General features: G+C 39.1%; 5 protein-coding genes, 1 long non-coding RNA gene and 1 other non-coding gene across 7 annotated transcripts; 3 read left to right on the top strand and 4 right to left on the bottom strand.

Annotated features, from left to right (window-relative positions):
* Positions 1–5,496: 5,496 nt before the first annotated feature.
* LOC146457329 (N-fatty-acyl-amino acid synthase/hydrolase PM20D1-like) lies at positions 5,497–23,617 on the top strand. The gene is made up of 12 exons (XM_085092040.1): positions 5,497–5,820; positions 5,975–6,207; positions 9,097–9,183; positions 10,522–10,655; positions 11,357–11,476; positions 13,831–13,909; positions 14,910–14,971; positions 15,054–15,132; positions 16,879–16,950; positions 18,650–18,763; positions 19,132–19,183; positions 20,710–23,617. Exons 1-12 carry the CDS (start codon positions 5,565–5,567, stop codon positions 20,934–20,936), a joined length of 1,515 nt encoding a protein of 504 aa, XP_084948166.1. The 5' UTR covers positions 5,497–5,564; the 3' UTR covers positions 20,937–23,617.
* Positions 23,618–26,895: 3,278 nt separating this feature from the next.
* Positions 26,896–27,672, bottom strand: LOC146457328 (uncharacterized). Its single transcript, XM_085092113.1, has one exon. The coding sequence runs from the start codon at positions 27,655–27,657 to the stop codon at positions 26,947–26,949; it is 711 nt and encodes a 236-aa protein (XP_084948239.1). The 5' UTR covers positions 27,658–27,672; the 3' UTR covers positions 26,896–26,946.
* A 1,588-nt stretch (positions 27,673–29,260) lies between these two features.
* Positions 29,261–31,363, top strand: LOC146457327 (uncharacterized). Its single transcript, XM_085092131.1, has 2 exons — positions 29,261–29,747; positions 30,664–31,363. The coding sequence occupies exons 1-2, from the start codon at positions 29,261–29,263 to the stop codon at positions 31,221–31,223; spliced, it is 1,047 nt and encodes a 348-aa protein (XP_084948257.1). The 3' UTR covers positions 31,224–31,363.
* A 1,849-nt stretch (positions 31,364–33,212) lies between these two features.
* On the bottom strand, positions 33,213–38,671 carry LOC146457325 (translocon-associated protein subunit delta-like). The gene is made up of 6 exons (XM_085092063.1): positions 38,540–38,671; positions 38,053–38,171; positions 37,090–37,164; positions 36,116–36,205; positions 35,180–35,242; positions 33,213–33,401 (listed from the first exon to the last, which is right to left on the bottom strand). Exons 1-6 carry the CDS (start codon positions 38,598–38,600, stop codon positions 33,291–33,293), a joined length of 519 nt encoding a protein of 172 aa, XP_084948189.1. The 5' UTR covers positions 38,601–38,671; the 3' UTR covers positions 33,213–33,290.
* On the bottom strand, positions 34,010–34,083 carry LOC146457326 (small nucleolar RNA SNORD61). The gene has a single exon (XR_014858550.1). It is a non-coding gene; the product is annotated as a small nucleolar RNA SNORD61 (small nucleolar RNA).
* Positions 38,672–38,951: 280 nt separating the features above from the next.
* LOC146457324 (rRNA-processing protein UTP23 homolog) lies at positions 38,952–47,416 on the top strand. Its single transcript, XM_085092114.1, has 7 exons — positions 38,952–39,045; positions 39,204–39,293; positions 40,995–41,141; positions 42,077–42,151; positions 42,989–43,068; positions 43,971–44,153; positions 45,758–47,416. The coding sequence occupies exons 1-7, from the start codon at positions 38,958–38,960 to the stop codon at positions 45,839–45,841; spliced, it is 747 nt and encodes a 248-aa protein (XP_084948240.1). The 5' UTR covers positions 38,952–38,957; the 3' UTR covers positions 45,842–47,416.
* A 10,189-nt stretch (positions 47,417–57,605) lies between these two features.
* Positions 57,606–59,527, bottom strand: LOC146457323 (uncharacterized). The gene is made up of 2 exons (XR_014858514.1): positions 59,155–59,527; positions 57,606–58,969 (listed from the first exon to the last, which is right to left on the bottom strand). It is a non-coding gene; the product is annotated as an uncharacterized LOC146457323 (long non-coding RNA).
* Between the last annotated feature and the right edge of the window lie 625 nt (positions 59,528–60,152).

Genomic DNA, 60,152 nt, shown 5'->3' with positions numbered 1-60,152 from the left:
GTATTTTTGTTTGCGACCGCAGCGGCAAATTTGAAAATTTGCAGCTAAAACTGCGAAAAGAAAACCTGAAAATACTTTCATTCTTCATAAAGAAACTACCCAAAAGTCTGATTCCAACATGGATGAAGAAAAATATCATTTACAAAGCAAATTTTACTATCCCGAAGATCTAGAAACCTCTAAAGCAGGCATCAGCGAAAGCCAGGAAGCCATTGACGATTTTATAAACAAACAGAAAAGTGAAAACACAAAAGGGAGACGTCTACTGATATGAACACTCTACTCCGTTTTATTGGAGCTAATCAAATGGCTTGAACAGTCAAACAATTGAAAGCCTACCTGCGTCCGAGCTTGACCACCTTTTGTCAATTTTTTTTTATGAACTTACGCAGGAAAAATAGTGAATACGAGCCAGCAACATTTTCCAGTTTTCAGCGCAATATACAGCGATACTTATCTGAGAAGAAATATCCATTCAACATACTCAAGGATAATGAGTTCTAGCTGCTAGTTCTAGCACAACAGAACAAACAAGCTGCAAGCCGCGCAGGCGATTGACGAAAACGAAAAAGAGACAAAGAATTCGGCGACTCCAATTCAGTTGCACTTCAAAGAACTGTGTGGTGGTTTTTATTCCTACACTTGGGTTTGCGAGCCAGAGATGAGAGCAATGAGGACGATTGACTTAATGCTGCTTCTTTAAAGTGGAATATGATTTTCACAGCAACCTTTTCTTGATCCGTACTTTGTGATGCGCTAGTAAATTTTCTGGGATCGACGAAACCCTTTTGTGAGTTTCAAAAACAAACCGCTGCGTTCGGTTCGTACTGCCACGACCTCGGGCCAATATTCCCCAGTACGGCCCTCGCGCTCGGTTAGTAAGAGGTTAATAAATTGCGGTAAGTGTTCTGAGTCAATATTTTTGGGTTTTCTTTACAATTACCGTGAGTGTATTCAATTTGACATGGGTATTTAATTGTGAAATGCATATCACTTTATTTCCAGAGCATAAAATAGGAATTCAGTAAAAATACGTCTTCTTCGGGGAAAGAAAGTGAAGTGAAAAATTAACTGCAAAAATGACGAAGTTCAAGGAAATTATTAACAGCGAACGTATATGTAGCTGGGGTGTTTAAAAAATCCATTACGATCGGATTCCAGCCGGGGACATATTCTTGCAAACCCAGGGCTTTCGTCACAAGATCGTATCACTGTGACATCCTTGCTTATCGCCCAGGCAGGGTCTCTAAGTTAAAGGCAACGAGGAAATGTACAGCAAGGATGAAGATTTTTTTCTGATTTGAACTGTCATGAAGGAGATAGTAAGCGGCTGTCACTATCGGCTATTCGTTGGAAACCCTGGAGGTTAGTTGGGGGTAGCGTACTTCCTAACGTATTTAACGTTATAACAGACTGAAAGTAAAATCAAATAGAAGAAAGATCCTCGAATCACGGAACTCTCTTCTATTTGATCTTTCATCCACAGTTCAAAATATATGTTTCATATGTTTACATTCAGGACAAAGTACAGTGGAACCTCGATTTAACGAAGTCGCTGGGGACCGGCCAAATTTGTTCGTTAAATCGAGGGTTCGTTATATCGAAAACCTCGATATAACGAACTTGAGGGGAAACGACCAAAATGTTCGTTATATCGAGGTCATAGTTAATGATTGATTTGTAACACAGGTGACATCTGTCACGGAATTCAATGCTGATGTCGAAATACTATAGTGCCAAGAGGGTCGTACAGGGGTTTTTTTGTGATGCGTGATTAGTTGATTTTATTTCCCGTGAAACGTGAATGTAATAAATTATTCTTCGTAATCCGTGACCTGAAGGTTTTGCGTGACCCGTGAAGAGCTTGAAAACGAAATTTTCATTTCTGTGATCCGTGATTTGCTATTTTTTCTGTTCGTGAACCGTGCAAGAGACCCCCCCTGTACGACCCTCTGCCAATGTCTATGAGATATAATAAGCCGTTGACTGAAAAGTTGCTGTCTCTTCATCATAAGGATAAAAAGGATTTGTTGACTGTTGATCTGTTCAGCGTTAATCTTCTGTCGCCTGTTGACATTGTAATTCGTTATATCGAGGCACATTTTACGTTTGGGCTTCCGGATTTTGTTCGTTATATCGAGATTCTGTTCCATATATTTTACTGTAACTTTGGCCGAGACATAGAATATTGTTCGTTATATCGAGGACTTCGTTAAATAGAGGTTCCACTGTTAAGTGCCCACTCCCATTGGTCAATTATGCATTTAGGTGACTGATGCTAGAGTAAGCGAGCACGCGCTCCGGTTCTTACTCGTTTTTTTCTATTTTTTTTTTATTTTTATTTTTTATTTTTATTGTTGTTGTTGTTTTTTGTTTTTGTTTGTTTTTTGCGTGAATATAATTCTTGCAAAATAAAATATGACGTATTAATTAACCAAAAAAATGTTTTTCATCGACACATCTATGTAACACAGGATTTGTCTAAAATACACGTCAGTAACTCGACCTCGACTTAAAAACAAATTTTATTTCTCTGTTTATATCATTGTAAACGGCTTAACGTGCAGCATTAAGTTATGACGATGATGATGGTCTGGACGAACGGGCAACAAGGGTCACAAGACGTGTCCATTTTAAGTTGTTCTGCTAGCAAATAGGACTAGACGTCACCTTATACAGGCGCCGAAGGTTGCCTCTGCCAGTCAGGAGCCCACCCCTTTCATTGTGACAGGAAAGAGTGAATAAATAAATGTATTTTATTATTACAAGTTAGCATTTGTTGTCAGGCTTGATCAGTTACGTTTTGGTTTCTTTCTTTTTGGGGCGTTTTCTCTGGTTGAAAAGTCTCACGAAGTTTTAAAGCTGGAGTTTAATAGAGTGAGAAAATTGATCAGCAAGATTATTCGGACCTTATTGGTTAAGAATCAGCCCCCAGTTTCTTTAAATCTCAAGAATAACATGGCAAAGTCCACTTTGATATTTCGTTATCACATTCTCCTCACTCTCAAATAACAATGCGTGAAGACTGCTGAGGAGCATGTCTTAATTGATATCATATCTTATTAGGGAATGCGGCTGCCATGACTATTTTGGAAGTGTTTGGCCAAGCAAAAGTGAGTAAAAATCAATGAAGGGATTATTTTCCACTTTGAAAATGAAATAACGAAACAGCAGATTTATCGGTGAAAAGTTTGGTTGTAGTTTAACTGATTAACGTCGCTAAGTGGCCTGAGAACAGTTTATGCCTCGAGCATTTGGTGAATCGTGAATTCACACACGGCTTCTCGTCAAAATTTCATACGGCTTGAGCCCCTTGTACCAAACTTAATTTCTCGGCCCAATTTTCCTCTATCTTTTTGAACCGATGTGGGATTTAAAGTTAACCCAGATTTCACAATAGTTTCGTGTATCTATATTCGTTTTCACCGCTAGATTTAATTAGTTCTAAGGCTACCAAGAGTTTGAGATTGAGATGATTCACAGCAAAATAAATAAATAAATAAATAAGTAAATAAATAAATAATTAAATCAATAAATCAATAAATAAAATGAAAGGCAAGAAAACGTTTACAGGAATAATACCAGTCCTTCTTTTAATTAATTAATTAATAATTAATTAATTAATTAATTAATCAGTTTAATTAATTAATTAATTAATTAATTTAAATTAAAACACTGAATTTTAAAGGTTTTTAAATTAAATAAACACCAAATTAAAACTAAAAATGAAAAGTAAAATTATGAAAGCAACAATTTAACGACCCTGCAAGCAGAGCCTCCTTTTGTTTAGCAAAAGAAAGGCTCTGCTAGCAGGGTGTAATTTAACACACTAAATTTAAAATTGAGAAAGTGTCTCAGAGGTTGGAAACGTGGGTCAACCGATTTCGATGAAACTTGCTACAGAAGTTGGCCTTACTGGGATATTCGGTACATGTTAGTAAAAATCAATCGAGAAAAATTGGCCCATCTAACTTTTGGGTGCTTTCAATTAAGACCGGCATTTCCAAGCACGCTAACACAAAATTTGCCTATTGTAAAACGGCAGCAATTTCACATCTATTTTATTTTAAATGGATCACTTTGCTTTAGAAGGTCTGAATATCTTCAAGAAACCTGTGATGAGCAATAATTGTGGCAGTACTCGCACGGTCTTAGCATCTAAACTTCCTCTGAGGTCAATAAAATCAGAACTTAGTATCTGCATACCATACAACAGGCTATGAATCGAAGATCAACGTGGATATTGCGCTCCCTTTACATATGCACTTCTTCTAAAATTAGGCATACCTACTTAAACATACCTAATTAACGGCACATGTTCAGTGAAGTTCATTTTTTATTTTCTAAGTTTATGTCTGCTGTTAAAACTACTTAGGTTGCCCAGCTGATCAGGGCTCCCATCATATGAAGGTCATTCTTTAGCATAACGCGGTCAGTTACACCACCAATTGCACGCTGAATCTTCAAGTTGTTGGCTTATTGGAGATATTGAGTCTCGCCCACAGATTCACCTGTAGTGCGGTGCAACACCTCTTGCTAGGTATAAGATAAAATAATTTCCATTACATCATGAAGATCTGTTTTCTGATTCTATTGGCAGCTTTACCCATTAATCCTGGCAAGTGAAGTTCTGATTTATACTCAAGAGACGCCGTTTTTCGAACTGAGTTGAGTCTTGGATGGGAACCCATTACCCATAACCTTGATGACAAAATACCCTTGGTCATCTCAGGGATGAGTGGAACTGGGAGTCTTAAAGCTTCGTGTCCCCCACCTCGTTACCTCCCCTCCCCCCTTTCGATCGACTAGCTCGTCACCAGTCTGTCTGAAGCCACTTGTTTATCAGCTGGTCTCAATAACACCATGGAGAACCGTGTGGGGCATTGCATCGTACTGTGTTTTATAGATCTAAGCTCATGACGTCTAACAAGGCCCAAATCCATGATCATAGCTGCCACCGACCCAGGTGATATGGCTTACTTACTGGTCTTGGAGCCGTGGAGCATGCGTAGCAGGTGTGATCGGGGATCCGCCCCATTTTTTCTCTCAGTTTTTCTCCCTTCCCTCCCCCCTCCCCCGATTACCCCTGGTGCACAGGCTGGGAGCTGCGTGGTGTGGTGAGATACTGGGAGATTCTGGGTTTCACGGTGTTCAAAAACAGCGACAGGGCTATAGGAGTCCTGTTTGTTTTCAAGCATTTTCGTGATTTTAAGAAAGTTTATAAAATCACAAGACATATGAAACGATTATTTTGCAATTGGTAACAAAATAGATTTATTGTGTGAGTTGAACTCTTGCCATTTCTCAACAAAGACCTTCTAAGTTCGAACACCACGATCGACAACTAAGGACGTTCGTGGGGAAATCTTTTATCATTGATAACTTTTTAAAATTGATACATGTATAACGGTTTGATTATGTTAGTTGGGGGAAAATGGGGGATTCCCCAATTCGTTTCGGAGAAAAATCCGTTACAGCGATGTGACTGACCGCGTGACCGACGCGTGACCATCTTCGGAACAGTGTGGCGATTGCGGGGAGACTGGTGTAGAACGAAGAAAAACATGGCGGGACGTTTCACATATTTGTTTCTTGCAGCGCTTTCTGCGATCGTTTTAATCATCATCGTACGGACGGTGAAGTTTTCTCATCACCCAACTGCTTCTGTTCCATGCCTTCCCAGTGATTTAGATTATATCAATGCAGATGAAACTGTCAAAAAGAGATTCCAAAAAGCGATCACTTTCGAAACCGTTTCCTACGATGTCGGAAATTACAATCGAGGAGAGCTTTACAAATTTCTGCAATTTATCCTAGAAGGTAAGTAAATTAAAGTTTGACCTGTGTAGCGCGAACATAGCCCATCAAGCATAAGATTAATATTTGCGACTATGCCTCATAGCCGGGAAGAAACCTCATCGAAATCTTTCTGTAGTTATCCATAAAATTGCATTTCTAACTTTTCTTTCTACAGAATTTTCAGATGTGATCAATCATCCTCTTGTAGAGCATAAAGTTATTGGGGATTACAGCTTGTTGTTGTTCATAAAAGGAAGTGACCCCACCCTAAAGCCTTACCTTATTGCAAGTCACCTGGATGTAGTACCAGCTTCCAATGAATCATGGGAAGTACCCCCTTTTGAAGGGCGTGTCCAGGATGGGTACTTCTGGGGAAGGGGAACATTGGATGTCAAGAATGGAGTTATGGTAAGTCCAAAATGAGATATGCCTTAATGGTAGAAGAAATTACTTTCTCATCTTTTTTCGCTTTGATTAGGAACAATTCAACAGGGAGGTGGCATGACCAAGTGGTAAGGGCACCCGACTTGTAATCTGGAGGCCCCGCGTTCAAGTCCCGCTCTGACCACTTGGATTTGTTTCACAGTAGCCCTGTTTTCAAATCCAAAACTTTGCTTTGTAAATAGCCAACTAGTTTGTCTCCCACCAGTTTGGATTCTTAGCAAATGTAATAATCAGTTTGTATAATTATTTTACTGATTTTTAGTGTCCCCAGTTAATGCTACATTGTTACAGTGCAACGAACTCAACCGGGTTGAGTTTGTTGCACTGTAAATCCTTTGACACCTAAATGCAGTTATTTGTTTGTTGTAAAAGTATAAAGTGTTTAATACAGAGATGCCAACCTCTGAAGATCTGAAATCTGGAGATTTTTTCTTCTGAACACCTTCTCCTCCCTTATTACCCTACCCTTCCCCTAAAGAAAATTTATGCACTTAACCCCGCCCCCTCCATTGGCACAAAATTCGCACGAAACTAGAGCTTTTTTCTCCTGCTCTCTTAAAATTGGTTGAACGTTTATATCCAATCAGACAGTTGCTTATATTGCAATGATGACAAAAGCGTATTTTCTTTGGTTTCTGTCAAAGTTTGTGGCAGATTGGGCAAAACAGGAATGCAAACGATATTTTTTAAATTTATGGAACATTTGAGTTGAAATACTAGCCTATAATTTATACAAATAAGATGTCAAGGTGCTTTTATCCGGGCTCAGGTTTAGTCACCCGTATGGGAGACCGGGAGATTCTTTCTGTATCCGGAAGACTCCCGGATAATCCGGGAGAGTTGGCATAAATGTTAATATACTGTGTTACCAGCATTTGGTCTTATAAGCATAAGTCTTGATGACTAGCATTTTTTTAGAGGTCTGGAAGCAAATGTCTGATTAAATCTTGGTTCCCTTGAGCTAACATTCAAAGTACCATAAGTGCTACATGGTTAAAATTGCCTTCAAGTTGATATCTCAATGGTTCTGGCACTCATGATGGGATTGGTGTATTATTGGTTCAATTCCCACTCAGTGGATCTTTCTGCATTTCTGTGTTTTGTTCTGTTTCCCTTATATGGGGCATATCTAGGTTATATGAGGCATAATTTTAACAATTATTCCACGAGCGCGCGTTGGATATGAGATGATAGATAGCCAACGAGGCGCGTAGCGCCGAGTTGGCTATAATCATCTCATATCCAACAAGCGTGAGTGGAATAATTGTTTTATTAAAAACAATCAAGAAATATTGCTCGATTTTGCTGATTTTCGCTTTGTAAGAATAATTAGAAGACAATTTAATGGTCTCTGTTTCTCGGCCATGGTATAATGCCTCATATACCATGGCCTCTTAGCCAATCAAATCGCTCAAATGGCATTATACAACGATCCAGTTTTTAAAAAATAGGTTTATCTCACTCCATGAAAATGAGCAGTTCATTTGAAATATACATGTACTACATGTTATTCCATTTCGCTTCAAATTTGGTAAATTATGGAGTGCATGGGATGATGGTAAGAGTTGGCTACCATCAAATTGTCACCATCTCAGGGCTCGAAATAATGGCCGGTCAACGGACAATGTCCGGACTGATTTGGGAGTTGACCGGTCAACCTTTTGTCTTGCTGGTCATGTAGTAAATGCCCTCGAATACACATAAGCTTATTTTCATTTTGCTGCTGTAATTTACTTTTGTTGTTGACAATGTGTGCTTTAAAGTGCTCTAACGTTTTTGGAAATATATAACGCCAGTTTTGGTTTATGGGCCCCTGTTTTAGGAGTTATTTATTTTATATATATTTGACCGGCCAGAAACGGTACGTGACCGAGTGAAAATGAATTGGGCCGGTCATCGTGTCCAGAGACTCTCCAGAAATTATTTCAAGCCCTGCATCTTAAGGACGGTACCTACTAATAAAGAAGTATTTTTGTGTGATGTATGACTATGCGGAGAAAGCAGATCCTAGCAAGGGCTATTGAATCCAAAAAGAAAATTGGGGGTAACCATGCATTTTTTAGAGATGATTAAGCAACAGTTATTCTAAAACACAGTAAAATACAAAGCAATACATGGCATTTTTTTCCAAATTGAAGCTTTATTATCTCTGAAAAATGCATGGTTACCTCCAATTTTCTTTTGGGATACCAAGAGCACTTCCTAAGTTCTGCTTTCTCTGCATAGTTTTAAACCGTGCAAAAATATCCCTGTATTACTAGTCTCCACCCATAGGAAACCCGGGTATCTCCAGATCGATGAGCAGAATGTATGCACAGTAACAATCACTGGCTGAAATTTCAACTGAACACAATATCCTTGAGGATAATTTTAAAGATGCAATGGTAATGGTAATGATAATGGTATTTATATACCGCATTTTCTATTTACATAATTATTCAAATGCGGTTTACATGTACTTCTGTGCAAGGGTGAGATCGGACATCAGCATATGTCCTTTAGCGACCTCATCCAGCCCACCCAACCCATGAATCATGAAATAGCTCAAAGACCAGACCAGCACACCGGAGCTCCATGCCCTATACTCTTTGCGATTATATGTGTATGGGTTCTTTAACATCCCACAGGGTTATGAACATTGAAGTGCTGTGACACGGGACCTACGGTTTATCGTCCTTATCCAAGAAGACTAGAAAGTCTAACCATTTGCAGATGTACAATCCAAAAGAGCCAACTCGGTTTATTAATGATCATGCTAAGGTTTTTCTTCACTACATCTGTGATCCCTGGACAGACACAGGTGAGCCGATTTGGTAAGTAACTTTCAGTTCTCTTTCTTTTGCTTTTTAATAGGGTTCATTAGAAGCTCTAAAGTTTCTTCTTAAGCAAGGTCAGAAACCACAACGCAGCTTTTTCCTTGCATTCGGACATGATGAGGAGGTAAGCTTGGATATTTGGACAGGAAACTGGTTCAGCACTTATTATATCAAGTAAAAGCCTGTGCATGGATGATCGAGAGTGGGGGATATTACTCTATATTATAATTATAGCCTGTTTTTGCTATGTGCGATGCCAAAGGCTATGGTTTTTTAACTTTTTTGTCTGAAATAGGGGATAGATTTTGACCATTTTTGTCTGAAATAGGGTCTGGTCAAGAATTGGGTAAAGTTAATTTTCATGAGTACCACAAGTGAAGGATTGGAAGGCCTACACAACTCCTACTCACTTGTTTGCCACTTTTATCTCAGTCTTTCTGTATTTGTAGTGGGTAAATAACATGATGGTGTTTTGGAGGATAAGCATGCTCTGAAATCTGCAGTTGGGTAAGGAAATTGCATATTTTGGTCTGAAATAGGGGATAGAGAGTCTAATAATATTAGAAGAGTTTTTCAACTCATTTACTAGACAAGGTGCTCCAAAACAATATTTATTTAATTATTGTGATTTACAGTACATGCACCTGCATCAGTTTTCTCATTCCTGTAGTAATATGTAATTTCCCAGAACCCTTTTTCAGACCTTGGTTTCTAGACTCCATACCATTACCTGTTACTGTAAAATCCATACCCATTTTCAGCCTTTCAGACCCAAATGTTTAAAATCTAGACCCCATTTTAGACCAAAATGGTCAAAATCTATACCCTATTTCAAACGTACTAAAACTCCCCAAAGACCAATATGTTAGGGAGCTTTAGCAATGACGACGGCAACACCAATGAGAACGTTACTGAAAATTGAAGTTCGTTTTACGTGTATTACTTCGCGATTATTCCAATTTGTTCAACTTGTAAAATGTGGGCGAAGTATCCGGGAACCAAATTGATAGGAATGACGTTCAAGTAACAAAGGATAATGAAAAACTCACTGTCTTGTGCTGACGTTCTCTGAAAAACCTTGAATTTGGTCATTTCACATTGTGGTTTTGCTGATGACGGCAAAGAAATGTACCAAATAATAACACAAGTGCTAGAGCTCCCTATTGCCCTTGGCCACTACTGTACTGTGCATACACATAGCTTACATAGGGGAGTATCCCCACCCCTCCCCCCACCTCCTGATCTGATGAGAGAAATTCTAGAGACTGAGGTTATGTTGTCCAAGATTGTCACTAGCCGGGGGCCGTTTCCCTCTCAAAGGGTTTTTGTCGGATGCTTTTAGACAACAACCATCAAAACAACAACCAAATTAAGCATCAGTTAACAACTCTTTCCATCAAAACTCATCATTGCTTTTTTGAGGATTTTAAATTCAAAAATTTCAATTATTTTTTAATATTAGGTCTCTGGAATTGATGGAGCCATGCAAATTGCAGCATATTTGAAGTCACAGGAAATTACATTGGAATTTATTGTGGATGAGGGAACAGTCATTGTCAAGGATGCCATCCCAGGGATGAAAATACCATTTGCTTTGTGAGTACTATACATTAAGTAACTTCATTATTACAGGTACAGTTTGGCATAAATTAAACTGACAAGGTTTCATCCCACGTTGAACTAGTCTTGTGATCTATCCAGGGGGAGGGGGTCCTCTCAGCCTTGCCGGTAGGGGTATTTAGTTGGTGGGTACTGCCATCTATGTATGAAGCTGTATGGATCACTGTGCCACCTAAAGAGCGTGGTTTTTGAGCTGTTCATTGGAATCAGGGCTGGATAGCATTTGTAAAGCACATCTTAAGACAACTGGGTGCTTTCTGTACATAATAATTTCTTTCTGAAAATGAGTATGGTAAACCATTTTATCTTCTAGTTTAAATTGGGTATGTGGAAGCATCGTTTTAAATATATTGACCTCTTTTGCCTTCTAATTGAAGGGGTGTGTGGAATAAGGCCCTAAGTGACTTTTGATGTAACTGAGGTCAAATCCTCCTTTTATTTCACAAGTGAAAACAAGACACTGAATTTGGAAGGAGATTCTAGCAGTTTATCAGAAGTCACTTAGGGCTTTTTTCCAGGCACCTTTTCAATTAAAAAAAAGAAAAATGGAAGAGCTGAGGTCCTATTGTCAAATCGTAAGCCACTTTTTCTTGGAATTCCCTCCCTTCACTTTTGTCTTAGGTTGACAAGCTGATTGTCCCTGAAACATTGCCCATATCTTTGCATGTTCCTTTCAGAATTGGAGTGGCAGAGAAAGGTTACATCATGGCACAACTAAGTGTTCACACATCTGCTGGACACTCTTCTATGCCTCCACAGGAAACAAGTATTGGAATCATGTCAAAAGCTGTAGCTAAGTAATTGCCCTATTTAGCCCTTTAACCCCTAATATCAGAGAACAAATTCTCCTATCTTGTCCCCATACTTTTCTTGTAAAAGTACTGGAGAGAAGTAATTAAAATAATTATCAAGAAAATTCCCCTTAGGTGACGATAATTGTTCTTAATTCTCTTGGCCTCAGAGGCATTAATTGATATTACAAGGAGAAATTAATTTGATGCTGATCACTGTTAGGGCTTGAAGGGTTAACAGTTTACTTCCTTGATCTCAACACCCTTGCTCTACCAGCCAGCCAGGTAGTCACTAAAGGCTATCTATCTATCCAGCAATTTCCAGCATCCGTCTGTCCGTCTAGACTAGTAATATGCTAACATCTGATCTCACCTCTCTGGTTCCTCTGCAATTTAGCTACTACCTGTAAGTGAGGGAACGTTGTACTAGATCTCTCTCTACCTATGTATCAGTTGAGGTTTAACTTTCTTTTTTGGTTTAAAACTTTTCAAACCAGTTTAGTTTTTATACTTACCTTTGTGTTGTATTCATTACCATATTAATCTGAGACAAAGGGAAATAAAAACTAAATCAGGTTTCAATACTTAAATTATTACTAAACAGTCACATATAAATTGGAAACTTTTCCAACCACTGCAACTAACACTCTTTGTAGAACTTATTTCCCACATACATACTTTGCAACCACTGCAACGAAGACCCTCTCTATATATCCCCAAATCTTGGCATACTTACCTTCCAATCACAGCAACCAACATCTCAGCTGACATCTGTTGACTGGTTATTTAAATAGTCATATATTTGGTTGGAAGCTTTTGTAAGCACTGCAACCAACACCTTTTGTAGAACTATTTCCCACATACATAATTTTGCAACTATAACTGCGAGCAAGACTTTCTATAACCAAATGTAAGCATAAAGCACTGACCTTGCGACCCTTGCAACCACTGCAATGACGATCTGCTTACTACTAAATAGTCACATATTTAATTGGCAACCTTTGCAGCCACTGCAAACAACACCCTTTGTACAGCCAACATACATACTTTGCAACCCGGCACTGCAACTGAGACCCGTTCAATCACCACTAATGTCCAACATACACACTTTGCAACCCCTGCAAGCAAGGCCCTTTCTATCATCAAATGTAACCATACTTACTTTACAATCCTTGCAACCACCCCAACAAACAGCCTTTTTAGCAATAATTTCCCACATACATACTTTGCAACCTCTGGAACCGAGACCCTTTCTTCCACCATATTTAAGTATATTTTCTTAGCAACAATAACAAGAACCGCAACAAACACGCTTTCTAGACCCAATTTCCCAAATACATACTTGGTAACCACTGCAACCAGGACCCTTTCTAGCACCAAATGTAAGCATACTTTCCTTGCATCCCTTCAAACCACCGCCACAAACACCCTTTGTTCAACTAATTTCCTAAATAAATACTTTGCATCCACTTCAACCAGGACCCTTTCTATTTAACAATTAGATTTTGAGCTCGAGATTTCTATCGCTATCACGCACAGAAATCGAGAGCGAATAATCTAATTGTTTTAGTATAAATCTACTAGTCATTCAAAACTAAACAGGTAAATTATCTATATCCTCATCGCAGACACTTCGAAAACGCAGCGAAGCGGCCGCCATTTTGTTGAAAACTGCTACTCACTATATATCACAGAATAGCCAATAGCCAATCAGAGAACGGCATTTGTGATAGAACACTAGTAGATTTATACTAATACCAAATGGAAACATACTTACCTTGCTACCCTTTCAAGCACCACATGAAACACCCCTTCTACAAGCATTTTCCCACATACATCCTTTGCAACCACTGCAATCAAGACGCTTTTTATCACTAATTGTAAGCATATTTTACTTCCAACCCTTGCAACTATCGCAACAAACACCCTTCTCCACAATGAATTTCCCACATACATACTTTGAAAGCAAGACCCTTTATATCACCAAATGTAACCATTACCTTGCAACCCTTGCAACCACCGCAACAAACACCCTTTGTACAACTGACCTTCCATATCTATACTTTGCAGCCACTGCAGGAATACTTACCTTGCAACCGCTGGAACCACCCCAACAAACACCCTCTCTACAACCAATGCCCCACATACATAATTTTCAACCACTGCACCCAAGACTCTTTCTATCACCAAATGTAAGAATACTTACCTTAGTTTGTACCACCGTTTGTTGTTCTGTAGCCACAATTTGTAGTGCAAAAAGAACCAGAAAATCTGTGACGTTTTTACAGGTTAATGCCACATAAGGACCTTCTGCCTGAGTTCACTCCATTCATCCAATCATTGTTTATTTAACAACTCAGATTAGAAGCCTGTCCAATGCCTGTTGTGTTTGATTCATCTGGTCCAGTAAGAGAAATGTTTGAAAGCTTTGCTCCTCAGGTAATGGTAGACAAAAAACTCAATGTTATCAATTGAAAGTAACTGCAATATCTCAGTTATATAATTATACCCGAATGATAGTTTGCCATCTAGATGATCACAGAGGCACTTAACGAGGACATTTCAGTAAAATTCTTAAATATTTTCTCCAGCTGTGTTCTAAGATCGTTTTGTGACTTTTTAAAGACACATTTTTGTCAGCTAATTATTAAATATAGTTTGATATGTTGGGATGCTTTCGCTGAAAATTTACATTGCAGGAGTTGTTGCTTGCTAATCCTTTTTTCGCTTTTTAAAGTAATGCTTAAAAAACGAGCAGGAGTGTTTTATAGGGTTTAAACGCCGAGTGGTTTTAGACCCGATAAAACACGTGCTGCAAGTTTTTTGAACGGCATCAAAAACATTCCCGGAAAAGCGTGTGTCAATAGAGTTCATAACAGTTATGCTTTTGTGAACGTTGGAAATTAGTATTCGAGAAAAACACCGCATACTAATGAGGAGTGTTTTATCAGCTGATTAAACACCGTATACTAATAAGGAGAAGGTTTATCGATATAAAGTCACCGCACGTGATGTATTATCGACCATTTGATAGGTCAATGAGCTTATGAATTAATGAGTTTTTGAAAGTACCAGCTAAACCACTCACGAAGCCCTTATAGAGTGAAAGGAACATTTACAGTGCAGTGCCAAATGCCAGTTGAAAAAAAAAATTGTTACTTTTTTCTTGTTTTTGAGAGCTTTACATTATAGATTGCATTTCAGCTAAACATTAAAAATGCAAGGACTGTGAGATTACGATTTGCAGCTTTTATGTTTGAATTTTCCAGTTTTCAACTCTGCTCCCAAAGTTGGAAAGTCAGCAAGTTGCTGAGAATCTTTAAAAAAAAAAACCTTGTCAAGTGGAAACGGTGTGGCATGCAGGCTTGTAATATTTTGGCATCGTGGAAGTGTTGTTTTTATTATCAATCAATAAAATGTGTTTCCTTTTATTTTTCAGGTTCCAGTTTATCTGAGGATCATTGTGGCCAATTTGTGGCTTTTTAGCCCCATTTTCATAAAGTAAGTTGTCCCTTGTCATTTGTTTTCACAGTTTGAACCCTAATTTGTACGCATCACATGTCTACTTTTCTTTACACTTTAGAGTCCTGGAGAGGAAGCCTTCAACAAATGCTTTTCTTCGGACAACCACTGCTGTCACTCAGTTCAATGCAGGCGTTAAGGTATTTGCATGACGTGGATGTATTCTTTTTTCAAGATTTCTCCTTTACCAATTGAAGAGCTGCAGGTACAACCATCCTGTAGGTGGTTTGCAACCAATCCCTGGAGATCCAAAAAGACCATGGCATGGCGGCCATGTTGGATGACAAAACAAAAGGTTCTGTCATCCAGCGTGGCTGCCGCACCATCGTGTTTTGGATCTCTAGAGATTGGTTGCAAACCACCTATAGTGCATTTCAGATCGATTTTTTGTCGTTTTAGCTCAGATTCACCGGAGATTTTGCATGTGGCCTCTTGAATTCCTTCAAGAAACGTTTAAAATGTTTTATCCTCTGCTTTGAGCTTCGTTTGCAATAAAAAGCTATGATTATGGGAAAGATGTTCGTTTTCTTCACAAAACGAAATGTCAAGCAGCGGACAAAACATTGGAGCAAGGTTTCCTGAAGGAATTTAAGGCCAATGCAAAGACTTCCGTAAATCTAAGCTAAAACAAAAACAAGCGATCTGAACTCAACTGGGCACTTACGTTTCTTCACGGAGTACTAGAAGGGATTTTCGCAAGGGCCTTTTTTGTGTTGGACTTCTGTCTTCAGAAGCCGTCCCCACCCCGAACCCCACCTCTCCCCTCATTGTTTATCCCACGTTATATGAGTGTAGAGGCCGGGATTCTTTTAAATTCTAAAAGATCTACACAAGGGGCCACAACCTTATACAAAGTTCTAAATCAGCCACCCATTTAACAAATAGTTTCCATGTTGCCGTGCGTCTGTTCAGTAACAGATCACAGATGATGTCAAAATGTGGTAAGAACAAACAAGTGGTGTCACTGATGTTCTATGATCTATTTCTGAAAAGACGCACTGCAACATGGAATCTATTTGTTTTATATAAGAAAGAGGCAAAAGTTGTTAATGGTGACGTCATCTATGCGTCTGTCCTCCAATAGATCATAAGTAAGAACCAATCAAAATGCGTGTAAAATTCAGCTTATTATACAAAGGCTTATACAGGTGTCAGCCATCAAATGGCCAAAATTGGGAACATTGACCAACTAATATATAAAGTTTTTAACCGTTGACTTCACTGTAATACAGAGAGTTGGCTTCACATACGAAAACGATCTAAGAAAAAGGGTAATTTTTGTGCCTACCTACCAAGCATCGATAGAATCTCCAGGCCCCAGTTGTTCAAAGGGCGGATAATTTGATCCACTGGATAGTTCGCTATCTGGCAGATAAAATTTGTGCAAGATTTTCACGATTGTCCTATAATTTGTGAATAGAGTAGAAGCATATGTCAAATTTAAGAATGGGATTGTGTGAAAAACTTGCCAAAAGCATTGGTTGGAGTACATTTGCTCCGCTGGATAACGACTTATACAGTGGATAAAGTTATCCGCTCTTTGAACAACTGGGCTCAGATTGTTAATTGCCCAATAGTTTACTTTGTACTATGATGTCAGAAGATTAGACAAGTGAAGTTTAGGAGATCATCTGGGGAGAACTTTGAGAGCAATGATGACAATCAATGACACTAATAGCCTGTGATCAAAAGAATCTTTATTGTAATATTTATATGATCGGGAAGTAATTAAACAAAATGAACGTTTGTCTGCAGAGATTTCTCTCGTTAGATATTACATGAAGTGGTTGCAAAGCGTAAAAAGCCACTTTGCTCCACGACCGTTGGTATAACCTTTTTAACATTCCCTTGACACCTGTTAGTGACATTTTGTTCCATCTTAACAGGCAAACGTGATCCCATCTTCAGCTAAAGTTACAGTTAATCATCGAGTCCATCCTGGAAACACACTGGAAGAGGTTAGAATATAAATTTAATTTGACTGTACCGATAACAAATGGCCGTTGAAATTTTTTACTTTTATCAGTTCTATAATCCAAATGATCGAGACACCTATGAACGCTTACGAATTAAAGTATCCAGTATTTCTTCACTGCCGATGAACTTCCAATGTGCTTGAGCTAGATCTGTACAATACGATGTCTTAGGCCCCATACAAGTAGGGAGCTTAAGCAACGACGACAGCAAGGTCAACGCAGCAAAACAATAGCTCTAGTGAGCAAAAACAATCGCCTTGCACGTCGGACGCTACGCCTACCAATTTCGTTCCTGAGTAGTTCGCTGTTTTTGTACAAGTTGAATGGGTTGAAATAATTGCAAAGCAGCACAAATAAAATGAAGCTATACTTTCAAGTGACGTTGTCGTTGCTGTCGACGTTTTCGTTGTTTAAGTTAAATTTGGGATGCCGTCAAAATACTTTGTGAGCTGGTACCCATGACTGGGAATGGTCCAAAAGTGTAACTCTTGGAGACGGTGCAACCCTTGCACCTTTCAACCTGACAAATTTATCAAAATAGGCCCTACAAAAAGTTGCCTTCATTACTGTTCGTGTTTGAACACTTATTCTGGACAAGATTTGTTTTTGTAAGGCCTAGGCGGATGGTGCAACATAGCAATATTGCACGCAGCTTCTTAATTTTACCACCCCAGAAATTAGGTTCGACTCCTGACAGGAGCACTCGGATTTTTTTCCGAGTATGCCTGTGTCACTTACTGAATAATACATCCTCATATATTCACCAGGCTTAAATTTTCCATCACATTTATTTCATTGCGCATATGCCACACATGACATTCCAATTCTAGTTGTATACAAGATTTAATGGCCTAAGGTTCCCACGAGTCTCCTGTAGCTCAGTGGTAGAGCTTCCGAACCAATAGGGTCTTAGGTTCGACTCCTGATAGGAGCACTCGGATTGTTTTTCCGAGTATGACTGTGTCAATTACTGAATAATACATCATTCTCATTTATTTACCAGACTTTAAATATTCCATCACATTTATTCCATTGCGGATATGCCACATAACATTCCAATCCTAGCAGTATGCAAGATGTTAGTCCCATAAACCTAGTTTAATGGCCTTAGCTCCCACGAGTCTCCTGTAGCTCAGTTTTTCGTTTTATGAAAAATGCTATTCGTTATAGAGGCGCTGTGTTAAAGAATTTTGTCTCAGATTATTTTAAAGACTCTTGCAGTTTTAAGCAATTTCACAGAAAGGTGCAATCTGGTCCCACATTTAGAGAATTCAGATTTACTATTACATAATAATTACAAAAGTACATTTTGCATTGTCATACTTTTACCTTTAAGTCTGATTATCCATTCGATGTATTTTATGGATTTCTTTTTGTAGGTTAATTAGGTAATAGCTAGTTACACACGACCCTCGAGCATGTGATGCTATTATTCGTATCGTGTACTAAGTGGTAGAGCATCCGAACTAGTTATCGGAAGGTCTTAGATTCGACTCCCGATAGGAGCACTCGGATTTTTTTCCGAGTATGCCTGTGTCACTTACTAAATAATACATCATTCTCAATATTTCCTTTGTAAAATGATGGAGCAGCGTCAGGGTTAGACGCAGGCTGTAAGTAATGCGTGCAACAAATTTTGCAGCATTTATACGAGTACATCATTTGTCATTTTGAAAACCAGGTACTTGAACATGATCGACGCTGTATCAATGACGATCGAGTGGACATCCGCGTGACGCAGTCAGCTGAACCATCTCCTGTTTCTGCCTGGGACAAGCACGCTTTCGGTTTCCAGGTAACGTGTTTGTTAATCCTATTGATTTAGACAACAAAACGTCTTTTTTAAGAAGCAAAACACGCGCACAGGGTTGGCGTAGGTTACCCGCTGCAAAGGAGCTTGTGCATGATTGAAAGAAATATGCACAGTGTCGGCTTTTTCATATCATTAGGCAACTCAAGCAACGACGACGGCGACGGCAATGAGAACGCCACAAAGAAATAGGTTTCATGAGGAAAAACAATCGCTCTGCACGTGCGTTTTAAATTTTGTTACATTTCTTCGTAGTACTCTGCCAAACAACAACGTGTAATGATCAAATTTAACGTTTGGTGGAGAACGTGAGAACCTAACATTGAATTTTTCCTTTTCATTTGCACTTGTAGGTCATATCCCAAAGCGTGCGTCAAGTATTCCCTGATATAGGTGTTTCGCCAGGTAATTCGTTTTTTGTCTGTTTTGTTCTTTATATCCCCTGGCCCCGGTTGTTCAAAGAGCGGATAACTTTGTCCACTGGATAGGTCGCTATGCGGCAAATAAATGTGTGCAAGAATTCCTTATAACACTATAATTTGTGTTTAGACTAGAAGGCGTATGTCTAATTTAAGTATGGGATTGTGTGAAAAAAAATGGCAAAAGTGTTGTTAGTAGTACGTTTGCACTGCTGGTTAGCGACTTATCCGCCAAACAGGAGCCAAAAAAGATTTATGATTCCTTTTTTACCGTGTTTCCTTGTCTTTACCCATAAAGTTGGAGGATGTAGTTTTTTCTTTTACATAAGAAACCTCCCTGCGACCAACGAACAGTTACCCAGTATACACGCGATTGAAAAAGCATTGTCCAGTGCAAAGTGAGAATGATGCGATCGGATGGAATTGTAGGGTGATGTAATAAGCATGCGCACACTTCTTGTTTTTCTCTCGTTTGCGAGAAATGTGCGATTTTTAAGCCTAAAAATTCAAACTTGCTTTGATTTGCTAGCAAGAACAAGAAGAATGCAAATAAGGTCATAGGTCAAACGTTTCCCAAACAGCTGTTGGGTTTTATCGTTCATGGGTTATACCTTTTACATGTACCTGAAGACGTTTCCTCAATCGAGTGTAAACAACAATCTTGTCATCGCCAGTCATCGCCTCAAGACTTCTGTAGTCGAAACTTCTGGCCCCCTATTTGTTCAAAAGCCGGCTAACTTTATCCGGTAATAAGGCACTATTCAGGGTCTAAAATGTACTTCACGTTAAACATTGTCCAAGGTTTTCGTACACTCCCAAACTTAACTGTGATTGGAGTGTGCATCTTCGCTTGTACAAGAGGAAATACTGAAATCTTTGCACAGATTGAAACTGTCGGATAGTGACTTCAGTTTTCAGTTTTCATTTTTTATATGAAAATCACCAAGGTTTGTATTTTAAAAAACACTATGACCTCCAGCCTCCCTCCAGCCTCACTCCCACTCACAGGCCAGGTCACTAGGAACGCAACTGTTGAATGGTTGTTACTGGAATGGATACTCCAAGACAAGGTTGGACACCTTCTTATTTTTACACAACAGAAATCGCATTTCAAACGGTAAAAGAAGTTTAAAAAATCGAATGAGTGTACGACTCGAACCCGGGTCATTTGCTTCATACGTCCTATCCATATCCACTAGACCTAAGAGGGCTGGCTGGCAAAATTAGGTGTTTTTAACTTATTTGAGAGAGTTAGCCATGATAACAAATGACAGCTGACCGTTTTTAAGTCAGTGCTCAGGTCTAAATAGTGTCTATCAGTGCTAAACTCCCAAAACGGATGTTCCTTGCCCACATGGCGTTCTTTTCTGTTCTCTTCTACGTCAGGGCTATCAGGATTAATAATACTACATTGCGTAAACACCATAAGGCGTCCAGCCTTGTTTTGGAGTATCCATGCTAGGAACGACCACTATAAAATGGGCTGTTAATGCCTTCTGTTGTAATTTCTAGGGCTCATGATTGCAAACACGGACACTAAGCACTATTTGGAGCTGACAGACGCTGTGTATCGTTTTATGCCGTCTGTTCTCACACCCGAAGACACCAAACGGATACACGGCTTCAACGAGAGACTGGGAGTCAAAAACTACGAGAAGACAATTAACTATTTTTATCACTTGATAAGAAATGCTGATGCTGCGAGTATAGCCACAGATCAGCCTCATAGCGAACTGTAACTGAGGAATTAATACCAAAAACGGCCATAATTTCATCTAATGGTAATGGTAATGGTAATGCATTTATATACCGCATTTTCTATTTAACAATTAGATTATGAGCTCGAGATTTCTATCGCGTGATAGTTGATGAGGGCGAAGCCCGAATCAACTATCACGCATAGAAATCGAGAGCGAATAATCTAATTGTTTTAGTATAAATCTACTAGTCGTTCAAAACTAAACAAGTAAATTATCTATTTCCTCATCGCAGACACTTCGAAAACGCGAAGAAGCGGGCGCCATTTTGTTGAAAATCGCTACTCACTATCTATCACAGAATAGATAGCGAGTAGCGTAGCCAATCAGAGAACGGCATTCGTGATAGAACACTAGTAGATTTATACTAATCATATATATTCAAATGCGGTTTACATCAGCATATGCCCATTAGCGACCTCATCCTACCCACCCAACCCATGAAATCATGAAACAGCACAAAGACCAGACCAGCACACCGGGAACTCCATGCCCTACTCTTTGCGATCAGTGTCTGGGTTCTTTAACGTCCCACAGGGTTATGAACATCTTCGCTTCTGTTCCAATGGGCGTACGTTTTACTTCAGGAAATTTACCTCTCTTGTATTTTACTAAGGCACACAATTGCTCATAGACCTTGCAGTAGACCTGCATCTTTCAAAAACTCTATTTTCACTGAACCCTGATGAAGTGCAGCTGCATTGTTTTCTGGGTTGGGAACATTGTTCTGTTGTTCGTTTTCTCGACCAATCATGTAAGACGTTGCAAACGGTGCAGGTCGCTCCAGACCTTCAAATAAATTGTCATCTCGGTTCAGGTGGAATTGGTCCTAACGGATAGCAACTTATTAAAAAATTAATTAGGTTAACTGAAGTTTCCAAAATGTGCTAGAACAGATTCTGAATTGTTCTATTCAAGAATTCAGTTAATTTCTTTTTCTCGGTGTTTAAGAATTATTTTGTAACGAAGTGAACGTATTGTTGCACCACTGATTTGCACCAAAAAACAAACAAACAAACAAAAAAAAATCAACATCCCCGTCATACTTCCCCTTTAAATTCCCTTTTCATTCGTGTTAATTTGGGATGTTAAGAATAATTAAAGGGATTTCTCCGGAATATTACCAACCACAACACGCCATGTAACCTGAGGGGTGCGGAGACGAAATTGATCTTACCCCCAGCCCCGTACGAGATACATAAACAAAGCTTAAGCTATAGTGGGCATTTTTATGGAACAGCTTACGCGAGTAACGCGCACAATAGACTCACTTGGGCGCTTAAAAAAAGAAATTGACCGATTTTATAACAATAGGCCTTATCACGGTTTTTGACGCCATTTTGACGAGAAGGCAAACAGGCTTGAAATACATGTAACAGTGTTTGTATGGAAATCCGATGTCAAATAATTTTCATAAAACATTGCTTCTAAAAAAATCATGAATTGGAAACTTTTGGCACCAGGAAAAGGATCTTAAGAAAAAAATTGGAGGGATTAGCTGTGCCAAAATTGTTCGCGGGAAAAAATACAGGAAATGTATTGAAAGTTCAAAGCACGACAGGACGCTTTCTGGCACCAGCTGCATCCCTCAATTTTTTTTTATCCTTTTCCAAGTGCCTAAAGTTTCCAATTCATGAATTTTTCAGAAGCGATGTTTTATGAAAATTATTTGACATCGGATTTCCATACAAACACTGTTATTTCAAGCCTGTTTGCCTACTCGTCAAAATGGCGTCGATAACCGTGATAAGGCCTATGGTCAAGCAAGCCTTGTAAATCAGTAAAATTATAATTTTAATCGTTTTTTATGAATTAGTATACTCTATTTATTGTATATTTAAACAAAACCGGACCATCAATTTAAGGTTTCTGTTGATAGGAAAACGTTTTGGGTTTTCAAAGTGACACCAAATCCTGGGACACTACCTCTTTGAGTTTCGTACGGACGTACGAAGGAAATTAACCTGAAACAGAAGGCAATTTTCCGAATGAAGGAAATTTATGCTTGTGTGGCGGTGTCGCGTTTTCTTGTGAAATAGTTTTACATCTGGAATAAAAGATTGATTAATAATAAAAGTTGCAATCTCATTGAAAAAAAAAAACCCACAGCTGTAGGCTTCGGTTTAATTTCTTGTTATTAGTTTCTTTGGAGTTTTCATTGAAGACTTGTAGTTTGAAACAGGAAACCCAAGCATCTACGCATCAACAGTATTTAATTAAAAAATATGAGTTTGTATAGGATTTATATAACCAAGAGACTATGGTCTCTTGATATAACTGAACAAGTGCTGGTCAATAAAAAGCGCGAAATTATTTAATAAAGTTGGTGGAGCATTACCTGGTACATCCTCGCATTGTTTTTCAATACGTTTTTTATGAGTTACATTGACAGTGGGGAATCTAGAGGAGATACCTGGGTGCCAGGAGCTTAGAAGATTTTGTTTTCTTTATCGTTTCTTGTCGTGAGATTTGTTGTTAAATTGTGTCTGTACTACAATTACTCTTTTTCACCCGCGCGCGGTCACGTTTTTACGAGCGGTAGGCAATTTTTGCGGGCTCTCGTGTATTCTTATTGTTCGACTATTTAATTAAGCGGATGAAGGAACTTCTCGCAAACTAATTTTGCTTGTTATGAACCTCGTCCATGCGGAATTTAAGCCAGGTAACTTTAGGCACCTTGTGGACATTAGATATATTAACCAGTGGTGCATAAATCCGCTTCAGTTTACCTGGTAAGAAAATATACGGATGCATGCTCACGGTCACTAGTTTAGCAAGCAGAAGGTGTTTCTCTTATCTAAAGTAAGTAAGTAAAGAAAAAAAAAAAAAAACAAGCCAAAGTTTTGACAAAGTTTTAACTCCAGCATTAACCCTAGAATATTTACCTAGACCCTGATATTGCCTATCAGCTGCAAGGCATATCACAGTATGCCTGTGTCACCTTGAAAAATAGATCATTGTCATTCACTCACCAGGCTTAAAATTTACTATCACATTTATTCCATTGTACATATGCCTCACACTGACATTGAAATCCTAGCGGTATGCAGGATGTTTGTCCCATGAACCTAGTTTGATGGCCTAATAGCTCCCACGAGTCTCCTGTAGCTCAGTGGTAGAGCATCCGAACTAGTAATTATTGGAAGCTCTTACGTTTGACTCCTGATAGGAACCCTCAGAGATTTTGATTTTCCCGGTATGCCTGTGTCACTTTGAAAAATACATCATTCTCATCATAGGATGTCGCCATTGATAATATGCCCAATATTGTTATTCAACACCTTGTAACGCTGTCCAATTAAGGTCATGGTGCATTCAATATTCCTTGTTTGTACACGACAGATATTCTGCGATATATGTTACTTGGAGCGTAGGGAAGAGGAATGTAATAAAACTGTGCTTTGTTATCAAAATGTTGGATAATAAAACAGTCCTGCTCAGTCTTGCAGAATATCACCTGATTTTAGCCAACCCGGCCTAAGTATCAGGCGATATTCTGTGCGATTTCGCAGGATAATTATTAAATATTGTCACATTTTCTACTCTCCCAATCTTCCTCTGCTTTAAACATCCAAGATGGCAGCTATAATAATTAATAACAATTTATTTACTCATATAGCGCCCTTCAACATTAGAATGATCAAAGGCCATAGCACTCAACCAAAATAATACACCTGCGTCACAGGCTAATATCTAGAGCCCAATTTTTATTACCGGATAATCAAAATTAATGTACTTTACAGAATGTGTAATTAAAGAAACTAATATCACAAAGGGAACAAAGACAAAAAAAAAAAACAATAGCTGAGAGGCTGACCAGTTGACAACTTACACAACATAGCCCCTTGTCATGGCTGAAGTCAGTGAACTGAATGTTATCTGGGTGGGATGCAACACCAAGGTACAAAAAAGGGCCTGATGGCCCCTCCACCCACAGGTTGACCCATGGGTATAAGGATTTTTTGAAAAAAACAAAATCAGTAAATGTTTAACAGCCAAAACAAACAAGCTGTTACTCTATACCTTAAGAGCTGTCTCGCGTCCAAACGATGTAGCGCGTCCGGTTAAAACTGTAGATACCTAAACCCCTATATCAAATTAAAGCTTATAGAGTTAGCTATCAAACTATACCAAGAATTTTGAAATAAAATGAATTGTCGGATATTTCATGACCTCTAAATGTGAGTGTCCTTCACCTTTTGAAAGCAACAAGTTAAAGCAAATTCTGTTTTTTGCTAATTTAATTTGCTCCTCAGTTTCCAGACCCAAAGCGCCAAAAAACCGTGTCTGGGTTTTGACATATTCAATTGCAGTGAAAAGTTACAGAACATTTTCGAATTAGGATATGAAAAAAAAAATGTGGAGTGATCCTACAAAAAACGCACTTGGAGGAAAAATATTTTGAAAGAGAAAATTTGCAAACAAATTCCCTAAGTTTGAATTTTAGCTCTTTAAAGTGCCCCCTTCAACTGCAAAAATTGATTCGAGAAAACAGCGCTAAACATTCGACAATTCAAATTATTTCAAAATTTTTGGTATAGTTCAATAGCCCACTCTATAAGCTTTAATTTGATATAGGGGTTCAGGTATCTACAGTTTAAACTGGACGCACTACATTGCTTGGATGCAAGACACCTCTAAAGTTATACAGCAACCTTAAAGAGCGTGGAGATCAACTGTCACACCACAGATCTAATTACAGGGTCCGAAATTGCGCTTTCATGGTCGCCAATGCGACTAAAAAGTTTGCACTGGCAACCAGAATTTCACAACTGGTCGCCAGCGGGCGATTAACTATTTCATGCCACGATCATTATACAAACTATAACTCAGCCAAATCCCAAGAAAATTAATATTCAAAGCCGCCCGCCAATTGGTCACTTACTTTTTAACTTATTACTGCTTTTGAAGTATAAAACCGATCTTCCTGTTATTATAAATCTATCACGTTTCACAGCTCGAGCAGTCGTTGAAAAAAAAAAAAAAGGCGGCGAAGATTCGCAGAAATGCTGCACGCCTTGTTGTGGCCTGGTGCGAGCAATATGGCGATCCGTCGATCGTCTTGACAGAACGCGAAAAGGAAAGATCGTTTTGAACACAGAGCAAAGAACCAAACGGCAGTTTTTCAATCTGGTTATTTCTTCTCCAAAAGGTAGAGACAACAGAAGATATTAAGTTGACTTGAAACATTTGGCAGTCTTATGAAACTGCGTATACAGCCGGAATTCGATTCGTTCGTTGTGGTTTTTCAGTGGTAGGTGTATAAATCGGCATTGCAGCCCCAAACGTGTTCTCTTCGTTCTGATTCTTAAAGGAAAAATTGGCGACTAGAATTTTCCATCTGGCAACCAAAAATTTTGGTTTGTGTTTCGCTGCGAAGGAAAAGTTTTATTGACACTTTTTGGCGACCACATTTTTCCATATGGCGACTGAAAAAAAAAATTTCAGTCGCCACTTGGCGCCTGCCTAAAAAAGTTAATTTCGGACCCTGAATTATGCTCTTGTGTCACTAATGAACAATCAACTAACCTAAACAAAACCCCAGGAATCCAGAATCTGGAATGTGCAGCTCCAGAAAATATCCAAACTCCTCCCCACAGGTTTTTTGTTTTGCACCCCCCATCACCCCCAGGAAATTCCAGTTTAGCTTTATACTTTGTTTCTAAAATTTTGACTTTTAAGACCCCCTCCCCATAGGAATTCTTGATGACCTTCCATGGGGTGGGTATGGATTTTTTTCTGTAACTGTGCAATCTGAAAAAAAAAATGATATGAACCTGAGATGAGAAGTCTTTTCTGATTTGCATTGTAGCCATGCTGGTGGAAAAAAATAAAAGAAAATTTGCTCACATAGTTTGCATAAGAATAGCACTTAACTCCCAACATGGCCACCATGACGTCATATGCAAACCATCCAGTTTCCGGAATTCGTATTCCTGGTTTGGGTGAACCGGTAACTTTTCTCCAGTCTCATTGCATAACCTGGTTAACTCTAACGTTTAGATCTTGACAGTTTTCCAAATGTTCCTTCAAATATCTTCTCGATGGCGACTTTTCCATTTTCGGGCAAAGTTCTTGTCCCAATCGCCGTAAAATTTAGCGAGAGCCTCGGGGCAGTGTTGCAACAGAGAAACTCCTTCTTTTCATGGTCATAACGTTGCCAAGAACTGCTCAAGATATCAAACACGTACACAGGCTTTTTGGCGTCTATAGCCATCTGTACGGCCCACCCTGTGCCACCTTTAACCGTAGTTCGACTGGGGCTCAGTCGACCAACTGCAAGTACGCCATTCGTATCTTTGATTTGGTACCAGTTGCGGCGAAGTAAATTATTTACAAAGGGTTTGCTCGTTGGAAAATGTCTTTTTAACGTCCTGTTAGCTTTAAGAAGGTACTCATCAGCCAGCTTTAATTGTTCAGAGGAAAGAACAACTCTAGCGCTGTCTCGTCTGCCATGGCCCTCAAAGGAAAATGCCTTCACGCGAACTCCGAATTTGGCGCCTAAGTTTTGCCAGTACATATCACTCCCAGATGCTCCGCCAGAAAAAAGCGTATAATTATTTGGATTTCCCAGGTAGTGCTCCTCTACACTTTGCAAGGTTTCTTCCATAGCAATGAGCGCATTGTCGTCTAGATCAAAGTCATCAACATCAGGTAAATCCTTGTCAAATGTTTCCCCCGACTGCTTCGTGTCAGCCGCCATTTTGATGGTGCAGCTCAGCCTGGTTCCCAGGCCTATCCGCGTCTAATTTTCCCCCCGCCCGTTTCGATTTCTCTCGTCTCCACCATCGGATGCGTCTTTAACGCAGTCAAAGATTGGTGATTCTGTGACTTTATTAATCACAAAAAGTTTGCGCTTTACTAAAAAAGTTTCAAGGTCTTTTTTCAAAGAAAAGTATGTCGAACTTGGCCAGTGCTGTAGACTGCAAGCAGTCTCTTCCTGGATAGTCGAGAGGTCGCGCGAAATAGCCGAGCGCGAAAAATAACTTGAGCGAACAAGCGGAAGGGGCTCCAGTCTCGCTGCGCTAAAAGCATACCATCTCGACTAAACAGAAAGGGACTGCTTGCAGTCTACCAGTGCTGTGTTTTTATATGCTGGAAAAACAAATCGTATTAAACTGACGCATATGCAGACGTTTGATCGCGGTATAAGCCACCTCGAATTTTGCTGGTCGCCAGAGCTTTCTTTACCATTTCGCACCGAGGAAAACTGGGGACGAGGCTGACAGCAAGACGCACCAGTCTCCCCAGAGTGCGTTACGGGGTTGCTTCCGCGCCAGAAGTTTCACTTTTGAAACCGCACGTTTTGCGACTCGTCGTCCAAGCGGCAATTTCGCGTAAAAATTCAAGAGCACCCTCATCGTATTTTCGCTTCGTTGTCGGGGCGAAAGCTCCGGAGTACATCTCCGTTATCCAGATCCTTTAATTTTGTGATCATTGACACAGAATTACCGGAAACACATGGCTACGTGCGGAGGGCCATGGCCATCGCGAAGGTATACTGTCATTTTTAGTCCGAAATGCCTTTTCCTTAATTCCCCTGAACAACAGTGGTTATTGAATCAAGAACTCGATGAACTCGCAAAGTCTGCTGGAATCAATTTATACTGCACGTCGTATCAAACGCCTCTTGCATGGTAAGTAAAGGCGCGCTACGTAGCGTTCTACTTCCGGGTCTGGCACTGTCATGCAAGCTCTACGCAGTGTTTGTTAGTACAAGCTTTTGCTTGAGGTCCCTCGTGCCTCATTAGTTGACCCCTCTAACGGATAATATTTTCGGCTAGAACTAAAATGACCAACAACGCCAACGGACATTTTTAAAACTAAGTAAAGTTCTTCGGTACCGCGTTCCCTGTTCTTCAGACACGATACATAATCCACTGACCAAGGTAAGCCTGTATTATACTGCAGGGTTCAGGACAAAAATCTACATTACTTACCAATACTGAAGAGAAGACAAGTTGGAGGAAAGACGTGATTTTCTCCAGTATGACCAGTATTCTCAAATAATTTTCAGTGAAAAAGGACGACACCTTTGACTTTGATTTCAAACACACATTTTTCGCTCGTTCAACTGATCACGGCTTCCGTTTGGCGGTCTCCGTGGCACTGATTTAATTCCTTAAATACTTGTAGTTGTTATTATCTTATTAACTCTACATATCAGATCGATACATAAAAATGATAGTTGTTAAATTTCGCCGACAACTGTGTGTGAACTGTGTATTAAAAACATCTGTAGTCGCGTTATTCCAGCTGCCCGGATCAGTGTAGCAGTAATTTTACTGTAATTTTTTTTTATCAGTATGAATTCGTTTTTCTCAAGAACACTTTCAACTCTAAGACGTCGTTCCTTTTACAGCTTTTCATACATCGGGGGTACTGAACTGCGGAATTTCATCAAAGAAAGGCAGAATGCTGGTGATGTGGTTGTCATTTGCGGTGCTAAAAATGTGGATATGTATGCGGCAGCACATACCAAGTCATTCCTTATTGCTGCTCACTGGGCACCTCCTGAAGTGAATGTTATTCAATATGGTGTACCAGCATTTACACCACGAAAGATGAGAGCCATACTCGACATAATACGTAACCAGACCAGTTGGTATTATTCCTGTTCCTTTAACGACCCAGTGCCAACAAAAATTGTTTCCCTGTGCTTAGCAAACACGTTTCCATTGTTCGGCGTCAGCCCTGGCGAGGTAGCGATGGCGAATGCATTTGAGGCTATCTTGAAGTATGGAGCCAATAACCCAGTCATAAGACAAGCACTACTTTGCCACCTCATGGCAGGTGAGGATATACAGTTGACTATATTTAATAATTTGTTTTGGTCGTGGCACTTTAAAATAAAGGGCTTTGTGGCCCTAATCAAGACTGGGATTTGAAAATCAAATTGCTACTTAGAGTGGTCAGCTCTTCACTACTCTTTAGCGTCCAGATTAGGTTGTTCCCTGGGTTCCTTATTTGCCAGTTCAGGCTTAAGTTAAAGAGGCATATTGGTCTATCAGTTCGACAAAAACTATAGGCAAACACAGTTACTTTGAGTGATCGGCAAACCGACATAAGAGTTAACCAGTCAATGTCACTTCAAACAGTCCTTCTCAGGACTACACTCACCCGGATGATCATAATTTACGTACTTGTGACATGACTCCTGGGTTCAAACCTTTTACAGAAACACAGTTAGATTAACTGTTTTTTTTTTTTAATTTTAAAATGTTTCAAATGCAAGCAAACAACAATATCTATCTTTTGTGCTTCCTTTTAATCAATTGATTCACTTTGACAGGTAGGAGAAAATAAATACAGTAGTCGGTCTCTAAGAAAAAATGCCTCTTTTCCGTTCCGCAAATTTATCGTGTCACGTCAAGAGTGTCCAGCCAAGAATTCCTGAGCCGGGTAAAACAAAAATTGTCATCCTTAGATGTTGTCCCATCGATTCCGGTGAACTTAAGAAGTAATCTCTCTGTGACCTCACTATGTCTGTTTGCTTGAAGTACAATCAGGCGACTTAGTCACAAGATGTGACTTGTGGAGTCTACAAATCCCAGTTAGACATTTGCGGCCTTGTTGACCTTTTGTGGCATTACTACAAGTTTTCCATGTCAATAGCGACGACAGAAATCAACAAAAAAAAAAAAAAAACCCAGCCATGCATGCTTAAAAAATGTGATACTGTATCATTTTTCGTCACTTTCGTCAACAGCAATTGCGCATGATGTAGACTTCAGGGAGGTACAAGATTGGGCGGTGGCACCTTCATCTTCTGGAGTTCCAAACCAGACGATGGAAGGACTGAAAGAGCATGTGCGATGGATGATGTACGGGAGAAAAGAGGAACCCATATTCATCAGACACACACCAACCAGCAAATCTAGGTTTGACGATGGGTTGTTAAGGCAAAATCCTAACTACTGCCAGAAACATTTTCGATCAATACGAGTGAATGAACACTACATGAGAAAGTTGGAGGGTAGGGTTGTGTGCGTTTTTGACGATTACCTTACGAATGGTAATACATTTGAATCGCTACGAAATTTATTGGTTGCCTGTAAAGTTAGTAAGATAATTTTCATTTCAATAGGGAAGTTTCGAGGTTTTTATGAAAGTTGTTATGTCCAGAAATCATTTAACATTACTGGTAATGTTTATACAGGATTTTACGATGCAACGTTCGACGGCATTGAACCTCATCTTGCCAGTTTCAACGATGCTGCTCGTCGAAGCCTGGAGAATCTCGTAGAGCTGGCCAAACATTTAATTTAGAGTGATAGACAATCAGAACATTCAGGAGCACCCATCAATTAAAGGGGCAGTGTCACCTATTTTAAGTGTCAAAAAACATACTTGTTTCAATCGTTAAAATATTGGTTGAAGTTTGTTAACAATAACGCTATTAGTGCACAGAAACTACCATTAATTATGTTTGGCTGCGGATGGCTAGGATGGAAGTGGACTGCAACTTGAAAAAAATTGACCAATTTTTTCAAGTTCTTCCTGTGTGTTTTAGAGAAGTCGCTAAAAGTTTATTATGGTATGTTCTTCCTACGAGAAAAGCTTTAGTATTTTCTTCTCAATATTGTAAGAGCAATTTCATGTTATAAAAAAGGTTCTTTGTCAAATATTCAAGCAGCTTTGACCAAAATACAACAAAATCATCGTGGCAGTGCCCCATTAACAAATTTGCTCCATTTCTACATCATTTTATGTACATTTAAAAGGCACGTTTGTGTAAGCTAATACAGTTTGAGCTGTTCGGTTTCTTTACACTTTTTTGTTATAAGAACGTCTAATTTTCTAGCCTCCCATGCAGTCGTTTTTCGGAGAGGAGGTAATACGAGTCCCTTAAAAATGATTGCGTGGGAGGCTACGTCACATTGTTCTTTACTAAAAGAGTTTCCAGGTCTTTTTGAAGAAAAGTATGTCATGGCTTGTCGGCGTTGTGTGTCTGTCGAGCGGCCAGACCTCAAATTAAGATTGCTCACTCAAAGATTGGAGCTCATCTGTATGCCTGTGTGTACATGTAGTAGGTTTCAATTCAGAGGGAGGTTTCTCATGATGATAACACATAAAAAAATTAATAATTCAAAAATAAATAAATAATTACAGGCCAGTGATGATAAGATAATAATGCAGACAAAAATAGTGCCATTTTTTAATTTTTTTTTTTATTAAAAGTTGCAATAGCCTTTGCAATTTCAAACCATTAAACAGATGGGCAAAGATTACATGCTTCTTTAACTACCGTGTTGTCTTCAAGTGACAAGGACACCAACATCACTTAGGAAACTAGGCCCACTGTTCGACTTCGTCACAGACTAGTTCTAAATTTTCTATTGAGAATTGATGTAGCCACGTGATGAGTCTCTAATCTCAGGATATCAGGAAGAGGCAACTTACGCAGCTGTTTCTCTTGGCTCCTGTTTTAGTGCCTGATGGCAAAACAAAGCACGCCATGACACAGGTAAAGAGCCGCACTTCACTTAAAACTATACCAAGAATTCTAAGAGTAGCAAAACAGGATAACCAATGTTGACAATAGATCATTTTACAGTTGTGTGCTTAGTGACCTGGCCTTGGATTGTAAGTGTGGCTGGGGTGACCTTGTTTTGATACAAACCTAACTGCTTTTCACATGTAGATCATGCTGTTCTTATGCTAACTAGTTGGCATTAACAAATGAAAAGCAGTGAGGTTTGCATCAAAACAAGGTCACCCCCAGCGTCACTTCTAATCCAAGACCAGGTCACTAAGCACACAACTGTAAAATGGCCTTTTAATGATTCCTATTGTGCCATAGTCATTACAAAAAAAAAAATAATAATTAAATAATGGGAAAACCCACCCTACCCTCAGGGTGCTGTTACACTCGGTAATTATTTGTCTTGTAACTTGTCTTACAATTTTGTTGGGATTTGTGCAGTGCAAATAAGAGAACCATGCAGCAGAGTGCACTTAACCCTTTCACTCCCAGGAATGATCAATATGCACTATCTCCTTACATTATTAATACAGTGTCAACCAGGCAGGTGATGAGAATAAAGACATCATCAACTAGATGATATTGTTCGATGGTGTAACACCAAATTCTGTGAACTAACCTTAAAAAGAAATGTATGGCAGTCAGTTAGGAGAATTACATGTAACAGATCATTGGAGTGAAAAGGTTAATAGCTTTCACTTGGATAATTGCAGATTGGCATTTTATCATTGACATGTATTACAGCACCACTCTCTCAACATCAAACCAAAAGATGTTTTTGCATTCAATTTTATTAAATACAAAATGTTCTACAGTGAATAAGTTTAAAAATTTTGCACCATTAAAACCAGTTATGATTCCTGCAGCTTGCTTTTAACATTGTTAGCACTCCACCAGATCAACAAAGCTGCAACTACAGCGATAAACTCTGTCTGAACATACAGGCCCTCCCGTCCAGCTCCCTGGAAAAATAAATTGATAGAACGTAACCATTTGAACCTCCATGTACGACCACATTCGGTAAGCGGCCACCTCTCATAAGCGAACACCTACTGCATCCAACACACCAAATTTTTCCCAGTCAATGCACTATAGTTGGAACCTCTTGAAAGCGACCACAACTACTTTTTGAGGTGGCGGCATTATAATTTTTCATTGTTTTTAACCTTTGGTAAGCAACCACTTGACACATGGTCTGATCTCCATGTTCGCTGTATGTTCTACACTACTCAGATTTTTACAAGGAACTTTTAGTGATAACCTAGCACTGCTCGTATTGTAACTTGGAAAATGCATGCAATAAATTAATTTTTCTTCATATACCGTACGATGTAGGTAGGTGTGTCAGACCTGTTCTCAGAAGAGACCTCCCTCTCGTTCCACTGTCGTAAGTGACCACTAAATTTTGGCATTTTGGGTGGTCGCTTACAGGAGGTTCGGCTGTATATGCTAAAATCAGTCTAGAGGCTTACAACAGTTACTGTATCAACATGTACATAAAGTTCATTTAAAAGCATAAAGCCATTAAGAACAATACTGGCTACAATGTCTTTTCCTTGCATACCCAAGATGTTTCAGAACTTCTTAGAGGATTTGAAGTATAATCATGATTTACATCATGGTAGCGATTATGTTCATCATGAACTCTTTGGGTAGCAATGTAACTAAAATAATCATGTCAAAGTGTAAAAACATCAGCTCAAGTTTTTTATGAATTTTCTAATTTGTCAGATAACCTAGATTTGAACATTTATAGAGGTGTAACCGAAATCTTTCAAACATGCCCTTTGCAATAATTTTTTAAGGAACAATAACGCTAAACTCATTTTTAGCCATAGTTTTTACTTTTAAGAAATGAGAAGCATTAATTTTTGTACTTTTAAATAATTTTGAATTTTTAACATAAATTAGTATTAATTTTTGTTTATGGTTAACAATTATTCCACGAGCGCGCGTTGGATATGAGATGATAGATAGCCAACGAGGCGCGTAGTGCCGAGTTGGCTATAATCATCTCATATCCAACAAGCGCAAGTGGAATAATTGTTTTATTAAAAACAACTGAGAAATATTGCTAGATCTTACTGATTTCGCTGTGCAAAAACAACCAGAAGGCAATTTAATGGTCGCCATTTCTCGGCCATGGTATAATTGCTCATATACCATGGCTGCTAAGCCAATCAAATCCCTCGAATTGCATTATACAATGATGCAGTTTTTAATAATTACTATTATATGATACCTGTAGATAATAATTCTTACAGATTTAATTTAGTCAGATAGAGGACCACAGGTGTATTTATGTTATCACTATTTAGTGCTACCCCCTTTAGACAAAGGACTTACTATTTTCTTATTGTAACGTCCAACTCAGTCAAAAGACCAGTTTACATGCTACAATTTGCAGGCCTGACAGTGTTGGAGTTCAAATTGTACATGTGTATCATGACAACCATTTTGATTTTTGAATTTTGATTGATGTGGCTTGGGAGTGTTGGCCCAATATGAACAAATTCTGAATCGTTCCAATTTTCATTTCATGTACTAGCTGTAAATTGGACGTCACAATACACATGTGATTCACGTTCTAACACTGTCAGACAGACTTATTGTAGCATGTAAACTGGCGTTACGGGTACATTACATGTCAGTAACTTGTAGTGGTGCAAGTTGTAAGAGAAGTTGTATACTTCAAAGGGAAATAAAATACCATTGTGGCTGAACAGATCAGTATTTTTACCTTGTGATTAACGTCAATTGTAAACAAGGGCTTTGCTTCACTCACAGCGCCACTTCTTTGTGCCTTAACAAAATAATAATATTTTTAAATATCATTCACATACAAAACATAAAATGACTTACAGGCTATAATTAATTATAATTGAATTTGCATAATAACAAAAGAACTCTACAGCTGTAAAATTGCGAAAGTAATGACCCTCGCTGCTTTCCGAATTAGCAGCCGTTGGAATCACTACTTTTGGGGGCTAGTTACTTTTAGGGAGCAAAAAACTTTATATAAAGTTGGTTGACTGAGCTCTTTTTCTGAAATAAAAGATGGAAATTCATATAAACAGTTGTTAAAAAATTAGATGAAATTCCTTGTTCCAATATTACACTTGGAATTGCAGACACTTTCCAGATTGAATTGAAATTTAGAAGTCTTGGTTTTTGAACCAACGCTGGATATCAGAGCAAGTCACAGTTATCAGACATACATAGTATATTTTGTAATCATTCCTTCTCATTGGATTGACAGATTAATATACAGGTCATCATGTACTGGACTTGCTCTCATAAAGAAAACAAAATTCTTCTGATACACAATGGCACAATTAAATGTTTATCTACATCCCTCACATGGAAAGTTTTTTTTTGGGAGGGGGGGAGGGGGAGGGATAGGTAGTGGAGGGGCAGATTACACCTCCTTACAGTTCCAGTCACAGGAAGAGCAGCACCTACACGTGCGTAACATGTGTGCCGTACGGCAGATTATGAGTAAAATACACAAGCCTAGTTGAAGCATCAAACTTTACATGTGCTGAACCTAATTCAAATTTTTGGTCAAAGTTTTGGTCATTTACATTTCATTGTAGGTTGGACACATGTAAAGTACAGCATTTCAACCAGGCCTTAGCATTAAAATTATCAAGATGTCAAAATACTGTCAAGATACCTTTCTGTAAGCTGCATATCCTTCATCGTCATAAAAACTCAGGGTGTAAACACCAGCTTTGGCCTCTTTGTGTGTTTCTGCCCAGCTTACCTGAAATTAAACCATGTATTGCATCTCATGAATTGCTGGCATTCCAAGGGAACATTTAGTTTTCAATTCACCCCTTAGCTCATCAAAAAACTGTTGGCTGTTGTTTATGGCCCAGGACATAAAACACTGAAGCCTTTAGAAGTTCGTCAAGGTTTACATTGACTAAAAGACATACAACACAAAGATTTTTTTAACAATTTAAAGAAATTTGAATATGGAGAAAAATTAATGTTATGCAATGTACTCAAGGCTAATATTCCAAAGACTTATCAGAATATGTCAAGCTGTAATCATGAGTATTCTCTCAGGGTAGCTGATTCATATTCATCACATGGATCTTTGGATAGTTAGGCACAGTGAAAAAAACATGATTCAAGTTTTACATGATTCAACTTCATGGGCAAATTATTACTGCAAGCAGGACCCATTCATCAATAGAAATATAAAGAAATTGAATTGTACTCTAGTTTTTTTAACATGTTGAATTGTACTACACACTGACTGAATGGTGATGGAAACAACATTAGGGTTCTTTATTTCAGACCATTTAATTGCAACAACAACAACAACATACCCTCTTCCCAACAAGGGTTTTTTCGGGGATAATGTCACAAACTGCACAGAAACAAATATTTCAAATAGGCCACAATTTATTAAAAAATCACGAGCGGTAGGAAGCATTATTACTGTATTTTAAAAGCGTGGCCCATGAGTTGAACTTGAGGTCATTGCAAAATAACTCCAGCTAGTGGTTAGAACAGGACGTGAACCTGGGACCATGACACCCTAACCACTTGGCCATGCTGCATCCATTTTTGACTCAGAGTCTCTCAGTAGCCTCAGATATACAGATTTAGGTTACAATGGTTTGTATTTAGACTGACCTGGTATTTTGCATCATCCGATGATACTGTCACAGGCATAACTTTTCCATTCACTTCAGCATACAGGTTCACATCCTGTTTATAAAACAAGGAATGTCACTTCTGTTAAAAAGCTATCAATTCATTGCATGGATATGTTTCTTCAAGACCCTGATCCCTCCAAAGACAAATCAGAACATGTTAAAGTGTAATCATGAGCATATACATGTACTCAGGGTAGCTGATTCACATTCATCACACAAGTCTTTGGAAAAGCTTTTTCTATCCTCTGTGACAGAGTAAACCAGGGTTTGAATTATAGAATTCTGCAAAAATAGCTATTTTTAGTGACATGATATCTTGGATGTAACTGCTGGTTGATTTTTGATTTCAGAGATTGTGTGGCTAAGATCCATTGAACCAAATGTTCCAGACAGAGTTTCCAAAATTGTACATTGGTAAATTTCCAAACAGAGGGGTCCAACCAAGAAATTTGGGGTGCTTTCCATTTTAACAGATTGACCAGTCTGACAAACTGTAAAATGGAACGTAATTTTCCGATCAAACCAGGACATCCGAGAAGAATGGCTCTACCATTTTCTATTCCTTTCTTCAATACCCCACATAAGTGAAAATCCACTGATGAGATGAAGGGTAATGACCGGTTTGTCAATTTCGCAACTACTGGTCTGATAAGTCAAAGTTGACCTCCTTGAAAGGTGGTCCTTTCTTTGAAGATTTTCCAGTCAGACCGAACTGTTCCATGATTTTTTTTTTTATTTCCAACCAAAATTTCTGGAATTTTTGGCATAATGGCAAGCACTCTTGGTCTGTCTTGAAATGGTTGTGTCAAATGGATCTATCCAGGTTTGGACCAAAATTTCCAGATTTCGTTGAATGGATTGTACCATGTGTACTATTGAAAGACACTGTAAATAAAACGGAGCAGGACAAAATTAAATGTGACTATCAAAATTTCTCTACCTTAGCATTGTTATCGCACTTGAGGGAAAATTCAACAATAAATACACTTTCTGTTGACAGAAGTATGTTCTTTGTAGTGCAGATTTCTGGACTTGGCTTGGCTCCAACGCAAGTATCACCTATTATGTCAAAACAGAACCAAAGAAAGAGTTGTAACAGCTGAACAAAATTCACGAAAGCGCTCCTCACTTTTAGCCAAAAGTTGACCCTTTAACGTGAAAACTCCACTACAATAACTATACAGTGCAGACTATACACCTTTTAATCCCAAAAATATGTCTAACAGTACGGCTAGGCGAATTAAAGAGATTTCAATCAATATTTTCTTTGAACTCTTGAGCTCAACGGCGAACCAATAATTGGCTGCCTCGTTTGCATCCGACAAAAGGAACAAAATATCCCACTTACTCCACAAAATCAGACTTAAAAATATACTCCAAGTCTATAAAGGAGCTTTAACTATTCGTTAAGGTTATTTAAAACTTACCAGATGAATTTAAAGGTGCAAAAAGAGCTAAAATTGCGAGAACAATGACGCACGCCGCCATATTCTTTCTGTTCACGCTCAAAGAGAAAGAAGCATGGACTGTCACGTGGCATTGACTCCACAGGTTTCCACACAAAATTTGTACGACCGCTGTGCTTATTTTTTTGGGTGTAGATTTTCCGTTTGAACTTGCGATTTTTAATACACAAATTACCAAAAAATATTACGGAGATGATTTTGTGGTCATTTTTACGGTGCATTTGGCCAAAATTATTTATTTTTTTTGCAGCTAAAATTTTGAAATGACTCTCATTGCAAATGAGCCGGACAGCGACCGGAAAGCCACATTTTCCTGGTTGTCCTGTGAGTACCACTTGAGCCGTGAAACAGAGTACTCAGCGGTTCCTTGAAGAGTAAAATGAAGGTGAAGCGAGTAAAGCACGCGAGGAAATACCTCACTTTGTTCAGGAATTCCTTTGGAGTATTCGAACCTTACCAAATATTAGGCAAGTAAATCTATTAAGCATCTCATGTTCTTCGATATTCTACTGTTTGAAATAATCTGAGAGCGTCTCTTCCTTGCAATCACTGAATCAGGTTTTCATAAATTATAATACATGTGAGTTTCGTGATCATGTTGTATTTTCCAATGTAATTTCTGTAGTTGATGGTACATTCTGCCAGGCCGCGTTGCAGACTAAAATTAATATCAAGGAACAGCTACCGAAATACCTGGATGGAGCTATTCAATTATGTATCCTTTGTATACGGTAACCTTAATTGGTACTAGCATCATAATTATTCTTTAATGTTCATGCACACATACTATGTAACATAAGGACAGCTGGTTTCTGTAGCCTAAGGGAAACAACTACAGTTGAAGCCTGCTATAATGAACTCCTGTATGATGAAGTCGCCTTTATAGTGAACAGTATTCTTCAGTAAAGCCAAAGTGACAGAAAAATGTATCAAACAGAATCTGATATAACAAAATCCCTGGCTGGCATGTTGCATGTGCAATGCATCAACAAAGAAAGAAATCCTTAAACTTTTTTTGTAGAAGGCTGTAAATTTCTGCCAACAGCTCATTATATACTACTAGGGGGATTTGTTAATAGGAAGTAATATAATTGCCTGGGAGGGGGGGGGGGGGGGAGAGGTGGGGTACTCAATACTGCATCTCGCAGGGAAACTTATAAGAGTTGTTAGTTTTTCTCATTGTAACTTTGGCCTTGAAGAAGACTAGTTGTATTAGTTGAAATATTGTCCCAAATAAATAAGCCCTTTTGCCGTGGTGCCTGCAATCAGTTTGGTTTATTTACACGTAAAGTGACGTCTGGCACGTGCATTTCTACTACAAGGGATCCGGCAATGGAACGTATTCAGAACAGTTTATTTTTGCATTGTGTGGTTCCCTGCAACCAAAAGTTTCAAAGCATCTCAAAGTTTCGAAGCTACGCCTACAGATTCAAACTCTTTGCATTTTAGCGCACTATTTTTTACTAAAATAGCATCCCTTTCACATACATGAGAAAGTGGGCCCTAGTTCCTTCTCTCCATGAAAGTTTCCCAATTTTATTGGGAATAAAAGTGGGGGGAGGGGGGAGAAATTTGTTTTTTTTTTTGCGGGGGGGGGGGGGGGTGTTAATTTGAGCCAATTTTGGAGGGGGTAGTTGGGTTCATTTGGGCCATTTTTGGTGGAGAAGTGGGAGGACAATGGAGGAAGGGGCATGGCACAAAATAGAAAAAAACTCCAGATCTCATATCTCCAGGTTTTGGTTTCTTACTAACTGGTAGTTGCCCTCTGATTTTTTATTATTATTATTATTTAAACAATATCTTGTTTCTCATCGCGAGAGCTAACGTCGTTTACACTAATTAAAAAAAAAACGTCAGGGTCAACAAGAAGCAAGACATAACAAGAAATAACTAAACACAGCTAAACAGCTGAACAAAAATCATGAACAACAAAAATCAGTTCCCCTCTGATTGAGGGCTAATGCTCAAGACATCAACACTTGAATTTCTTTACAGTGGCCAAATTACTGTACCTTATCAACTCTGTTTACAGCTGTTTTGACGAAGGCTGTCCAAAAATAGCTCCAAATCCATATTGTCCACCATCTCAAGTCTTCACTGTATGGTCAAGGCATTATGGATTCTGAGCTTTTATTGAAATGTATTGGGTATTTCCCAGACTACCATTCGGCATTGCCTTGTATGCTTTTACGCTTTTTTGGACAACCTTGTCAAAACAGCTGTATACAGTCATCCAAGAGTTCTTTTCCACTCCCCACCAACACAGCACCACAGTAATTGTTTGTTAGAAATTATCCGCCCTAGTTCCCCCTATACTTTACTTCGCCTACCTCTCCGTAACAGGGAGGTTAGGGGTTGGATTCTTTAGGGGATAACACATATTTACCTTCCTTAAAGACACTTGACTTGAATTCAGTGACAACAAGATGTGTTATAGCTGAAGGTGAAGCTCTTGGCCCTCAACTATCAGGAGCTGTGCTGATTGCAAAGAGATTTCAGCTCCGAAAATGTGGCCACCATAAAGATGCTGTTCCAGCTGCTGAGTGTATCAAGAGTATGATAGGTAAATCAGTTAGCTTTCATAGCTGGCTGGTGGTTTTGTTCTTGCGATGGGCTGAGGGAGGGAAAACTGCTCGTTTTGGATGCCCCCCCCCCCCCCCCCCCCACCACCACCTCTTTATTTACCCTCGGCAGTGCTTATAGCACAAGTGCTAGTGGGGCCGAGCATTAAACTTCTCAAAGAAATAATTTAAATTTAACATAAAATAGGTCAAAAATCCAACTGGCAGGAGGCAGACCAGCTGGTTATTTACAAGCGCAGCTGAGGAATTTCAACTCAGGGCTACCAAGCAGAGGCGGCGGGGCATTTTGAAACATTGGGGGGGGGGGGGGGGGGGGGCTCATCGTACACAATCTGATCTTTTAGCTTTGCATTTGACTGGGTTCCCACAGACTCAAAGGCCGCTGTTGCATCAATGGGAAACTGGCTGGCTCAGAATTAAATGGAAAAAAAGGCAGCAGTTGATTGGCCTCTCGAAATCGGGATGAAACGATTTGTGAAAAGATCACTAACCGGAATATTTTGCCAATTGAAACCAATTTTCAAACTAGTTACCGATATTTTTGGGACTGAAACGTTGGGGGGCTTAGCCCCCCCAAATTTTCGTTTAGGGGGGCTTCAGCCCCCCCTGCCCCTCCCCCTCCGCCGCCTATACCAAGAAACAACTCCAGCTGGCAGCCGGAGTGGGACTTGAACCCTGGATCTGTGGATTTCAACTCTGGTGCCTTAACCACTTGGCCACACTGCTTCCCTGCTACAAAGACTTGCTTTTTTGAACACTCCTTAATGACAGGTGAAGGGGGATACCTTGGGAGGCCAGTTTGAGGAAAACTCTGAATGTTAACTTTTGAATCTTCTGTAGTTTCATGATAATCCCAGCTTATGTTCTACCATGTTGTTTAATGCTAACCACAAATGCAATATTAATTTTCTTACAGGAACTGAAAATCCAAATGGTTACTTTGTTGCTTCACAAGACAGAGATCTAAGGCATCATTTGCAACAAATTCCAGGTAGCATATTACAATGATTACCTTACTGGTACTTTATTTCCAAGAATATGGAATAAAAAATGGCCTCTTTGGTACTCAATTTTAAACTAAAGAAGGCAAAATAAGAGAGAAAGGAACTACAGTCAACTCTCTCGTAACCACCACCCTTGGGGCACGACAAACTGGTCACTTACGGGAGGTGGTCGCTTACGGGAAAGATCAACAAAGTAAACATTACCTTATCAGCTAAAATTAGCCAAATAGGAGCTAGTTATATTTATTTGATTTTTTCACATGCAACAAGTTCCGGGTGTAGTACAGTAGAGTGTACAGTACTTGTCAATGTGTCTCATGTTGATTAAAATCACCTGAAACTTTGTATAACATTTTGGAACAGAACACTGTAACAATTCTCGTTTACCTACAGATCTAATTATAGCCATCTTCTCTGTTTGTAAACTGTTATTATCTGTCAGTAGTCCGGAGCAGTGTCATTAAAAATTGAACTTTGTTACTTCTGAGTAATGATTTACTAACGATCATACGTGATTATGTTGGGTGGCCGCTTACCGGAAACAGTCCCTTAAGAAATTTGAGTGGTGGTCGCTTACGAGAGAGCTCTTGAAACAGTATTTAACTGAGAAACAAAACGGTTGTTTACGAAGTGGTTGCTTACGAGGGGTGGTCACTTATGAGAAGTGGTTGCTATGAGAGAGTTGAAAGTAAAAGTTTTCCAGTCATTTTATTGTGACAACAATTTTGAAAATGCATATTTTCAATGTAATGTAGCACATCTGCAAACATACTAGATAGGGTTGATTCTCAAGTAATGGACGCATTGAACATTGTTTTTTTCAGGAGTGCCTCTTCTTTTCATAAATCGGAATACGATTCTTCTAGAGAAGCCATCAACTGCATCATGTAAAGCATCAGAAAAGGTTTGTCATTGTCTGGACATAAGCAAGTTTATTTACTTGGACACCAGAAAAAAAGAGAGTGTTCGGCAAAATTATTTTAATGTCCTTGTCTGACCAGCAGGAAAGATATAAAATCCCTCATGCATTTTGAAGCAATCTTTTGTTTAAATTATCATCCTCTCAATTTTTCTTTCAAAAATTTTCTTGAAGGTTTTAGGCAAGAAAAGTGTCTTTCGTGTCAATTTTCTATTGACTGGTGGTAGAGTAGTTCTTTTTTTGTGTGGAAACTAGCCCAATATGATGCTCGTGTATATTTTTCAGTCAGTGGTTCAGGCATACTCGGAAAAAGAGAATCTGATTCCTCCCAACAGGAGTTGAACATAAGACCGTCTGATTACTAGTTTGGATGCTCTACCTCTGAGCTAAAAGAGACTCGTGGGAGCTAAGGCCATTAAACTGGCTTCATATGATAAACATCCTGTTTACTGCTAGGATTTGAATGGCAGTGAGCGGTATACACGAGAAAATTACAAATCGAGAGCAATCAAAGGGATTGTGATGTGATGTTATGGCTTAAAACATACTGACATCTCATATCTTCTACATAGCCCGATATGTTTTGAACATTTTTAGCTTTCAAAACTGTCAAAAAATAATTACAATTTCGAATTTCTGGTAATGAACATTGCCCACAGAAGTTTTTCAGCAATCTTGAGAAACGAACGTACACCAGGGTCCATTCCCAATGACAATCACACACTATGTTTCCACGAAAATTGAATTTGTCTAATAAAGCTATGGATCATTTTATGAATCCATTGTAAAATAAGAACGTTAAAGCAAGCTGTAATAACAATATATTCATTTCAGAATAAAAAGAAGAGGAGAGAGTATTTGATGCCATCACTGTTCTATTTTTGCAGGTCCTAGTTTCCCGACTTGAGCCTTCAAAACACGAGAAAGAAACACTAGAAAAGCTGGGCGACTCAACAACAGAACTAAAACCGCGGCGAAAACGGAAGCGCCTTGGAGGTCCAAACCCTCTGTCAGTATTGAAAAGCAAGAAAAGAAAAGATGACAAACACAAAGCTTCTGGTGATACAAAGGTACCTAGCATGGCATTAAGAGCAGTTCGTCTTTTTTTGTGAGAGACAGTCAAGCGAAAGAGTAACCTGCGTGCATTTTTGGTCTCTTCGTGGCTCGATAATCTCGCGTTATCGCTTATTTTGTACCTCTTACTAGACTGTCAGTGATAAAAAAGAGGAAGTGCTCTTAATTACTGAGGAGTTTATTAAGCAACCGCTACAAAGACACCATGCAAGGCCGACGTGAATATACAGGCTCATTTCCCCATCAACGTACTACATCTAGTTTTAATCAGTGATTGCTCTTAATCTGTCTGTTTTCTGGCGCTTCTCGCCGTTACATGTTTTCCGCGCTTGACAGCGTTTGGCATCGGTTACATGTTTTCCAGCGCTTAGCATCGGTTGCATGTTTTCTCGCGTTTGACACCGGTTACATGTTTTCCCGCGCTTGGCACCGGTTACATGTTTTCCCGCCCTTGACACCGGTTGCATGTTTTCCCGCGTTTGACACCGGTTACATGTTTTCCCGCGTTTGACACCGGTTGCATGTTTTCCCGCGTTTGACACCGGTTGCATGTTTTCCCGCGTTTGACACCGGTTGCATGTTTTCCCGCGCTTGGCACCGGTTGCATGTTTTCCCGCGTTTGACACCGGTTGCATGTTTTCCCGCGTTTGACACCGGTTACATGTTTTCCCGCCCTTGACACCGGTTGCATGCTTTCCCGCGTCTGACACCGGTTACATGTTTTCCCGCCTTTGACACCGGTTGCATGTTTTCCCGCGTTTGACGCCGGTTGCATGTCTTCCCGCGTTTGACATCGGTTGCATGTTTTTCCGTCTTTGACACCGGTTGCATGTTTTCCCGCGTTTGACACCGGTTGCATGCTTTCCCGCGTTTGACATCGGTTGCATGTTTTCCCGTCTTTGACACCGGTTGCATGTTTTCCCGCCTCTGACACCGGTTGCATGTTTTCCCGCGTTTGACGCCGGTTGCATGTCTTCCCGCGTTTGACATCGGTTACATGTTTTTCCGTCTTTGACACCGGTTGCATGTTTTCCCGCGTTTGACACCGGTTGCATGCTTTCCCGCGTTTGACATCGGTTGCATGTTTTCCCGTCTTTGACACCGGTTGCATGTTTTCCCGCGTTTGACACCGGTTGCATGTTTTCCCGCGTTTGACGCCATTTGCATGTTTTCCCGCCTTTGACACCGGTTGCATGTTTTCCCGCCTTTGACACCGGTTGCATATTTTCCCGCGTTTGACATCGGTTGCATGTTTTGCCGTGCTTGACACCGGTTACATGTTTTCCCGCGCTTTAGACCGGTTGCATGTTTTGCTGCGCTTGGCACCGGCTACATGTTACACCTTATTTGCATTCCCTCGTCAGTTGGCCTTGGTGGTATGTTTTTCCTTGCTTTATACCAGTTGCACTCTTTTCTTCGCTTAGCACAGGTTTCGTGTTGTCGTGCTCTTCTCATCTTCTTCATATTCATGTTTTCCCAGGTTTGCACGGGCCGCAAGCTTTCTCGCGCTCGGCACCAGTTACACCTTTTCACTTTCAATTCTCACTGACCTATCCTTTCTGCCCTAATTTGGACTCCTTATTCTCCTTCTTTGTCGTAGAAAAAACGGATTCGGAAAAGAAAACGAAAACTGGCGAAGCACGTACAAGATGCCCTAAAAGAACAAGTAAAAACAGCTTTATGACGACGGCTGGACCGCTGCAGTTGTGAATTTATATCCAATTCAAAAGTGCAGTTTTTTTGGATTAATTGCATCTTAAAGGTCCTCGAAGACCAAGAAACGTTGTTCGGAAAACATCTGTGAATTTCACTCTTTTCCGACACGATTGCCCGCTTTTCGCGGACCACATACAGATCACAAATTAAGGATTGGCACTCTGTTTGCGGACTCAGTGATGGGCTGGTCGATCACTTCTTGCAAATGCAACGGTCTTAAGAATTAGCAAGGCGGATTACCGGAGAAGAAATCTTCGTACAATAATCACGTGTAGCCTCCAGAGTTGCCCGTTCTAGACCTTTTATTTTTGCTCACTATGATTGTTGACCGAAGTTTAATACAGTTGAACCTCCGCTAACGGACACCTCTCGTAAGCGGACACTTGGTCATGTTCTCAGCTACATACAAACACTACATTTTTAACCTCCTATAATCGGACACCTCTCTTAAGCGGGCACTTTTTGTGGTCCCAAGGGCGTCCTCTTACGGGAGGCTCGACTGTACGCGAAAATAGGTGAAAGTTTGCAGTCCCCTATTTTCTCGTGTGATTGTTGATATCGTATGTTTTGATCGAACTGCCGCCATCTTGGTTTATAATGGTGAGCGCAACGGTTTTTCCTAGAATGGATACCCCAAAACAAGGCTGGACACCTTATGGTGTTTACACAATGTAGTATTCTTAATCGTGATCTCGTTGACGTAGACGAGAACAGAAGCCCATTTGTTATACAGGGAACCGAGAGAATAGAGCTCCATTTATGCAGGGAACTCAACATCCGTTTGGGGGTTTAACACTGATCGACACTATTTAGGCCTAAGCACTGATTCAAAAACAGTTAGCTGTCATTTGTTCTCATGGCTAACTCTTTAAAATAAGTTAAAAACTACCATTTTCCTCAACTAGCCCTCTCTGGTCTAGTGGAGATATGAAGCAAATGACCCACGCTGGAGTCGTACGCTATTTTTATTTCAACTTTTTTTACTGTTAAGTTTGAAATAAGATTTCTGTTGCATGTGGAGTTTCCATTCTAGTAATTAACAACCATAGTGTTTGCGCTCTCCCCAGGTTGCGCTCGTCATTACAAACCAAGATGGCGGCCGTAAAATCTCGACAATCACACGGGATAATAGGGGGCAGTAAACAGCCAACAAAAATAGCAAAGGCGCATATGGGGAAGTGTTCCTAAAGGAGTTGTTGTAAGACAAGTTGTTGTTTAAATCTTTTGCATTTCTGTTCGCTATCTTTTATTTTTCTTTCAAATGCTGTATCGATTATAGTCTGTGTACCGCCGCTTGAAGAAAATACGAGATGTCTGCAAGCAGGTCATGCCGAATACTTCCGTGCGGAAAATGTAACTTTTCTTTGTTATTTTTGTTATTAACTGTATTGCGTTCCCGACAAAATATCACAGTCATTCGAGTGTTTTTGTAATGAAAAATATGGGATGCAACTCGATGGGAAATATTGTTTTCATACACGAAACTGTGTGAATGGACAAACTCGTTTGATAGAATAAAGCTCTGGGAAAATTCTGTACTGAAGCCATTGTTTCAAGTGTTTTGAAACGCGGAAATGGGTTTGTGAAGCAGTTTACTTGACCGAGAGACTTGTCATCAAGAAAAGGTGATTCACATCTGCTCGGTCGAAAATCCGTATTATTTTCTAGTGCGTGGCGTAAATGAGATCCATGTTAAATTGATCCGTTTTATGGTAGAAAGTGTTGGTCTCGTTTCTTTTTACAAGTTTTTTCGATCTTTCTGTGGTTTTGATGTCGTAATGTTAGCGAAGGACCCGGCCACCCACCTTACAAAACCTTGGTGGTCATTTATGTTCACTAAGCCGTTTGAAGAACTCTCCCACTTGAAAATCTGGCAACAATATTGAAAATCCTATTTGTCAAAATCCGTAAGGAAAAAATAAATAGCACGTACAGCATAATAAACAGCACCACAGGAAAGTACTGCTCAGTAGCTTTTATTTAAATGTTGACACTGCAGGGTTTCATCCGGAGATTCAAAAGTTAGAACCACCTTGCACAACATTATGAACAGTACCACAGGAAAGTACTGCTCAGCAGCTTTCATTTGAATGGTCATACTTTAGGATTTCATCCATAGACGCAAAAGTTAGAACCACCTTGCACACCATAATAAACAGCACCACAGGAAAGTACTACTCAGTAACTTTCATTTGAATGGTCACAATTTAGGATTTCATCCACAGACTGAAAAGTTAGAACCACCTTGGACTGCATGATAAACAGCACCACAGGAAAGTACTACTCACTTGAATGGTCACACTTTAGGATTTCATCCACCGGACTGAAACGTTAGAACCATCTTGCACAGCATAATAAACAGCACCACCACAACAAAAAAATACTGCTGAATAGCTTTCAGAATGGTCACACTTTCAAGTTTCATTCACACACTCAAACGTTTGCACCACATCTCTTGTCATGAAAAGTTTCGAAAGCTGTACCACACAGCGATAAGTTTGAAATCTGGTGATTCACTCTGAGACCACCTTGGTGCCAAAAACTAATATACGAGTTATGCCTTTGTACTCTGAAAGTGAAACAGGTGATTAGGGAGGATTGGATGGCCTGAATAAGTTTTTTTTGGAAATTGTAGTTTTGACTTATAGCGTATTCCTTTCGACTTAAAATTCCCACGGTTTAAAAAGGCGAAAAAGTAAATACCAATATCTTTTCAAAACTACATGTTGAATGGAACGTTTTTTCCTTTTCCTTGGTCATCAGCGGAAGTTTTTAATATCTGCCCTGTTTTGTGAGGAAGTCCGGAAAGTCGATATTTTCGAATCTCCTGGTAGCATTCAATTGCTCAGTTTTATTATTCATGTACGCGTGTGGCGATGAATAAATGTGTTCAAAGTTTTTCAAATTTCAACTTTGGAAAAAAAGATAGAAAATGAAAACACTTGAGCAAAGCAACAAGCAATGGGTTAGTTTAATGGTCATATTTCTGTAATGTTTAACAAATCGTTGTTAGTTTTCTGAGGTCTCGACTCCTACACATCATCAAATGACGTCAGAAAATGTTCAAAATTTAGGGGAAACCACGAGCCACAGGCGAGTGCGTTCACTGCCAAGGTTTGAAGATTTTATGGCGTCATTTTATGGTCTATAAGAGTATAGACAATAGAAACTACCGTCGCTTTTTTTGTAATGACATGGAAAAATACGAACGGAACTAGCATTATCTTCCTGAAAAACGTACGCTCGTTACGTTTGCATTCTTATAGACAATAGCTACGAGCCATCAGCGCGCGAAATTTTTGACAGTTATTGTAAATAATGTAAGGTGTGTGTGGGTATATATAGGAACTTTAATTTATCTATTTAATTCAATTTATTTATCCCTAGACTCCGCAGAAATTAGAATCAAAGGGACCACTGGAAAGACTGCGAAAATTCAGTATTGCTCAGCTGCTTTCATTTCAATGGTCACCCTTTAAGATTTTATCCAGACTCAAAAAGTTAGAACAACCATGTGCAGCATAATAAACAGCACCACAGGAAAGTACTGCTCAGTAGCTTTCATTTGAATGGTCACACTTTAGGGTTTTACCCACAGACTCAAAAGTTAGAAGCACATTGTACAGCATAATAAACAGCACCATAGGAAACTGATGCTCAGTAGCTTTCATTTGAATGGTCACACTTTAGGATTTCATCCACAGACTCAAAAGTTAGAATCACCTTGTACAGCATGACAAACAGTACCACAGGAAAGTACTGCTCAGTAGCTTTCATTTGAATGGTCACATTTTAGGGTTTTACCCACAGACTCAAAAGTTAAATCCACCTTGCACAGCATATTAAACAGCGCCACGGAAAAGTTCTGCCCAGTAGCTTTCATTTGGATGGTCACATTTTAGGGTTTTACCCACAGAATCAAAAGCTAAACCACCTTGTACAGCATAACAAACAGCACCATTGGAAAGTACTGCTCAGTAGCTTGAATGATCACACTTTAAGATTTCATCCACAGGTTAAAATTAGAACAAGCTTAAACAGACTGCTTTCGTTGAATGGTCACACTTAATTTCATTAAAAGATTTTAAAGTAACGATAGTGTCAGCTTATTTAGCCACTGACAAAATAAACAGCACCACAGGAAAGTACTGCTCTGTAGCTCTCACTTGAATGGTCACACTTTAGGATTTCATCCACAGACTCAAAAGGTAGAACCACTTTGTACAGCATAATAAACAGCACCACAGGAAAGTACTGCTCTGTAGCTCTCACTTGAATGGTCACACTTTAGGATTTCATCCACAGACTCAAAAGTTAGAACCACCTTGTACAGCATAATAAACAGCACCACAGGAAAGTAAGTACTGCTCAGTAGCCTTCATTCGAATGGTCGCACTTAGGATTCATCCATTGTATTTTCTCAGTTTTCTTTGATTTTAAAAAAATTACCCCCCACAACACTGATATAATTGCGTTTATAAATAGCCCTGCAGGAAAGTGCTGCTTTCAAATGAGTCAGCCTGCTATGATTGCGTTTGTTTTGTAACAGTCGAGAAGGCGAGCTAAACGAAGTAGTAAGAAAGTTCTAGAAAGAGAGCAAGTGGAGAAAAGCCTTCTTTCTTTTCTTTTATTTGAGCGCCACGTTCAAGATGGCAGCCAATTCGCGTGGCTGCACAAATCGGGTCCTTGACGGCTTGATTGTGATCAAAATCATCTGAAGAGCTACGGAATAAAATGAGCTAAAATGCACTTCAATTTGAAATTATATTTTGTGATACGTTTTCACTGAGGTGCGTCAGTGGATTATTTTGAACAGTTCAGAAATGTGCAGCAATGCTACATTGCAGATATACGCCGTCAATTTTGTAGAAAAAAGTCCCTTGAGAGAATTTGAAATTTGGCAGTATGTTTCTGTTCGCTTGCCACAGCCTGGTGTCCTCAAGAAGGAAAGGAAAGAAAAACCATAATTAGAAGAGAAAGAACATCAATACGCCGACTAATTACTTTCTCTGGTCCACTAATCGTTTTCTAATTTTAGAAAATTTGTGAAATTTGTTTTAAAAAGAAAATAGGTAGACGCGTGGGCTTTATTGAAGGAATGAAAAAGATTCAACAGTTTATATTAAATACATATGGGAACCGGCATGGCATCGTGAAAATACAATGAATTGGTAAACCGCAAGACCGGAAGTTAAACGCCCCTCGCACAATAACCAGATTGCTGTAAAAATTGAATTTATTTTCATCAGTCAACACTCAACATTTTTAATTCTTCCCACTAAATAATAAAAGTCAGTCCACCTGAAGTTAAAATCTTTGTCACGCTACAATGCGCGACCCAAACGGGACCCAAACACGAGGTTTGTCACTTACAAGTCACGGAAGCGTGTCTGGGCACGTCTGTGACGCAACGATTTTTTCGCGCCAAAAACATAACACCGGCCGGCGACAAATGGCGAATATCTTTTTATTCTTTCGGAGATAGAGAATATTTGATCCTGTTCCATTTTTCCTTGATACTCGATAGTTGGCCGTGGATAGTTAACCTCGAGCGCAAAAAGATGTAATACGTGACAGGTTTCATTCTTCGTTTTTCATGTATACAAATTTTGCCCGATATCATGCTGCGCTGTGTTTACATAGGATTTAACGCAGCAGGCAATAGATCATTCGATTCACGTGCATGTTTTTATTTCAGTTTCGGGGGGACATAAATTAAATCTTAAAGAAAACAAGGCCCGTGTTCGTTATATAACGGGCAGTGGGGAATAATAGCGCCGTTGTTTATTCTCCGGAAGAGTTTGGCAGCAGGTTTCTTTGGCTTGAAGTGTTTAGAACTTTCATGTGCAATTCCAAGGTTAATATCATGGCATTTATTATTAAAACTCAGCTTGTTTTGTTTTGGTTTAACTCCGGCCTTCGATTGTCACGAAATTATCCAAGTGACGCAATACAACATATATATATTAAATATATTTTGCCCTGACATGAATTGAGTTTTTGTGCTTTTCCAAATCCCCCAAACTGTTAACACTCTCTCGAGAATATTCACTTTCATTTTTTATCCATTTCAGAGACAACTGCAAGGTCGCTAGTCTGTACGGGTTTTTATTGACCTTGGGGCTTTACAAGGCGTAATACAACATCACGTAGTGGTGATGAGCTGTTTTGTTCTTTACGTGACATTGTGACTATGTTTACCTGCCTGTTACTTCCCGGTGGCTATTTTTCGGTTAAAACTTTTTTTGTGTGTTATATAATTTGTCTTGGCATTAACCGGAATGAAACATCACGTTCTGTTTCTTGTCTCAGTTCAGTTTCCTGGTTATGTTTTCTAAGGGGCAAGCTTGTTGATGTTGATGTAAAATTTCACTGTTTCTTAGTCGAGAATATTCTAGCGGAAAATGGTACTTAACATTTAGCCATTTTTGATACCTCATAGATTCTTGTTTGTTAAGCCATGCATGTCGAATTCAGAAATAACACTGATTTATTAGCAATACATAATGTGAAGGTTAAAAAGCGTTTACTGAGTCAACGGCACGAAGCGGTTCTTTCAGTGAATATCCTAAATCAACTCAGAAATTCGCATTGTATTGTGATGAGGAACAACTGGCATTTCGTTTGAGGTTTTGTCACGTGAAACTTGAATTGGTAACATGTGAATATTCATTCCTTTTGTTTTCCAAGAGGAAGAAAAAACCTAAAATAAAACTTTTAGTTTACTTTTTTCGTCTCTTAGAAAACGCACAGACAAAAAAACTTATTAGCTTTGAGCTCTCAACCTTTTTTTTTTTTTCACGCTTGTCTGCAGTCACAGGTTACGTTACAAAATTCAAAGAAATTGAAATTGAAATCGAAAGCCTGTTGCCATTGCATACAGTGGAATTTGATGCTGAAACTAGCAAAAATGAAAGCAAAGGAGACGGATAAATTACCCAAGTGGCTTAAAAAAAGTTTCATAGTCATCTATTTTCCTTAGTGACGTATCTTCCTTCCTTCCTGTGGATAAGGACAACCTGTCATCCCTAATTTTCCAACATTAACAGCAATTTGTGTTCAAAAGATCTGCATGGACAGCAGGAATGAAGTCACAATAGAAATCAGTTTATTTTGTAATCATTCATTAGCATTCACTAGTTATTTATATTCAAATTTACATCTTCTGTAACATTTGCACCGAAGAAGGCTGAAGTTTCTGTCGAAACATGTCTGTGAAATTAAAAAAAAATGGTTGTTTTATCACCAAGTCTTTTAATACGATAATGACAGGCACGTGATGAGCTTCTCGTTAACTTTTTTTCCACTTCCGTTAACCCCTGTCATTGTTCTATAACCCCAAACAAGATGTAAAATGTATCTCGCACTTAAGGATATAAATTTAAAAAAACATTAAGGAAGTCTTTAGCACGTGTCCAAGGTCAAACACATCCGGAAGATTCAAGGATAATTTATATTGGCGCCAGGGAATTGTTTACAATAGCAAGATTCTTGATAACTCCAGTGATAACTCCCTCCAGATCGTGTTCTTGTCCTTTACAGTATCTTGTCCCTGTTTCGGACTGAAAGCAACTCACACATTTATCTCTGTCACATACATTTTTATTGTTATTTCAAATTTCGTATTTCGTTTACTGTAAGCTTTTACCTTTTCAGTCTGTGGATGAAAAGTTTGACCATCCAAATGAAAGCTTCTGAGCAGTACTTTCCTGTGGTGCTGTTTGTTATGCTGTACAAGGTGATTCTAACTTTTTAGTCTGAGAATGAAATTCTAAAGTGTGACCATTCAAATGAAAGCTACTGAGCAATACTTTCCTGTGGTCCTGTTTGTTATGCTGTACAAGGTGGTTCTAACTTTTGAGTCTGTGGAAGAATTTCTAAAGTGAACATAAAAATAAAAGCTCTGGATGAGCAATTATACCTTCCTATGCTATTGCTAGAGTTTCAGCATTTAAAACGAAGAAAATCAGATGAAAAGTTGACATTTCCTTGTAATGTTTACCAAGTTTGAGCGTTCTGACCTTGGGAGCTGGTGTGAACATGTGGCGCTATTCCAAGATATAATATCCGTGGCTGTTTGCTTGAAATGACCAGTGATCTTTCAATCAGCTTCTAGGGACTTGTCTCACAATAAGACAGACAAGGGAACTCCATCCCTACAAAACGCTTAAGCTGTCTGTTAAAAAAAAAACCTCTGAGAAAACCCCGTTTTTTGACATCTCAGCTTGATTTCGGACAAATGCCTAAATAGCCTGGCATGGGAAAGGGGGAATTCTCACAACACTTTCACCCCAAAATGACAAGTGTATTTTTTTTTAAAGTCAATGTAAACATCTTGAATGGTGCAAGATTAGAATTTCTCACGGGCCTGATTTAGTTTTTCATATATCTTTAAATAGTGTATACCTTTATCAGGTCTGTGCAGTTGTAGAACGTTATGAAACTTTTGTACTGGAATTTAAGCATTTAAACGGGTACTGAAAGGGAGATTTTGCTATATATGTTATACTAAGAACCTCTTCCGCCTTTAACATGAAACTGCTCTTAGAATATAATCAGATTTTAGCCATTTTCCCAAGATACATAGGAGAAACTTTGGCCCATTGTTTCAAGTTGCAAGCCATTTCCATCCTGGCCATCGACAGCCAAAGGCGAATGAAACCAGATTCTGTGCACTAGTAGGGTTATTCTTAACAAACCTGAACCATTATTTTGACGTTTACATCTGTACTACAAATACGTTTTTTGGCTATTCCAAGCGATACTAAAAATAGGTAATTTTCCCTTTAAGCTCATTTGCTTAGCTACATGGAAAAGTACAGGATTCTGAAATAGATTTTTCTCACGACCAATTGGAACTACGGCGGACTTAATTCGCGGTAACAACATGACATACAGGCTATTTTCATTCTGGATTACAGCATTTAAGCTGGGATTTGTGTTGGCCTGCACTTAACCTGTAACTCCAAAGGAAGTGGAAAATAAATCTTTTTTTTTTTTTTTTTTTCTAATTTGGGTTTATTATTGAAAGATGAAACAAAGCACATAAAAAAGAAAATAAATACTGCCCGGCAGAATCGGATGGTAAACTTCCCTTGTGTAAGGGCATCCTAAAATTTCCGTCCACAGGTGCAGACCGATTACACAGAAGGATTGTCTGTATTGGTGACAGAGTTTCTAAGACTTAATATTCCCCAGACTACGATTTTTGATCGGATTGTACTTCTTCATATACATGTCAGCAACCAGTCTAGCAAATTCGGCGGTTAATCACGAGAGGAGTAGAATAAAATTCTCTTTTGTAAAGTGAATCCTTTTGATATGAAGAGGAGGATTTTAAACCTTTTGGAGTGTAGAAGCCTGGCGGAAGACCTCAATGAGTCTAAGAAATCAGTTTCTTTTATTTCCAAGTAGAGAATGAAGGATGCTTGTCGCTAAGTATTGAGCTCAATTCAACTCGTATTTTCTCCGATTTGTACATCACTGTGACCTTTTAATCTGTCTAAGAGGGCCAAAGACTCAAGGGGTAAGGAACGAGAATTTAGCAGCACTCAGTTGGAAAACTACTGCTAACCTACACTTGAACACTAGCTCGAAATTGTGCTGGACGGTTACAAACTATGAACTATGAGCTGGGATCGAACTCATTCCTCTTTTTAATTCACTCATTAAATCTGTTTAATTATCTTTAATTTTTAGCGTCTGTGGACAAAACGAGCTAAAACAATACGTTTGTGGTAACGAAAATGAAAGCCCTTGAACAAAACTTCTTTCTGGTAGTGTTTGCTGTTTTTAGATGTTTTCCAAACGAACTGAAATTTTGGTATTCGTTCAAAAGACTGAACTTTGGTAAACCCTTGGGAGCCGCGAACAAGTGGACTTGATAACAGTGTCACTTTGTGGTCTTGTTTGGAAGGGTAACAAGAGATTTCAGCCACAAGCACAATCTCAAAGCTGACATTGCATGACTCAAAGTTTACCACATGTACAGTAGCCTCGGGAACTTGAACTTGAAAAGATATTATAATAGTGTATTGGATTTAAAGGGTAAACTCGTTGGCAAAGAGCTCTTATGCAGGTCTTGTTTGAAAGGGAAACTCTTATTGAACTCAACCACAGACTCAATATACTGAAATGCACATTGGAAGAGAAAATTCGCCCAGCCACCCGGCGGCTACCGACAGAGCCTAGCTTCAGAATCCCCGATTCTGCAGTGTATTTCGTCTTGTCAACACAGATATTCCGGCGTCAACTGCCTAGCTGTCACAATCATTCTAAGAACTCGATATTTCCAAGGAAAACAAGATTTTTCACGTCTACGATATGGAGCTGACAGCTCATAATGCGTGTTGTTAGCCATGTTTAGGAAACAATATACGACTCTGGCATTGTTTAATTTGTTTTAGGTCTTGCTCGGACAAGTCATGATCAGACCTATGATTAAGGCACTTCAGTCGAACATTTGTCGATATTGATCTCAACGACAACAGATAATTTAGCGCTAAGCTTGATCCAATTATTTTTCCCAAGTTCGTCTTTAGGAAGGACTTAAAATCTAAAAAAAGAACTTCTAATATTTCAATTTGGGATTTTCTAGACTCAAGTTCTCCTCCATTGTTCCATTGCTTCAAGTTGAGTGGTTACACTATAGGAATTCATCACTGAAAAAGTCCGAACCACCTTGTACAGCAATGGAAAGAATCGTTCAAAAGCTATAATTCGAAGAAACATTTCAAGAATTCACACTAAATTTATAGCCGCATTAAATGAAAGAGGCTTCACAACAGTACCAATTACATCGTTTTTTTTTTTTAAAGAAAACTTGCATTTGCTGAAATTAAACAGATTAAAAAAAATTGGAAAAATTACTTTCAACACACCTGGAGGGAAAGGGGGCGAAGAAGCATAAATAAACATTAATCAATCAAAAGTCTTCACTGTTTCTGAAGTATTCAAGACGATAATTTCTCGTTCTTTGATATGCTTCCGTCGCGGTTGAAACCGCAAGCCCACAGGGTCAATCAAACCAATGTCAGGGTTGTATATCTCTAAGAAATAGGCATTATGCAACCAAACAATTGAAACGTAAGCTGTCAGGATTAAATCGCTGACAAGGCGCATTTCAACCAAAAATAATCGAATCAGGGTTTGATCAAACGTCCCTTCCTAGTTTGAAGTATCAATTTACCTTATGTTCACGTTATTTTCGTGCTTATATTTAACATGGGTTATATTTCTTCAACGATACTTTTCGAAAACAAAATTAAAATCGATAGTGCGATTTGGAGGGCCGGGGCGGGGGGGGGGGGGGGGGGGAAGATGTGGGAAATCGTGGTTAAAAACCCGTCCAGCTTGGACTACGAACAATCCTTTTGCTGTGGGACTGCTTGTAGTCTTGCGCTAGCTACTGTAGCTCAGAGTTGACAAGTTGTTTCACCTCAATGGGTATTTTGGGGGGCGAGAAGAGTTGTATTTATAACTGATTGCATCCTGCTGTTGATAGATAGATTTATAAAAAGAGTAGACAAAGGGCGATTGTTCTCCCAGGCAGTAAAAAATTTACATGTAAAGCAAATAAACTCTGAGAAAAATAAAACACTAAACAAAACGATTAATCGTAAGTCCAGTCTCGTTACGATAGCCCACAGAAAATCTGTCGCGATTGTTTACAATGTACTACACTTTCTTGAAGTATGGGATTTTAATGTAATATGCTACGCATCACACAACCATTTCTTGATTTAAGCTCTTTTATTATAAATATAAAAGATGTCTGTAAATGTACGCCGGAGAAATTGATGCAATTCATATCGGCGTCCATGTAAATAAATTGCTTTGAGGGTCGAATTCATTACTTTACAAATCTGTCACTATTTTAGCAAGTAGAAATATTATTTAACTATTTACATATTTACAGTTGACTTTAGGTTACTATTTACAATAGTTTGATATTTACAAGAGTTTAGTTAATATTGCTGCACTTCGATTAAATTATAAATTAACAGGCGCGATGCATTTGGTATGTGTACGGTTTTGTTTTTTTGTTCTATTTTACAACGAGAGTGAGGTGCGTTCTGAATTTTTTGTTTTGAACTAGACACAGAAGAACCCACTTGAAGTTTCTCGGTTTCGTGATCACCTTACATTGAGTTAGGGTTTCTCGAGGCGGGAAGCCCGCTAAATAGGCTTTCTATGTCAATACAAATCATTATAAGCGTCAAATTTGCATTTGAAAGGCTACGGTTATCAAGGAAGAGAAATGTTTTCGACTTTGTCACGACATCGATCAAAGGAAATACCACTTAAAGATTTTGCTCCGAGAAAAGCGCACGGAATTGTTCGCCTGCAAACCATTCTTAAACGCCTTCGAGCGAAAATAATTTTGGACTTTGTCCAATGTGTGAAGTCAAGGTCGCCTGATTTTTTTTTCTACCTGACAAGCGCGTGTCTTTTCAAAGTTTGTTCAATATTAATAATGACTTTACCAGTCACAGTTCATCAATTAGCTAATCAGGCCAGAGAACGCTGATAACAAAAGCCTCGAAGAGATAGGGCGACATCTTTCTCAGCTTAAGTAAGCTTTGCAATATAGTACAGTCAGCGAAGTTCTGAGATCTAACGCCCGTATTTGGCTCTAAAAACTCACTGTCCCCAAGCGGATGGATTTTGTATGTCAACAGCGGGTGATTTTTAAAATAAAATCAAAGCAGTTTGTTTCTTCTCCTTGAACGAAGATTCTCGGCGATTTTAATACGCATGAGTTCTTGGACGAACGACCAACATGTCTCATTTGCATTGTTGAGTTAAGACTCATTACGAAAAACCGATTTGACGCTTCTGTAATTTCCTGACAACAACATAAGAGACTGAGTGAGCCCGCGCATTGAGCCTCTTAGAGGTTTACAATCCCAGTATTTGTCAACAATGAAGAGATGAAACATGAGCCCCCATCGCAGATTAAACCGTGGCGAAGCGGCTAACAACTTTGACAGGGGTCATCCGCACAAAACAGTGTCAAATTGCGTAGGCGAATATTATTTTCCTTTGGCAAGCAATAATGATCCATTTTCAGCGACAGAGAGCTTTGCTGTTAGACCTGAAAAGAATTAAAACAGAGTTTAGTTAACATGATCCGAGCTAGGAGTTTTCTAACGCAATATAAAACTCGAATTGGCTAGCGCGTTTTCCCGCGCTAAACGCAGGTTAATTACGTGGTACAGCTGCAATTGTTTTAAATGTTTTGAACTATTGGCAGAGTTATCACCGGTGCAAAATGCTTACCTCGTTAATTTACGAATCCAAACCGCTTCAATTGGTGATGAGCGTCCATACGGCTCGGCCTATGAATACCATTCCCGCAACAACACATACGGTCTTGATTGCTTCGGCAACAATGTTCTGTTCCTGTCTGCCGTCGAGTTTCTCAAGTTTTGCCGCTTCGAAACTCGCTTCAAAATCGTCCGCTATTTTCCTTAGCTCTCGCCCCACAACTATACACGCTCTTCTTCGAGTAGGAGATTCATCAGGAGCCACCAATAAAAAGACAGGGGCCATCCAAAAACGAGCACCTTGGAAAGAACTCATGTTCACTCGCGCGAGCTGAAGGAACGGATGTACGTTTTGATCTTACTGTTGCGTTGCTCTGTTTTGGTTTAAAAGGGCACGAGTCTAGCACACGACTTTATGTCTTTATTTGTGAGGTTGATTGACAGCGATCAGCGGGGCGTGACGGCCTTGTGATTGGCTGGTGTCATGGGATGACTGCCATTGTATTCAAAGACAAAAGCTTAGGAAAACCCCCGAAGAGCGAAATTGTCAAAATTAGCTCATCATGTAATGCCCTTACTGATGTCATTTTCAGCCGCAAAATCCTCCAATCCGAGCTTGTGGCTTTCCCTGAAGAGAGCACGTCTCAACAGAACTGGTCTGTTCAAGGTTGCTCTGCTCTGCTAAACAAAAATCAGCCTTTGTTTTGTGACGGGCAGAAAATAAACCCTTCATTTCCGGAATCAATTTTTAAAGACTTACTGCAGCAGAATTTTAATTTGCAAACGACGAAAAATAAAACACCAAAAATGGTAGTTGATTTTTTTTTTTGGTAGAAATGACTTTAACCCTTTTTATAAAATCATGCCGTCAAACTTTCCTTGTTGTGTGTGCTTTTTTCCCTTCCGTCTGGTGTTCTCAGACCGCATTACCATAATTACAAGAGCTCTTCGAAGGATTAACTCCTTCTATAGCAATATGAGTGGCAGAGAGCCAGTTAAATGTTTGCCTTT

Source organism: Pavona decussata, unplaced genomic scaffold (assembly GCF_977016875.1).
Source record: "Pavona decussata unplaced genomic scaffold, jaPavDecu1.1 SCAFFOLD_244, whole genome shotgun sequence".
NCBI lineage: Eukaryota > Metazoa > Cnidaria > Anthozoa > Scleractinia > Agariciidae > Pavona > Pavona decussata.
Note: the sequence above shows the minus strand (reverse complement) of the source record. Positions and strands in the feature narration are given on the sequence as shown.

What these genes read in the sequence shown, in the direction of transcription:
- LOC146457327 (XM_085092131.1), top strand. Translation starts at nt 29,261, where the DNA reads ATGAATTCGTTTTTCTCAAGAACACTTTCAACTCTAAGACGTCGTTCC. An exon ending in ACTTTGCCACCTCATGGCAG is followed by an intron (nt 29,748 to 30,663) that starts GTGAGGATATAC and finishes TTTCGTCAACAG; the next exon opens with CAATTGCGCATGATGTAGAC.
- LOC146457329 (XM_085092040.1), top strand. Translation starts at nt 5,565, where the DNA reads ATGGCGGGACGTTTCACATATTTGTTTCTTGCAGCGCTTTCTGCGATC. An exon ending in ATGAAAATACCATTTGCTTT is followed by an intron (nt 10,656 to 11,356) that starts GTGAGTACTATA and finishes TGTTCCTTTCAG; the next exon opens with AATTGGAGTGGCAGAGAAAG. An exon ending in CTGGAAACACACTGGAAGAG is followed by an intron (nt 16,951 to 18,649) that starts GTTAGAATATAA and finishes TTTGAAAACCAG; the next exon opens with GTACTTGAACATGATCGACG.
- LOC146457325 (XM_085092063.1), bottom strand. Translation starts at nt 38,600, where the DNA reads ATGGCGGCGTGCGTCATTGTTCTCGCAATTTTAGCTCTTTTTGCACCT. An exon ending in AGTGCGATAACAATGCTAAG is followed by an intron (nt 37,165 to 38,052) that starts GTAGAGAAATTT and finishes TTTTATAAACAG; the next exon opens with GATGTGAACCTGTATGCTGA. An exon ending in CGGATGATGCAAAATACCAG is followed by an intron (nt 36,206 to 37,089) that starts GTCAGTCTAAAT and finishes GTTTAATTTCAG; the next exon opens with GTAAGCTGGGCAGAAACACA.
- LOC146457328 (XM_085092113.1), bottom strand. Translation starts at nt 27,657, where the DNA reads ATGGCGGCTGACACGAAGCAGTCGGGGGAAACATTTGACAAGGATTTA.
- LOC146457324 (XM_085092114.1), top strand. Translation starts at nt 38,958, where the DNA reads ATGAAGGTGAAGCGAGTAAAGCACGCGAGGAAATACCTCACTTTGTTC. An exon ending in GTGTATCAAGAGTATGATAG is followed by an intron (nt 41,142 to 42,076) that starts GTAAATCAGTTA and finishes ATTTTCTTACAG; the next exon opens with GAACTGAAAATCCAAATGGT. An exon ending in AAGCTTCTGGTGATACAAAG is followed by an intron (nt 44,154 to 45,757) that starts GTACCTAGCATG and finishes TCTTTGTCGTAG; the next exon opens with AAAAAACGGATTCGGAAAAG.